At 36.1% G+C, this 70,067-nt stretch overlaps 5 protein-coding genes and 2 long non-coding RNA genes across 17 annotated transcripts; 3 read left to right on the plus strand and 4 right to left on the minus strand.

Moving 5' to 3' along the window:
- Positions 1 to 2,963: 2,963 nt before the first annotated feature.
- Positions 2,964 to 13,413, plus strand: LOC112278389 (transportin-1). 5 transcript variants are annotated; one of them, XM_024511793.3, is made up of 29 exons: positions 2,964 to 3,609; positions 4,434 to 4,721; positions 5,064 to 5,153; positions 5,318 to 5,395; positions 5,622 to 5,702; positions 5,912 to 5,962; positions 6,221 to 6,306; positions 6,466 to 6,532; positions 6,885 to 6,941; positions 7,134 to 7,163; positions 7,376 to 7,441; positions 7,759 to 7,881; positions 7,963 to 8,076; positions 8,317 to 8,415; positions 8,570 to 8,695; positions 8,886 to 8,960; positions 9,242 to 9,313; positions 9,511 to 9,621; positions 9,782 to 9,865; positions 10,166 to 10,273; positions 10,560 to 10,661; positions 10,836 to 10,898; positions 10,988 to 11,059; positions 11,368 to 11,439; positions 11,576 to 11,700; positions 11,916 to 11,967; positions 12,110 to 12,178; positions 12,413 to 12,472; positions 12,574 to 13,413. In XM_024511793.3, exons 1-29 carry the CDS (start codon positions 3,436 to 3,438, stop codon positions 12,661 to 12,663), a joined length of 2,685 nt encoding a protein of 894 aa, XP_024367561.1. In that variant the 5' UTR covers positions 2,964 to 3,435; the 3' UTR covers positions 12,664 to 13,413. The 5 variants fall into 5 exon arrangements, with proteins under 5 accessions (XP_024367561.1, XP_024367560.1, XP_024367562.1 ...); XM_024511792.3 differs by having other exon boundaries at positions 2,966 to 3,609; positions 10,985 to 11,059; XM_024511794.3 differs by having other exon boundaries at positions 2,966 to 3,609; positions 7,376 to 7,435; positions 10,985 to 11,059.
- Positions 13,414 to 13,436: 23 nt separating this feature from the next.
- On the minus strand, positions 13,437 to 16,315 carry LOC112278390 (PTI1-like tyrosine-protein kinase At3g15890). Its single transcript, XM_024511797.3, has 5 exons — positions 15,596 to 16,315; positions 15,030 to 15,189; positions 14,408 to 14,670; positions 13,901 to 14,285; positions 13,437 to 13,806 (listed from the first exon to the last, which is right to left on the minus strand). The coding sequence occupies exons 1-5, from the start codon at positions 15,778 to 15,780 to the stop codon at positions 13,663 to 13,665; spliced, it is 1,137 nt and encodes a 378-aa protein (XP_024367565.1). The 5' UTR covers positions 15,781 to 16,315; the 3' UTR covers positions 13,437 to 13,662.
- A 543-nt stretch (positions 16,316 to 16,858) lies between these two features.
- On the minus strand, positions 16,859 to 26,519 carry LOC112278388 (kinesin-like protein KIN-12D). 5 transcript variants are annotated; one of them, XM_090247727.1, is made up of 24 exons: positions 25,296 to 25,432; positions 25,063 to 25,154; positions 24,085 to 24,476; positions 23,775 to 23,930; positions 23,466 to 23,669; positions 23,228 to 23,341; positions 23,030 to 23,122; positions 22,845 to 22,934; positions 22,614 to 22,684; positions 22,415 to 22,489; positions 22,175 to 22,262; positions 21,959 to 22,017; positions 21,602 to 21,665; positions 21,448 to 21,513; positions 21,194 to 21,316; positions 20,993 to 21,097; positions 20,513 to 20,748; positions 20,297 to 20,366; positions 20,098 to 20,163; positions 19,836 to 19,915; positions 19,644 to 19,725; positions 19,429 to 19,524; positions 19,194 to 19,298; positions 16,859 to 19,079 (listed from the first exon to the last, which is right to left on the minus strand). In XM_090247727.1, exons 2-24 carry the CDS (start codon positions 25,121 to 25,123, stop codon positions 18,015 to 18,017), a joined length of 3,561 nt encoding a protein of 1,186 aa, XP_090103853.1. In that variant the 5' UTR covers positions 25,124 to 25,154; positions 25,296 to 25,432; the 3' UTR covers positions 16,859 to 18,014. The 5 variants fall into 5 exon arrangements, with proteins under 5 accessions (XP_090103853.1, XP_024367556.1, XP_024367555.1 ...); XM_024511788.3 differs by lacking the exons at positions 25,063 to 25,154; positions 25,296 to 25,432 and adding an exon at positions 25,978 to 26,519 and having other exon boundaries at positions 16,859 to 19,073; XM_024511787.3 differs by lacking the exons at positions 25,063 to 25,154; positions 25,296 to 25,432 and adding an exon at positions 25,978 to 26,519.
- A 1,859-nt stretch (positions 26,520 to 28,378) lies between these two features.
- LOC141045047 (uncharacterized) lies at positions 28,379 to 31,152 on the plus strand. Of its 2 annotated transcripts, none has more exons than XR_012216964.2 (3): positions 28,379 to 28,828; positions 29,009 to 29,085; positions 29,373 to 31,152. It is a non-coding gene; the product is annotated as an uncharacterized LOC141045047 (long non-coding RNA). The 2 variants fall into 2 exon arrangements; XR_016500897.1 differs by having other exon boundaries at positions 29,009 to 29,081.
- Positions 31,153 to 32,495: 1,343 nt separating this feature from the next.
- LOC112278225 (putative exonuclease domain-containing protein At3g15140) lies at positions 32,496 to 36,585 on the minus strand. Of its 2 annotated transcripts, XM_073532076.2 has the most exons (7): positions 35,417 to 36,585; positions 34,395 to 34,594; positions 34,161 to 34,241; positions 33,926 to 33,985; positions 33,645 to 33,770; positions 33,170 to 33,293; positions 32,496 to 32,949 (listed from the first exon to the last, which is right to left on the minus strand). In XM_073532076.2, exons 1-7 carry the CDS (start codon positions 36,014 to 36,016, stop codon positions 32,749 to 32,751), a joined length of 1,392 nt encoding a protein of 463 aa, XP_073388177.1. In that variant the 5' UTR covers positions 36,017 to 36,585; the 3' UTR covers positions 32,496 to 32,748. The 2 variants fall into 2 exon arrangements, with proteins under 2 accessions (XP_073388177.1, XP_024367178.1); XM_024511410.3 differs by lacking the exon at positions 33,926 to 33,985 and having other exon boundaries at positions 35,417 to 36,561.
- A 3,903-nt stretch (positions 36,586 to 40,488) lies between these two features.
- LOC141045021 (uncharacterized) lies at positions 40,489 to 41,101 on the minus strand. Its single transcript, XR_012216897.1, has 2 exons — positions 40,980 to 41,101; positions 40,489 to 40,631 (listed from the first exon to the last, which is right to left on the minus strand). It is a non-coding gene; the product is annotated as an uncharacterized LOC141045021 (long non-coding RNA).
- Positions 41,102 to 41,320: 219 nt separating this feature from the next.
- LOC112278523 (glycine dehydrogenase (decarboxylating) A, mitochondrial) lies at positions 41,321 to 46,557 on the plus strand. Its single transcript, XM_024512132.3, has 10 exons — positions 41,321 to 42,723; positions 42,936 to 43,184; positions 43,324 to 43,401; positions 43,545 to 43,841; positions 43,989 to 44,114; positions 44,274 to 44,459; positions 44,812 to 45,078; positions 45,244 to 45,432; positions 45,575 to 45,652; positions 45,775 to 46,557. The coding sequence occupies exons 1-10, from the start codon at positions 41,512 to 41,514 to the stop codon at positions 46,207 to 46,209; spliced, it is 3,117 nt and encodes a 1,038-aa protein (XP_024367900.1). The 5' UTR covers positions 41,321 to 41,511; the 3' UTR covers positions 46,210 to 46,557.
- Positions 46,558 to 70,067: the final 23,510 nt, after the last annotated feature.

Consider the following 70,067-nt stretch of genomic DNA (forward strand, 5'->3'; position numbering starts at 1 on the left):
CTTCTCACATTAATAACTTTGATATGAAGGTAAAATACGATGCAAATTTCTGTTCCGGTAAAGAGAATAATGAATGTGTAGTAATTTATGGCATTGTCATTATTCGATAGATATTTGTTTGTATATCGGTTTTGTGAAAATCAATTGAGATGAAAAACAATTTTGAAGTATGAATTCAAAAGTAAAAAATAATATTCTTTCTTGATTAACTAGAAGTTGGTATATGTATCAACTATGGAGATCCTAACATAGTTTGGTGGGTTTCTTATTTAAATGTCAATTAAAAGTATGACTTTTATTTATTAGATTATCAACACACAAATTATCAAATTATATAACAATAACAAGAGTCCTGTTATTTAATTTCAAATTTATTTTTGAAATGTTTTATAATTCTTAAATGTTTTTAGAATTCTTGTATAAAAAAGAACAATCATTTTTAACATAATAATAATAATAATAATAATAATAATAAACCTACAATCATGTAAATCACCATGTAAAAACTTTCAGTATTTAAAAATATATATATATATATATATATATATATATGAATAAGTGTTTTTTATACGTGTTTTTTCCCTTCATGACTTCATCTTAGTGATATTACCTCCACATAAAGTGATTTAATGTAATTTTAATACCATTTTTATTCAAATCATGTTTTTTCAAAAAAATATGTATATATATATATATATATATATATATATATATGTTTTGAAAATTATATAGTCTTGACAACATTTATTGGTGTTGTTTTTAACAAATCTACAATAATTGAATTCAAATCATTCAAAATATTTTGTGAATGAAAAATATTGCTATAAGAATTTTAAAATCATAGTTTTGCAAAAGTATTTTAATATTTTAATATTTCATATATATTAAATATTGATGCTAATATTGAGATTTGATATTCTTTGTAAGTTTTAATTAAATTTTTGTGCAAGCACATAGTAAGTGCCTAAATACCACGTCCAAAGCTATGGATTTTTATTTAATATTTCATGTATTTCTAACTATTCATAGGAATATCTTACTCTATGACCTAATTTATTTTAAAAGGTTAGAGTTCCAACATTTATCATTGATAATGATTGCATAATTTATCCCAATTACTTTTGGTGTAATTCAAACAAATTCAAGTATCCTGGTGTCAATGTATTTTACTTTTTAAAAAGATCATTACTATAACAAAAACCATTATTAATAGCACAAAATATGAACAAAAAATATTTTCATCCTAAAAGTAATACAAATTTTTCATTGTCAATGTCTAAGAAATTATGCTTTTATACAAGTCCAAAAGACAATTACATATAATCCAACTATTATACAATTATACTAAAAAATATACTACTTTATTAGGATTTTTTTTTTAAAACAAAACTCATAAATAAAAAATATTTTAAAAATATATAAAATTATCCAACAAGTAGTTTCTTAAAATTATAATGAAACCTTTTATATGTATACATATGCTGGAACATTAAGAAATTATAATGACAAGAAAACACAGCATTAACAAAATAAAATGACTAAAAAAAAAAGAGTTAATGATCATAGATTTATAATATAATTAGAATTTAATTTTCTAAATTTTGAAAGATCTTTTTTAAAAATAAAATCTATAAATTGCTCTTATCTTGATATATTTGGTAAGTTGTTTGATCAACAACTCAAAAACATCAGTTTTTAAATAAAAATGGTCATGTGAGTTTAAATAAATTATAGAATTAAGAAAAACAAATAACTTGTTTCAAAAGACAAGAGTGTTGTTGTGAAATTGTAATCAAGAGAGTTAAGGTTCTTTAAAGAAATGCAAATCATCAAAAAGATTCAAGAGAAAATTCATAAGTATCATATTTATCTTAATAAATGTTGTTACTAATGAACAGAAGGTATTCTTAGCTAATCACTTATAATCAAATCATTAAATGGATTTTGGTGATGAACCATTTCATTCCCATTATTTATGATCTGTAAAAACCCATGTACTTAATTTGAACAAAAAAAGTAAATAAACATTTTATTACCCTGTATTACATTATATTATATCGTTTACATTACCTTATTAGATGTAAATATCATAGTGGTTTTTACAACAAGTTTGTAGTTCCGTGAAGTTGGTTAGTTAATCATTGATTTGGAATTTTAAATAGAAATAGAAAAAAAATCCAAAGAAAGAAGAAAAAACTATATGTTATATGCATCTTCATTTACAATCTTAAAAAACAGTATTACATCAATATTCTTAGAAACACAATTACTTGTGATCACAATGTATCCATGATTTGAGATTGAAAGCTTGACCACTGAATCAAAAAGAATAAATGAAAAAGAGACAAATAAAAAAACGGATGTTAATCATGTTCAAAAGCACACTTCTCATTATTTGCTGAGGGTTTCACTTTATTGCCAATTATAGCCAAGTGAGCATCAAGATGGGGAACTCAGTGGGGAACGTTGAGAACTGGAAGGGTTGGGAACAAGGAGGACAAACGCAACGAACAGCATCCGTCACCAATAAGGATGAAATTCATAGACGATATATTTCATCCTTCCATTACTTCAGAGCTCTGGTGAACAGAAGTCTCCACGGACAGAACTCTTGACAAGGGAGACGTTAAGGCATTCATCCACATCCATCCGAGACACCACTTTCGCTTCAGCCCGTTGAACGCCGTCTCGTGGTCAGAGAGCTAAGGCCTACTTACCGACCAGCCCTGGTCCCGCCCACCGTGCAAGTATCCCAGTGATGGTCTCCCCGCCTTTCAGATCGATTGACTCAGAACCTCATCGGTCAGAGATATCCTCCACCAGCGACCGCACTCTAACGTTGGGGGTAATTTACCGTCTGATGGACGGAGAAAAAAAGTCATGGGCGACTGCTTTTCGCTCTCGCAACGCAGCGCGAGCGAGCGAGCAAGCGAGAGAGCGAGAGAGAGTAGGAAGGAAGTTGAAGGCGATGAAGACGATCATGGCCGTGAAGCGGTAGCCCTAGCCAACAAACAAGCTTCAGTAAACATCGATTTTATGCACCGAGAGATAGAGATTGGTGTCGCTTGTTCACTATTCGCTTGAAGATAGTTTACAGATTTTGTGGCTTAGGAGACTGGCTATTTTCTCAGAAGATTATTTGGTGCTGTCTGCGTCGATATCTCGTGGTGAGAGACAGATGATGATGATGGCTGCGAAGTCACAATGGGGATGAGTTCCGTGGAGCTAGGCTTCTTTTACGCAGACAAGGCTTTAGAGTGGAAGTGTTGTCTGGCCCGTGGAGGAGGAAGTTGAGAGGCGGATTTGACAGAGAGTGTTCAAGCGAAGTGTTGTGGAGGGGAGTGGAGCGGGGAGACGACGGGGATTTGTGGTGCACTTAGTGCTGGACAGGATTTATTTTATTTTATTTTATTTTTATTTTTAGTGACAGGGAGCATGGCGACAGCCGCATGGCAACCACAGGAGGATGGGTTGAAAGAGATTTGCGGATTGCTAGAGCAGTATCGTTTGCCTACTGTGGACCAGTCGCGCATCTGGCAACAGCACCAGGGGTGCAGCCAGCTGCCAGATTTCAACAATTATCTTGCTTTCATCTTGTGTCGCGCTGAGGTTTGTATTAATCACCGAAGCGATTAGTGCCGGGTAAATTTGATGAGGTAGCAGCTGAAATAGCGCAATTTTCAAATGATGGCAATCAAGTTTGATGATTGCAGTTCGATTTCACTTGAAATTGCGGAACCAGTTATGATTTGTTCTCTCTTTGTTCGGGTAGAGTTTAGTGCTGGAGAACTTCATGGTGTCTCCCTTTGCGGCGTACGGTTTGGTTTTTTCTCGAATTCTACCGGATTCTTATCAACCTTTTAGCTCCACACTATGATGAGTGCAGTATGCTAAATGCACGTAATTCTTTGGCCTTTTAGCCTCATTGGTGGATGTCGTTTCTGCGTTGCGAGCAACGTGTTATAGCCATTGATTGACCTAATTTTCGTGGGTGCATTCTCACAGTGGCAGTCTGATGTTGGACTATGTGGAAAGTCCTTGGTCCCTAGTCTCTGTTTTATGGATGAACTGGTTTTTCACTATGCGATTTGATTAGATCGATCTAGTTCATACCTTGGACTGATCAGAATTTATGACTTAAATCTTGCATAACTGCTTGAATTGATAGTTTAATGGTAATCTGCTATTTGTATTTTTGAAAAATAGCAGTGCTTATTGTCATCGAATGCCTTGGGCTAGTGAATTGCTAGGTCACTGGCATCATCGCTGTTCTCCTGTCGAGGGTTTAGTCATCCTCCTTAGTTGCATTATTCATGACTGCTGGTAAACTGTTTATTCTTTGCTCTTAGTATGTTCCACCTTTTTCTGGAGAGCTCATCCTGAACAAGTGGTCACCGGCCGGGTTGAAACTTTGATACCTTGTTATCTTTCAGGGAGATGCAGTCAATATTCGGCAAGCGGCAGGATTGCTGTTGAAGAATAATTTGAAAAGCAATTATCAGTCAATCCAACCATCTCACCTTCAGTATATTAAGGCGGAAGTGCTGCCCTGCCTCGGATCCTCAGATTTTGGTGTACGAACAACTGTTGGTACTATAGCTAGTGTTGTGTTGCAGCACGGAGGTTTTCAGTGCTGGCCAGAACTTTATCAGGCACTAGTTCAATGCCTGGATAGTAATGTCTACAATCACATGGAGGGTGCTCTCGGTGCTCTTTTTAAGGTTAATTCTATCCTTCAAGATCAATCTTGTTTTTAATTTCGCCATGAGAGATTAGAGCCAATTATTCCTGAAATTTATTCTTTTTTGAAAGGATGGTTTCAAGTTGCCAACGTCTCTGGCGGTCTTTCTGTAAATCCCCAAACTTACAGTTTAATATTACTGTTCAAATTTTTCGTTTCTCGGTCACCAGATTATGAACTGCATGCCATTGTTTTCACGTTTGCAAGCATGCAGTGAGCGCGTCTTGCGTTAAAGAGCAAGGTTATCTCTGCTTGGTTTGAATGATGATTAGTACTAGGGAGCGGTGGATAACTTTTGACTATCGATCTGGTGATGCTGTAGATTGCTGAAGATTTACCGGAGATGCTTGACTCCGATGTGCCAGGATTTGCCGACCGTCCTCTTGCCATCTTCATTCCCAGATTGCTTCAGGTACGAATATAAATTTTGAACTCTCTCTTGTCGAACATGTTCTTCATTTTGGGATTGAGTAGCATTAGGTGAAGCAAATATATATATATATATATATATATATATATATATATTGTCTCGATCGGTAATCTTTCAACTTCTGATCTAATGCGCATTCGATGCAGTTTTTTACTTCTGAACATGCGGCGTTGCGGAGATTGGCATTGGGCACTGTTAACCAGTTTATCGTCCTTTTTCCCGCTGTAAGTTGGCACGTTTTGTCTTCATAATGAAACACATGCGAAGAGTGAATATGGTTTTTGTTGGTCTTAGTGGATAGGGTTAGTTCTTAGTGGACTTCAACTCAACTTTCAATACTATCTTTGCTGCTTACCATGTCTATCTTGATTGTCACTATTTTCTGATTCTTGTTCTTGAAGTTGTATTATGCATTGGCATCTTTATCTTACAGTAAACTTTTAAATTTAGGCACTATTCAGCAACATGGGGCAATACTTGCAAGGCTTATTTTCGCTAGCAAATGATAGTGTCGGAGATGTCCGAAAATTGGTACGTTTCTCCCTTATTTTTTCATTTGTTTAGAATTCATAATTTAGTCACGAAGTAAATGGCCAGTGCCTGTTGTGGCTAGGTTTAAATAGGTGGAGGTTTTGTAGATGTATTCATCCATTATTAGGTATTGAAATCATTTCCAGATCATTCTCGCATCACCTGATCATGCAGGTTTTTTCATCCTTGTTCTCCTGTTATATGGACAGGTTTGTGCTGCTTTAGTGCAATTGTTGGAAGTGCAGCCTAATGCTTTACAGGTTTGTATAGAGCATTAATAAGCTACCTTTATGTCTCAATAGTAGTGTCCTTTTTTTCTTTTTTTTCGAAATAATATTAGTAGATCTGAGAAAAGTGTTAATAGACCCCTGTTGGGCAGTGCACTATTTGACTGTGTCGTCTCGCGGTTGCCGAGTCAATGATGATCATCTTTGACTTGAGTTCTTCTCTTGTAATCAAGGGCTTTGCTTTCAGTGCATTATCATGAGTGTAGGTGACGTATGTATTGGTGAGTGCAGCCTCACATGAGAAATGTTATTGAGTACATGCTTCAAGCCAATAAAGATCCTGATAGGGATGTGGCGTTGGAGGCTTGTGAGTTCTGGTACGCTGATATGCTTGCACGTAGGGCTGCACTTCAACACTACAGTTCCTAGTTTTCCTTCTTTTGTATGCACTGCTGGACCATAACACAGTGTAAAATTTGTGTCCAGTGCTTACTTGCCTGTAGCTGTATATGATTAACTTAAGGTATTGCCTGTAGGTCTGCATTTTGTGAAGCGCACCTTCCTCCTGACCTGCTGCGAGAATTTTTGCCACGTCTTATTGATGTAAGTTAGTGCACTGTCTGATTTTTCTTAAGGATTCGATTGAAGCTTTCTCTTTAGGCAGCTAACCAGAACCTAAGACCTGGTGTCGAGCTTCAACTCTGAACACTGGAGGTGCAGATTGATCATGCATGCATTTGGTTACAGAACATTGTGTTGATCAGCCCTACTATTGAAATAATCCTTATAAATCGAAGTATTTGTTCTTACTGATATATTGTTGGTGTAGAAGTTGCGCCTGAGTAGAGGGCTCTAATGGTGACGATGATGGGTTTTAGTCCACTGAAATTTCAGTTGTGACTATGGATGTGATTGTGCTGACTGCCTTTTAATGATTTTGTTGTGGGTATTGCAGATTTTATTGGACAACATGGTATATGCGGATGATGATGAAGCGTTGCAAGATGAGGATGTGAGTCGCCATATTTCATAATCTCCGCCTGTGGTGGTTCTAGGTTTTCTAAGAACAAAATATGTCTTATGATTATTTCTGATGTGGCTTTTCCTATAGAAACTTACTAATGAAAATTCTTTATTTCTAATAAACCTCTTATTTTCTGTGTCATGTCGTTGACCTAAAACGTATCTTGCGTGCAAATTGCAGGAGGATGAGAATGCACCTGACAGAGACCAGGTACTGAGTATTTTCTGGTTTTATGTGTTACGATTTTCTCTGTAATGTTTCCAGCTCTACAGTGGCTACAAGTTTCTTGTTTTGTATTGAATCCTAGCAGTATGATTTTCACTGCCTTCAATTTGCTATTTGCTGATTAATGGGTCATGGTAGAATCTCATGCCAGCATTCAGTAACTTTAATTAATAACTGCTTGGTTCCATGCTCATCAGGATATCAAGCCCAGGTTTCATCAATCGCGGATAGTTGGGAGTACCGATGGTGCTGAAGAGGTTGAGGTGCAGCATTGTAGTGCAAACTTTCTAATCTACTGGTCCTTCTTCCGGGCTAATCGTCACTTCTGGTTATTGGGATATTTGGTCAAATAGTATATCAGAAGTACATCTTGTGCATCTTAACCCTTTCTCTTAACATAATTACTGGTTATATGTATCATTATTTTGAAGAACGGAAGTAGGGTAGGGTGAACTGAAATTCTAATCTGGTGATACAGCAGTGGAGTTACCCAAAGTAAGAGTAATAGCCTTTTGGAACGATAGTAAGTTTGGGAAGTATTTTCTTCGGTATTTTCGCTTATGTTACCGTGTGATTGCAGGATGATGATGACGATGATATTATAAATTCTTGGAATTTGCGGAAATGTAGTGCTGCTGGATTAGATATATTATCAACAGTATTTGGGGACGATATTCTCCCAATTCTCATGCCTCTTGTGCAGGTACATCCTTGTCCTACTCGTAGACTTTACTGAATTTGCAATTGATATTTTCATATTGCTTACGAACACCTGTTGCTGTAGGTGAGACTTTCTACAACTGAAGATTCGGAATGGGTACAAAAGGAGGCTGCAATTTTAGCCCTTGGTGCTGTTGCCGAAGGTTGCATCTCGGGCCTGTTACCCCATCTAGCACAGGTACTGGTCTTTTTACTTGTTGACCAAATATTTGGAGTATGTGTTCTTCTTTTTTGGACATTTTATTGGTGGTCAAGCATGGCAACTGAGTTGGGACGTCTTGCAATTTAGAGGGATATTTTTGTTCATTGATGTTTAAACGCAAGTCATTTGCTTGTATGTCTGGGATAGATGCACAGTCTGCCCAGATAGTAACGAAGTACTCCTTAAATCTTTTTGGTTGCGGACTTTGGTGTTTAGATCGTAGTCTATCTTGTATCATTTATGGAGGATACGCGGCCGCTTGTGCGAAGTATATCCTGTTGGACTCTTTCACGCTACAGCAAATGGATTGTTCGGGTACATCGTTGCTACAACATTGTATATTGATATTCAGTTTTTTTTTTGTTAATCCAAAACGTCATATATCATAAGTAAGTTCAACCGAGGGCCGTCGATGTTCAGTTGTGATATGTGTGGTTTAGTGAGCTTTGTACTGCCTCCTGCAAACCAGGTCGCACAGTCTCCGGAGGGGCAGCTACAGTTTGACGGAATTCTCACAGGGTTGCTCCGCCGCATTCTGGATCCTCACAAGCGTGTTCAGGAGGCTGCATGCTCTGCATTTGCAACTCTTGAAGAGGTGTTTGCTTCATCGTGTGTTCACTGTATGACATAAATTAGTTATCATTGGTTGAGTATTGCAGACAAGTGTTTTGGAGGGTTTTTTTTGTCGTCCTGTTCTTTTCAATCTGCTTATATGTACGTAGCCGCTAGAGTAGTTCTAATATGTCTATGTTTCATAACTTCCGTCCTTGATGCGCAAATTTCAGGAGGCTGCTGAAGATTTAGCCCCTAGGCTTGAACCCATACTGCAGCACCTTATGTACGCTTTTGGAACTTATCAGGTACGGATTTTGGGGTCATTTTGATAAGGATGTTATGTTACCTGTGGACACAGTCGACCATACATGCTCTTTATCTTGTTTTCATATGCATCTTCCACTGTGTATTAACAACTGGGGATAAATAAGTAAATGGCAGTAGTAAAAATATTTGATTCAGTAGGACCACTGCTCACAAGTTTATCAAACATCTGTTACATCTCATAAAGTCTATATTCCATTGTATTTTTGAGAAATTGTGCTACATTGTTGCCAAGATTTGCCTCATGTATTTTTTGTTGCAGAGGCGAAATTTGCGGATCTTATATGATGCTATTGGCACACTAGCGGATGCGGTGGGAAGTGAACTCAATAATGTAAGCTATTTCATTTCCTTGCCTTTCAAAGTTACGACTTCTAAATACAATATCTCTTTTACGCTTATGTCAAAGCAGATTGACAAATATAACAAAGGACGTTAAAAACATTTTGTTCTTATAATAGAACAAGGCGCTTTTTCTGTTGCTATTTGTTTGTACTAACGTTTTTACCAACTGTCATATTTTGTTTGCAGCCAAAATATTTGGAAATTTTGATGCCGCCATTGATTTCTAAGTGGCAGCAGCTATCAGACAATGACAAGGATTTATTTCCTTTGCTTGAATGTTTTACTTCAATAGCTCAGGTGTGGTTTCTTTGCTCTACCAATGCTGGCTAAGCTACGATTACTGCACCTTTTATAAATTGTGGTCTGTACATGCCACAGTTGAAATTGGATATGCAACTTAAAGGTCTCTCCTGCATAGGTCTGAACTAGAACTTATATTGTTGTATGATCATACCAGGCACTTGGTCCAGGTTTCATTCAATATGCCGAACCTGTCTTTATGAGGTGTATCAATCTGATTCGTACACATCAAGTTGCTAAGGTATGAGTGGAATGTTCTCTTGCTCATTATCTTTTCCCAGCATTTCAAAACGGTCATCCTAACTTGGGTTAGTTGAGAATATGAAGGTGTGTTACAGTACTTGTGGGATTATAACATGAAAGAAATATTTGTACTGATTCTGGGAGCCTCGTCTTTAGTATTTAATGTTGCAAGTACTTCTTTTTTATCTTACGATCCTTGCTTATTACAACTTACTAGAGCTTTTTACTGGTACGTATTGTTAGCATTGTGAGATTCATAATGAACTGCGTCTAATGCATTGTCCCCATTTTGGTGTAGGCCGACCCTCAGAGCGCAGGCGTGAATTACGACAAAGAATTTATAGTTTGTTCTTTAGATTTGCTCTCGGGACTTGCTGAAGGCCTTGGGAGCAGTATTGAGAACTTGGTAGATTTTAATCCATGACTTCTTAGAAGGGATTTATTTTTCAGCTCTCAGTTCTACGTCATTTGATAATTAAAATTGTTTTCCTCGGTTTATTGCGGGAGTTTATAGTTTTAATTTTTCTTTTACTGGACAAGTTTACTCGCCACTATTTGCCGGGCAGAGTGTGTTGCAGTTATACCGAATGTAGTCCCATTGTATGACCAATTGGTATGATGCAGATACTAGTGGATGACTTATGGCGTATCTTTTGATATGGGTGTACTTTTTCTTGTTCTATGTGGTACAGGTTTCAAGAAGTGATCTTCGGGACCTCTTATTACAGTGCTGCACTGATGAAGCCCCAGACGTACGTCAGAGTGCTCTGGCCCTCTTGGGTGACCTCGTCAAGGTATGGAGCGTATCTCTCAGAATTGTTTTGGTATCTGGTAAATTCTTAAAATTATTGTCAAAGTTTTTTAGATTATATTGAACGCCAATTCACCATCTTTTCTTGTGTTACCTCCTTTTAATTGACAAATAGAGTATGTCTGCTGACGAAGGCACTTTGTTTGGATATTTACAGGCTTGCGCTGTGCATCTGCAACCCCGACTTGCAGAGTTTCTAAGTTTAGCGGCGAATCAGCTGGTAAATAGCATTCTTCTGAAACTATTACAATATTTGTTTTACACTTTTTTTCTGTTCTGAACTCATTCATTGTTGTGGTTGCATAGCAGGGACAAAACGTAAAAGAGAACGTGTCAGTAGCCAACAATGCATGCTGGGCTATTGGCGAAGTGGCCATCAAGGTTGGGCTCTGTTCATTTTATTTCCTGGTTAATCAACATTGTAGTTAATTTGTTCTTTGTTCTGAAAGATCCTTTGAGACGGACGTTAAGAACATTATTAGCTCACCTATTCAGCTTTTTGTGTGCTGGATCCTTTATAACCAACGTTAAATGTTCGAACCCTTAGAAGGTTGGTGGTAGTTTATTTGACTGTTTACCTTTAAACGTCAGTCTTTATTTGCTCGTCTTTATTTTAGTACCAAAATGATTCGTATACTTTACAATTTTGTAGTCAGTATGAGTTGCCCACAATAGTTATGACAATTCAGGTTAGGAGCGAAATTTCGCCAATTGTGTTGACAGTTATCTCTCCGCTGGTGCGCATCCTTTCCAATACCGAGGTACGTTTACCCCCGTCTTCTTTTCGCTTTAACACATGTCTTTTCGCTTTGAAGGGTAATAATAATGGTTCTGTATTATTTCCTGAGCTATTCTATATTCCTTGCTGTTGATTGATTCCACGAGCTACACGTGCAGGGTCTAAACAAGTCACTCTTGGAGAATAGTGCAATTACCTTAGGAAGACTGGGATGGGTTTGTCCAGAGATCGTTGCTCCTCATATGGAGCACTTCATGCAGACCTGGTGCCGTGCGCTTTGCACGTAAGGATTTGATTGTAACTTTGCTTCTCTTTCTGTAGTAAGAATCCTCTTAGTGTCAGAGCTACCTAGCTGGAGCAAGTTGTTCAAGATGTATTTATCTGGGAATGAACATTCTGTATCTATTTTGTTACTTGTTCAATCTCTTCAACTTGGTTTTACCGTTTGATCGTTCTTTCGTATCAGTTTTAAACTACTATTTTTTCTTTTCTTCTCAGGATACGAGATGATTTTGAGAAAGAAGATGCTTTTCGAGGCCTGTGTGCTATGGTATATTTCGCAGATCACAACCAACCAGGAACATATCCGCATTATCGAAAGCCATTTTTTAGATTGACAAGATGCTTTCATAGAATTGAAGGAAATTTATTAAAAAGTGTCGACTAATTGATCGTGTGGGGTGGTATATTAGGTGCGGTTGAACCCCGGCGGTGCTGTGAGTTCTTTGGCATTAATGTGTGAAGCTATCGGTAGCTGGCATGTAAGCACATTCGTCTTGCCCTTGAATTGACTCAAGTAGGTAATTTGGTATTTGCGAATTGCACATTGCACTTATCTTCTATGACTCTAGAATATATTAATCTCTTCCAACCTCTTATTTTAGCTGATAGTGTCTTGGTTCTGTTGCAATGACACAATTGTACGTAACGGAGATTTAACATACTAAAATAGGTGGTGTCTGTTATTTGTATCGTTGATTGCGATTGTAATATAGGAGATTCGGAGTAAAGAGCTTTCTTCGGAAATTGCCCAAGTGTTACATGGATACAAACAGGTATGATCTAAAAACGTTCTTATCAAATATTGGAATTCTTACTTGCAAAGAATTACCATGTCTTGAAGCAATCAACCTGACATCAGATCCTAATATTGCAGATGCTGTCTCAATCCAACTCTTGGGAACAGTATTTTGGAACTTTGGATGGGACACTACGTGAGAAGCTGGTAAAAACGTATGGTCTTTGAGGATAGCAACCAGCTGATCGGGTCTCTTAAATATATTGGAGGCATCTTGTGCCAATCCTGCTCGTTTGCTGCGCGCTTGGATGCACATGGCTCACTCAAGTGTGGCTGTCCCATCAAGAGATTGTCAATATTGAGGAAATATAGATCTACCCTAGTTACCAACACCAGAATCGATGTGGCTTACAATTTTAGTCAACCTGGCCCGCATATTCTAGAACTGGTTGTTTAGTGGTGGATCTTGAAGGGTCTGGTTAGCATTTGTTATCTGGTTAGCATACGAAGTAAATGTCAATAGATCCTGTTGATGCTGTCGTTGAGCTTTAGCCAGGAGCCCATCGAATTTGAGACCTTGGGCCACCTAGTCTTAACTACAAAAAGGGTGCAAGAGTTTTGTGTTACGAGGAGGTGATATGTGGCCACATCAACCAGTGTAAATGTAACTGAGGTGAGAGGATGCTTAGTTTCAATGTAGTACGTCGTACCTCGGGGTTGTTGCACCGACCCATATACGTCCATTCGAGGGTATTATTTTTGAGTTGCCTTGTGCTGGTATATCAAGTTGATGTCGCACTGATGAATCTAGTCCGACGTGCTACCAGTGTACATTCCAACATTTGGAGATGTATACTCACCACGTAGTTGTAGCAACCGAACTTGCTAAACGTTTCTATTTGTTTTTAGAAAGGAGAGGATTCTTCGCATTTGTAATGTACCACCCAAATGTCATTGCATAACCATTCTATTCTAAAAGTTGTTGTATGAGAAGAAATATATTGTGTACCGATTATTTAATCATTTACATTAAATGAATTTGATGAACACTGTTTGAAAGATAATGTGATATGTATAATGTATTGAATTACTCTCTGAACTATATTTTGATCAAAATAAAGTCAATATTTCCAAATTTTCTTGTGCCTAGGCTACTAATTTGAAGCACGAATCTACACTACAAGTGCTGACATTGAAATGTTATCAGAATTAGTGCCTTCACTACGCTTAGAAATGACAGGCATCTTCAAGATGCAGCCCATCTTTACCATGGTGAGACTTATCCAAGTCTTGTGTTCCCTGGAGCATTTCCACCACATCTTGCATGGATGGCCCCTCTTCAGCTTCGCTTTGTAAGCAAAGAGCTGCAATCTGCCCCATGAAAAATGAGTAAATAGTTAGGGCGCACAACATTGGGACCAGTATTGAATCATTGTGTTAGAACTAATTAACACCAGGGCAGTACCTGCACGAGTCTTGCAAGCTTGTCCTCTCGATAATTGCCTTGCAGTTTTGCATCCAGGAGGTTATGAAATTGTCCTTCTTGCAGTAGAGGCTCAGCCCATTCCCTTATAGCTTGCTTTTCTCCGCTAACTAATTGCCCGGCACGCTTCTTCCCACTTATGAGCTCCATCAGCAGAACACCGAAGCTGAAGACATCCCAGATTTCCGAGGCTTTTCCCGACTTGGAATCTGAGTATACCGAGATTGCTTTCGGTGCTGTAACTTCGGGGATGAGCATGGCCAAGCCAAAATCGGCTACTAGCGGATTAAGCTTGTCGTCCAAGAGAATGTTGCTAGACTTGAGGTTGCGATGAGTAATGTTGGGTGTTGCAGAATGATGCAAGTAGCTGTAAATTAGAATCCAATTTCATCAGAGTAGGAAAAGCAATCAGTATTCCTAATCACACCGTGGTTTTGAGAAAGGAATTAGGGTTAGAAAAAAAGTCTTCAATGAGTTTCATTGACTTACGCGAGAGCTTCAGCGGTACCAAGTGCAATGTTCATTCTTTGCGCCCAGTCCATGGTGGAATCAACAGCCAAGTGGCCATGTAAGTGCGAGTAGAGGCTGAAATTTGGCATGTACTCATACACGATCAATCGCTCCTGTCCCTCCGCGCAGTAACCCAGCAGACTTAACAGGTTCTTGTGTCGAACTCGGCCGAGGATCTCAATCTCCACAGCGAAGTCCCGATCTGCCTTGGCACTCCACACCTTCAACCTTTTCACTGCAATCTGCACAAAGGTTTCTACATTTGGTTGAGGCCTCAACTTTCAAAATCATTGTAAAGTCGGCACCCACATTCAGAGTGCTGACAAAAGAGATTTCTCATGCCTAGTTAATGGCTTAAGCCTGCCTCCTCCGACATACAATGAAGTTGATGCCAGAATGTTTCTTCCTCTATTCGCTTCCAGTGAGAAGTCTTACTCCAAGCTCGGGCGACTGTTCATACGCGGCGCATTTCTAGATCTGAGCATGTTGTCTAGTGTGACATGAAGTAGACAAATGTAGTCAGTAAGATCATCGGTTGGTTGGAAGGCAGTGCAAGTCGAAGAGATAGCTCTTGTAAACATGACGTAAGAAATTGATATACCTGGTCGCCACTTGCAAGCTGACCCCAGTAAACGCTACCTATTACACCTTCCCCGAGTTTATTGTCGTAGTTGAAATTATTCGTTGCCGCGCACAACTCTCCTAATGAAAATCTGCGCCATGCTCCAGGTCTCTTGACACCCCCTATGGGTCTGCACAGACTGCATTCGTTCACCTCATTCATAAGCCCTAGCACAAGGCTTTACCCTCTACTAGAGCACTCTCGTCACAAAACAAAACAAAAAAAACAGTCGCCTCCAGAGTCCAGTGTTTCGGATCTGAACAAGGAATGAGGATTAAAGAATAACCTGATGGATAGATCGCGCAGAACACTAACCACATCTCATTACAAGTCTCACTATTTCGCACACCCTCGTGAATTGGAACAGAGGAATGAACTTGCTATCTCTAGGAATTTCATTGGGTTCCACAAGCAACTCTCGTCGCAGAGTCATCTCCGAATGTGATTGAGAGGACGTACAAAGCAACATCGAAGCAAGCAGAGTAGATTCAAGCTTTACTCTCAAGAGGTTAGATTCACTAAAGCTAAGCTTCAGTTGTGCTTACCTGCTGTGATCAAAAGGCCTGTAGCACCAATATTTCGCCCAGAAGTTACTCCGCGCCATCTTCTCCCTTGCATACAATTTATCAACTGCACCACACCTTGTTCCTGACAAACTCACCGACTCGATCGCATCCCTGTCTTCCGAGCTCAGATGTGAAACTACCACCAGTACACGGACGGATTGCATTCGAAACCGTAACGCGCACACCAAATGCGGCGAATGGACATGATTGCGGAGACACTCATGGTCCTTGCGTAAGCCCGATCAACACCCAATACACTATTCAAACTCAGTTTTTCTCGCGAGCAGATCAACAAGACCGAGGCAGACTGGCTGCCAGACAATGGGGTGGTGTGTGCGCAGCTTTGGTCCTGTCACGCTTTGGCAGACTGTGGAGGTCATGTACACCCCAAGCTTCAACTGGTATCAGTCCCGTGGGGTGTGATCCTGGGCTCTGGCTCTGACTCTGGCTCCGCTGTATCCTCTGGCATCGCGGCTGTGTGTGTGTGTGTGTGTCAGAGATGTCTCGATTCGAGCACGTCACAAGATACGAAGCACGCCATTGCACGACTTCAGCTGGCGGGGAAGCCAGGGACACCAGGCACCCTATGGCTCAGCACCCATTTGCAGCTCATCGACTAATCGCAAATAACGGCAGCTAGATTCGGCGGATTTTTTGATGACGACGAGCACGGAATCAACATTGCAAGATTCCGGGACTTCCCTCGGCTCTCTGCACAAATATTGCATTTTCACGCACTTTAAAGAGTTTTCTTGACTTTGTTTCCGACATGCTGTCGAATCCTGAGCTGAATCGGACCAGTTAGGTTTTTTCAGGTATAGTATTAGACATGTTCTTTGAGCCTTGTAATCCTTCTCCTTAGTCACATGCACACAACAATAGTATGTGTTATTAAGTAGGAGGTATAGTCAATGTCCAGTTTACTAGATTTCATATTAGTGCTATATTCTTGTAGAGATGTTGGTCGGATCCAGAAGATTTGTTGTAAACATGGATCATTTGGTTAAATGTTATGATAAATGTTCATTCAGTACATTTCGCATTTTGCCCTTTAAAGCGTCGGTATGCACGTACGTAACTAAGGATTCTTGCTCTTTACATTATCTACAACCTAAAATTGAATGTTAAATAGCACTGATGTCACAAGAACGGACAACGATGAAAAGAGATTGAGGTGATCATTATTCAACAGGCATAATTCTAACCAATGTCATAAGCATGATATGAGAGGGAACATCAATAGGCAGGGTAACCTCTGGAAAAAGATCATAAATGGCATTTAATCGAAGTGGAATTACAATAGATTATGGTGAGAGAAACACAAGTTCAGCAGTCATGAAGTTGCAGGTCCATCTCCGGGTTCAATCAAACCTGAGCTAACTAATTAAAAGGGTGAGAATGGAATTCAAACCTTCCTTGAATCACATCACACCGACTTTCCCGTACAGGACTACGGGCCCAGAAAGAAAATTCCTAGGCAAGCGAATAGGAATAGAAATCTGTACAGGCTGAAAAAAAACTTGCATGGATGGGTCCGAAACAGGTGCAATGGTCACTCTAACCACCCATGACAACAGTATTCCACGAAGGCCAAGTTGACTCGAAGTAAAATCCGGCTGTGTCGAAGTTCAATGCCGCTCCCATCAACGTGATTCAACTCCTGAGTTAGCCAGCAGCCAGAAAAATCCTTGCCTAGCCCACAAAGCCTAAGGCCAACGTTGCTCCCTAGATATACAGTGCTGAGTAGGTCCCCGCCTTATACGAATATGTGTGTATATATCTCTCAATTAATGGTTAGTAGAGTCAAGCCTCTTCAGGCTTGGTCGGTCGTAGTAAGTGTTCCGTGGTAGGACGTCAAGCAAAAATGGTCCGACTTACAGCTGCTCTTCTACTTGCCAAAACAGTGCTTCAGCCGTCGGATGTACAACTCCCATTAGGTCTGCGTCACTATGTGCTGCAGTTGCGATCCGAGACCTCTGCAAACCCAAATAATATCCTGTATGTTGCAGCTTGAGCAGAGTCTTACGCTTAGCAAGCTAAAGACGCATTTCAATAGGGCAGGTATCCTCGACCCATGATTCACTAATCAGAACAAAATGATTTCGTCATCTAGAGCGTCTTTGGAGGGATGGCACGAACCTACATGATGGCCGACTTAGTGAGGGTCGTAATCTGAGTTTAATTACTCGGGGCATCTCTGTGTACCCGGACAACGGGGTTATTGTCTGAGACTTATCAACATGTTAACTCCGGCGGTTTCAGGATGTGTCGGCGCGGGAGAGAAATAAGTTTTAGTGCTCGCAAATCGTCCTGAGACGAAACTCAGGGGCGTCGTTTTCCAGCAACCGATCTTCTCGCCCGCTAACTCAGAACCTTAGGGCATGCAATTAAGTTTTGACTAATCCGACTTAAGGCTCTCTTCAGTTCTGGTCGTATCTCCATCCAAGACAGTATGCGCCTTGTCCACCATGTGCTGTTTGAGTATCTCGACGTCTGTGATCATTTCGGCGGTGTCGCTACGCACCCCGACATGGTCCTCTTCATGCGCAGCATTTATGTCAGTCAAATGTGATTGTTCACGATCAGAACCCATGGACATTGCCTCAACATCTCCGGTCGTTCTGGTGTCGAGACCAACTTGCGAAGAGTTCGGTACCGACAAATTCTGCTTGATATCTCTAGCCGATGTGGATTCCTCAGTTGTGACCAGTATGTCAACAGCTAACTGTTGAGGCGAGACATCTTCTGAAATACTAACTACCTGAGGTTCTGGAGAGAGCACCGATTCCCCGGGACTTATATCTGACATCTCCAAAAGAGCCGGACGTGCCTCAACGTCTGACTTCACCTGTGAAGTCGCCAGCAGTACCACCTCTTGCGGCTCTGAAACCATGGGAGAAGTCGCGGGAATTTCAGAATTAGTATGTGAACCTTGGAGAGGCACCGTCTCTGGCTCTGGAGTGGTCCCTAAGTCTTTGCAATGACCATTGGCTGGTGATTTCGTACTACTGGATTTGTCAAGCATCGATGAAATCCCTGCGTCTGCGTCTGGACATTTTTGCTCCAAACTTTCCCTCAAAAGGTTCTCTTCCCCTTCCATAAGCTCAGTAAAAGGTTCGAAATGAGCAGCCATTTCTAAGGTCTTCGCAGCTACTCTCTGACGCACAAACTCCTCAGAAAGGTAGGCTTTCTTTTCCTCAAGAGCCCCGGAGTATGCCTCAAACTCTGACTCCAAACTCTGACGCTTAGTACACACATCTAATTTTTCAAGATCTTCGTCTAAGAGTGACGCTTTCGCTCTCATCAGCTCAGAAAATGTCTCAAACTCGGTTTCCATTGCTGCTTGTTTCACGTTACAGACTGAAATTTGCTCAATATCTTCATCGAATAAAGAACCTTGATCAGTTGTGAAGGCTTCAGCATAAGGCTCCGGCTCTGGATTAACAGAAACCTCTCGCTGCACCTAGCAAGACGAAAAACTCGTGTCAATAATTCAGCAGCAGACAATCCCGGAAGTTCGTAAAAGATGCCGTACTCTGAGAGACGAGAGGTTCCAGCTAGATAATACATCAATCACCTGGACTTGGACCTCAGCCTGCGCCTGGTGTACAGTGTATTTGTCCTGAACTACATTTTTCACGTCCTCTTCACGGGCGATTCGTTTGAGCTCTTCGCTCTCTTTCTGCTCAATTCAAACAATGTTAGGATCGATTTCGAGATCGCAACCAAGAAAAATACCTGTACATAGCAAATCACTTCTGACAAAATACAAAAGAAAAAATCGATGATAGCTTGTGTGATTATAAAGCAACCTGCTGATGCTGAAGCTGAGCCTTCAAGTCCTCGATGATTTGCAAGTGTACAGACCTTTCCAACTCTAACTCCTCCAGGCGTCCCATTGGTTGAGCCTGTAGTGCATCACCAAGTTATTCAGGTCGGCAAGAGAGAGTCAAAACAAGTAAAAGTCTCTTCCATGCATTGCTACCGCCATTCAAAGATATTCATACAGCTTCAAGATTAAATTTACCTTGAGGAAATCCAAGTCTTGCTGCTGCTCTTGACAGCGGGCACTAAGTTGTGCGACTTGTGACTTCAGCTGCTCCACTTGTCTGCAGAGGGATTGACGAACAGTGTGAAACCAGACGCAGAGGAAATCGCATTTTAATAACCTAGATAGTCACCTAAAACTTTCTGCCTAGATCGCGGCAGTTTGCCCTACCTAGTCAATGCCGAGTTGATCTCCAAACAGGTGCTCAAGTCGTTACAGCAGATCTCAAGTTCCTTGCGGTACTTGTCTGCCTGAACAATCAAGAACGAAGGCTCCTCAGAATGCATTCTCGGGCTCTGAGGCGTAGAGAGTCTCAATGACAAGTTATCAAGTCTAGTCTACAACAAATAGAGCAGAACAGAGTCGATACAAAAAGAAACGGAGCTTTTTCTACAAGATAGAGCGAGGGATAGTGTCCAGCTCAGTAACAAACCTGTGCACTCGAAAGAGCCATAGCTCCCTGTTCAAGGGCGAGCTTTGTTTCTGTCATTTCTAGTAACTGCCAATCGGTGCCAATGTCAGAACAATGAAAACTACGTGTAAGTTAAGTAGATCAAACAGACGATTACTCAATAATACGTAGTCAGAAACCCCCCTCTCAAACCCCGACAAGAGAATATGCGAAGAATAACCTGGTCTCTAAGATTCCCAATGTCTTCCATAATAGTCGCACGCTCTCCGTGCTCATAGAATTTTTGAAATCTGTTAACAAACCGATGAGTTGAGAAGCAGGCAGGTATCCCGCACCGTTTCCATCCATTATCGCGTACAACGTCCTATGTCAATGATCAGTAAAGAGCAGATCCATAAATAGATTAGATAACGCAAGAGTAGGTCCAATTCTATACCCTCGGAGTTGTTCCAAAAGTCGAATGTTTTCCATTGCAAACCGGGTGAGTTCTGGATTCCGCTCCACTTGTAATCTTACAAGATCAAGCTCCTCAGCCAATTTCTTGTTCTCCTCAATCAGATAGTGGTCGACTGGCAGTTTTCCGCCCACCACTGCTTCTAATCTGCGTATCTTCTCGTCTCTGAACCGAAGAATCATTCTACTGCTCTGGGTGTTCTGATCACGCTGTTGGATCTGTTCCGAGACAGTCAACGTAAGCACAAGCAAAGCCAACCATGCTCATAACAATGAACTGGGGAACAGCTACAGCCACACGATCAGTTTCTCAATGGGTGATGTACATCATGCGCACAACATACTAAATGTCCATGATGTGGGATTCAACTAGCTCTATCGACATTAAACAGGTAGTCCTACAGGTATTAGAATGAGACAGCATTCTTATTTGTCGGAATACAGTGTAGAAATCACGACTTACCAGAGTTTGCAGCTGGTCAATTTCGGTGGCATATCGTTTAGCTGCCAATTGAGCCTGCTGCTCTCTTCTCAAGGCAGAAGTAAGCGTAGCCTCGATAGCCCTAATCTGCAGCACCAGAATGCGAGTAAGGTGAGAACCTAAATAGAAGTTTAACAAACAAACTCGAGATACAGTGTTTGTCCAAGAGCGATTCTTCAATACCTTTAAGAGTAGGTTGTTTGAGCTGATTGTAGGGGCAGGATTCGCAGCAACCACATTAGGGTGATCGCCTTCTAATGGAAGGATTGCCGAGACGTTCTGACACTTCAGGTGGTTGATCTCTTCCTGTTAAACACCAGATCAAGAGAAATCGAAAAAAGGATTGTTAGGTAGATGACGGCGAGTTTCATATAAAATGTGCAAGCCTTACGCTTCATTTCTATACGAAGAGATAAAGATATCGTACTAGTGCCAACCTTCAGTTGCTGGATTTCACGACGTAAAGCGCTAACATCCCCTGAAGAATCCTCATTGATATGAGCCTGGACAGAACAGATAGACCATCAATACCACGCCAGAGCCTCCGTCAAAGACTGTTCGAGATTCTGTAGTGCTGGTGAGATTACTTACACTGTTTTTTATTAACTTTGCACGCTGGGCAAACTTCAGAGTACTCATGGTCTCCAGAGCATTCCTGCGTGTAACACCAGAGTCATCTTGAGTGAAAGAATTGATTGACAATTATTGACAAGGACTATCCCTCGACTATACGAGGACACACTTCACCTCAGGGCTAGATACTTAAGTGGGAAAGGTCTTTCAGCTATTCCCAATCCTAGAGTGCTTCTGAATAATAGCTGAATTCTCCATCTCAGGTAATCCTCGACTTGATCTACTCTATGTTAGATGCAAATACGATATGCGACAGTTCAAAACATCTGACTTCTCAACCCTAAATGTGGAAAATCGATTGAGAAGGATAAGTACCCATTGGAAGGGCTGATTGTGGCGATAACTGTTGTCTTCGAATTCCCACCAAGTGAATCCTACAGCGTGTGCATTGAGCCACCCGGTAAATATCGACGGCATCATTCAAGAGTACACATGCTACACTGGGAGTAACCAAAAGCAAAATTCTCCATTACATGTGCACTACGTTCAGATGGCAAGTAAATGAGGTTTCTGAATTCAGTAGTGAAAGACCTGCAGTAGGAAGGTCAGTTTTGAATCACGATACGGGACATGGCGCTGCTTCCCATTTGCGATATCTACAAGTGTCATGATGACCAACCTGACCACAGTTCCACCATCAGAGAGTTAAGACACAGACAGCAACTATTGATAACTTTGTTGTTGGAAGGTAAACCGTCGGTCGCTATGTTCGAAGCAGACAAATAACTAATCCGAGTTTGAAGAGTCAGTTGAAATTGATGAATTTCATACCCGAGTGTTGATAGAGATTTATTGATGTTAGCGGCTTCTTTTAGACGATCACCTTCAGCCCCTGAAGACTTCTGTCTGTAGTGGAATAAACAACCCACAGCAGGGTAGCTTTAGACATTGGAGGTGATTCCGTCTTTACGTTGAGGGCACCAAATCAATTGATTTCTGAATAATTGATTTAGGGACTGAAGATTCGAACCTCTCCGATCCGGCAAGATCTACTAAATTCAGACGTCCAAATCTGATGTTGGTCAATGAGTTGGCCTGCCACTGCATGAAGACATTGTCGCGAACCTCAATAATGCTTCTGTGTTACACGATGTAAACGTGCCAAAGGGTAACAAGTGCTAATCACGTGGAAAGAACTGTTCACTATATAAGGTAGTGAAGCACGTCCACCTACAAAAATCTTATATTCAATTATCCATACCTTGCTTTCGACAGTGCAAGCGAAAACGCTGTGCGACCTACTACTCTCTCTATTCATGTTTGTCGCCGCAACTTTCCTGTTGGAAGCACCCTGAGATTGTGACAGAACATGAAGCATGAGAAGTGATGTTCACAATCTGCGTTACCACATGCGGATGATATTCGAACCAAGACAGAGAAACTCACTTGAGTTAGTAACTGCACAACGTCGTGGACAGATTTGACCTCGACCTCTTTCAAATTCTCCACATATACTCCAGTCTTCACATCTTCTCGAATCTGTACGCAGATCGAAAACGTAGGATACTGATGAATTTAGCTGCGAAAGAGGAAAACACTTAGAGTACGACTGAAGCCGAGTTAACTCAGAGACAAAAAAATTACCTGTAGGTTGATGGACGTGGGGTCTAACAAATCAGTGATGTGCTCGTTGTATATCTCGAGAAACGAGCATTTGCACACAAACCTTAACTGCTCTTGCTCCCTAAGATTCTCTTCCTGCACAATTCCCCCAGGATGAATCCTTCAAAATTCCAGGAAGCAAAGAAGGGCACGGTATCGGGAGCATATTCGAAGAACGATAAAATCTGCTTGAGGTAGTACTATCACGTTAAACACTTACTTGTTGGATCCTAGCAAACAAGTATTCAAAAACGCGAGGAGTCATCCCACGTTGGAGGCTTGGTCGAATTGCCAGGTCGTCAATGTCACCGAGCATTGTGTGCGTCTTTCCACTCCCTGTTTGGCCATAAGCAAACATACAGCTGTTGTATCCTCGCATGCAATTTTCCACCATTGGTGTACCAGCAACTCTAAAGAGGTCTTCCTGCAAGTCAAGTAAGCCCGAGCCAATGAGCTCACTTACTAAACTGATACTGGAGTGATAATTCGAACATCAGATCGCAATTCAAGTATGAAGCTTGCTACATACCTGCGTGATAGACTCGCCAGCAACATGATCAAAAGAGAAACGAGTCTGGGGTTGACCGAGCCAGGTTATGGTGTGGGGACCATCTTGTCGAACACATCTGGAGAAGCCCTGCCCTGATACCTCTGAGGCGCTAACTGGACGGACCCTAACCAGAACCTGCACTCCGTCATATCACGAGCTCAGCATAAAATCCAACAGAAGACGACCCGGAACGTTGGAACAGAAATTCCAGATGCACAAAATAAAACAAACTAGTGCTGTTGGCAACGAGATTACTGTACATTCTACAGTCCGATGATCGTATGTGCACCTGCACGTTATGATCATTCCAGAATTCGGGGTCTTCTTGTAATTCGAAGGCCGGAGCACTCTGCTGAAGACTAACAACTGAATTTGAGATTGACAAGACTTTGGAGGTACAATTCCCTTGTGCATGCTTTCCTGGACGAGGGATATTCTTGCTAGGAGTAGTTCTTGGAGTGCTTGAAGCGGATTCGGTATCGGATCCCATCTTGCTGGACGTGGTAAATCCCGAGTACAGGCTGCTACTAGCACATGATGGAATGCTGAGGTCTGAGCAGGTGGAGGACGCTGAAGATGCTGTATCTGAAAAGTGATTGATCAACTCCAGCCCTGACTCTCTAGGATTATGCTTCGGAGAGCCACAACCCATAGTTGAAGGTGCCCTCAGCCCTAAAGGACCTGCTCAAATTGAAGACTACAAGAAGTTATTAAGAGTGCGATATGATATCACCACTTCTATACGAAATTGTGGTGTACAATTTCACCAACCCTAATTACATGTGTCACTAACAGTCGATTCCGTTAGCATCGGAGTACGAATTCAGTCGTGAAGTCCTCGGATTAACAACATCCTCGGCAAGGAGACTTACACGGCTGTCCCAAGCTCCGCACTGTGAGTACCCTGATCTACAACCCACCAACGGTTGTCCTAATTGAAAACAATTCACAATTGAACCATCGAAACTTCAGAACGACAGACAGAACGTTGAGGTATCATAACCGGCAGTTTGAAGAGGTCATGCAGTACATCTTGTGGCGAGCATTGGCTTGGACGGCCATTCAGGACAGAACTCACCCAGGGTCAAGTAAAAAACTCAAGCTGCTCCTATTTGGGAATTGACTCACGTCTATTGTACTACTACAAGCAAGACTCGCAGGTTTGAAATCATAGAAAGAAGCAAATCGCGACATCAGAACATTGGTCAATGCGGTTTGGGCAAAAGAATCTAGTTCGTCTGGTGGACAGCTCACCACAGTAGATTACCTGAAGAGGAAGCTCCAATGGCATACTTGAAAGTTCTGGTTGTCTTAGCTACCATTGTCATACTAACTTAGACCCTTCTCAGCTTCGACGATCTGGTAGAACAATGGTTGCCCTAAGTCATTGACGAAGCGAACTCGTGGACATGTGTCTAAAACTGAAACCTTGACAAGCTAATCACCTAATACGATAGTTGCATAGAGCAAGTGTGAGAAGAGGAGCTGGACACTCGTTACCATCAACGAGGTGCGAAAATTCAAATTCCTCGCCGCATCAAGACGTGCGCGGATTGAAACTTTGAATCTCTGTGGCTCTAATCACGATTGCGAGCTTCGAACACAGACGCATTCACCAGTCGAAATTCCATAGACACGTGTAGGGTTGATCCACATAACTCGAAAGAGTAGTCTCCGGAGAGTTGTTACGAAACACAAGTCTCACACTCTCCTTGGATTCTGGGAAACGTACACGAAGTATCCGGGGGTTCATACTCCGTCACAAACGCACGAAGAAAGTCATAGCTCTTATTGAATAGTTCCTCAAACCCGAACAATCAACGATGAAGATCTGCAAGAACGGTTATCGAAGCTAAGACTCCAGAATCCAATCCAAGTCCTTCCTCTCAACATCGACACGCTAATGAAGCAGGAGCTCTTAAAGAATGCTCATCTACGTGCATATTGAATCCGAAGCCTCAGTGATGAGACCGCGGCAACAGACACGAGGAGGATGCAAGAGGATTGGCTGTACCGAACACAGGTCCTTTGACTGGAAAACTGCCCTTAGGATTTGTGGTCAGAATCTACTACCGAGAGAACCAAATAACCAGGGCCCAGCCGAGGCGCATGGCTTGTGACAGACCGAAGACGCAGAAGACAACCTACGCTAGGAGAGAAAATAGAGGAAATAAATGGCTACCAGAGGCTGGCTCCTCCTGTTGCTGAGCTTGCTGCCGGGTGTTGATCCACCCAAATCTTTTCTTGCTTGAACTCTTCGGAGTGGACGGGGCAGCAAACTTATGGTCCGGAGTACCCGGCGGTAAGATCGCAATATTTTCCACGTACTCCGTGCTATTGCTTTTTTGAGAAAAAGACGATGGCGGCATCTGGCTCTTCTTCAACCCTTGCAATGTGGGTGCTGAGGTCGGATGAACGTGGTTGCCGAGACCTTGTTGCTGATGAGCGACTGCAGCGACTTTGTTTCGAGGCCTCACAAAAATTGGAGACAGTGGAGCCCTGTTGTCCATGTCTGCACCTGCTTCACCGGATGGAGAGGCCGCTTCTTTCACAGAGAACAGCTTCATGACTGGAGACTTCTTGCCCATTCTCACAAGCTCGGCACAGGAGCTCTTCAGCCTACAGATGGAACTACTAGATGAACTGAACGATTACTGTATACGGAAGAACCATTCACAAAAAATATTTTCCGCACACTCCAATTGCTCCTGTCTGTGAACCCACTCACTAATCGAATTCATCAAGCAACTCTTTCGACGTCACACCCTACTCATAATGTGCAATTCAAACCGATCCTCACAACTTCAAGTCAATGAAACTAGGAGGAAATTAGAACGATGGGAATATGGATCAGAAAACTCTGACCGAAATCACCGATGCGAGGAAAGTAAACCAAACCAATAATGCGATCACCGCTCGCTCGACTCCACTATCAAAGGTCCTTCAACTCTCGGTCTTTCGTAAAGCAACTATCGCTACCAACACAGTCCAAAGAATGAAAAATGTATATGTATATATATATATAGTCGCGATTAAACGCGCAAGAATATGTTTCAGTTCCACGGCAACCTAGATCCCCATATCACCCCCGGCACAGAGTCGAAACAGCTCTGTAATCACAATTCGAGCTCGCCCCCGCGGTCGTAATCAGAGTCGACTTCCGGGGGCGACGAAATGCACACATCCACTATACCAACAACACAGTCCTCGTTCACCCTCAAACAGTTCGCTTCCGACACCGGCGCGCGCCAAATTTAACACGTCAAACCGCAACAACGATCACGAGCACATCACAACCAACCTCTCCCAGGTGTGTACGGCGCAACGACTGAAAGACCCAACAACGCAACTCCGCCCCGATTACGCCAAATTTGCATCCTCAAAAGACCGTTTTCGTTACGTGCATTCATGGCAGTCATGACCGTTGCTATCATTACACCGATGACAGTAATAGGCTCTTTACTATTTCATTGATCGATGAAAGAACCAGGGCAGAGTACTACTCTTGGGGGATTCGCGCCCACCCTTCGTTGTCCAACAGCTCTCTGACACCCTGCCCCCCCCCCCCACCCTTCCATCGCCAACGGTCACTAGATACGAGCACCACCCTGCGATTGCTCGAAGGCCCACCTCACCGCCGCCTTCGTCAGCGGCCCCGTTGGTGCCGTTGCGGGCTGCTTAGTGACGCCGAATGCCGCAACGGCGATTGTCTTACGTGGCATGAACCGCGTTTGATCGGATTCGTTAGATCACCAGCAAAGAGTGGACAGCCCCAATGGCGAAGTCCATGGCCCCAGACGCCGGGAAAATCTAAACAGCATCCGATGCGGTGGCCCACTCACGAGGCTTTGTTCGATCGCCTTTGTTGAATTTTCCTCGCCGGTGTTGTACGGATTGTGGTTTATAATGGCATGCTCCCGCTTGAACTAATCCCCGCTTTTCGACGGAGCTAGGGCCGCACCGAAACGGCTCTATTCTACCGAGACAAATCCCCCCTTCCAGAACTCCGCTCCCGCCATCGCAGTACTCTGCTTTATCGACCAAACCGCGGCGAAAGGTTGTGATTACCCGCCATCATCGTGGTACTGTAGCGGTGGATTTCATGCTTGTGCTCGCTCTCGCATCGTCACAACAACGACACTCCACACAAATTCGATCGATGTGGATAACCTTTGTGGGTTTTGTTCAGGATGGAGTTTCAGAGTCTAGTGGAGAAATGTCGTGGGGATGGACTTGATTGTTAGGGTTTGAGTCGGCACTTTGATTAAAAATGGTTACATTTTGACGTGTGCTTATTGGTGTTGGTGTAAATTTCTGCATCATTGCATGGGAAGGCATAAAATGTTTATTGTGTGCTTGAAATGAATACATACACAACCCCCCCCCCCTCCAAGTCCATGTTATTTGTGTACAACTTCAGAAAAAGTCAGTGAATATTTGCCGTAAAACTATATTATTGTTTCTTTTCTAGATGTGTGGAACAGTACAATGGTGAGACAGATCTATTTAAACAGATTATGGAATTGTGGCATGAATGTATGGTCTTTGTTTAACTAGTTGGTTTAAATCAAGTCCCCAAAAAAACACAAAACTAGCCAATGTTGCTGAATGCGTCAAGCTGGGACAGCATAATTAGGGTTGCTGCTGCTGGTTGTTGCCAAATCTACAACAAGCATATTCCCTCTTTTGATTCCCAATTGTTTTGATTCCCCTTGATGACGATGTGGCACATGGATGCCTTACCTCGAGTCTCCACCTGTTCATACGTTGAAATGGCCATTGAGAACCCTTGCAAAATAAATAACTAAACAAATAAATGAGAACAAGGAAGAACTAGGGGATGTATGTAATGTGACAACTCTCCAACACACCCAAGCAAAAGAGAATTTTTGACCTTATATACTGAAATAATTCATGGCCCATTTCAAGCGTATGCTCTTTTACAAAATGGTTTCAATGATTTGTGTTGCCATCATATCATACAGAGAGCATTTAAGAACCATTTGAAGAATTCTGTTGAAACAACATTCCAGGTTTGTCTCTCCCTGCCACCATCAACTGCCACCCACTCAACATGTTTCTTTGATTTGTTTTTTTGTTTGTTTTATCTTTAAAAAATGTTAATGTTCCCAATATGTATATTCCTCCATGATAAGATGGTTGTAGTGGAAGTAGCAAAAAGAAAAATTTGAATCAATTTTGATGTGATTCAGGTGGCAGTGGCAAAAATTGTGGTAGTGTTAGCAGGACTATATATATATATATTAATTTCATTAAAAGACTCTTGTAGGTCCATCTCTTACACGCCACATTCTATTTATTTCCACAAGATAAAACTTAATACAAGGCAAAAAAATGTTTTACAAATGAATTTTTTAATTTGTAGCAAATGCTAACCCAAATTTTGAATGTGTGTCAATAATAAAATAATCAAACTGTCACTTCTAAAAATTTAGATGATTCTGACTTTGTTTTTTGAGCTTTGAGAGATTATTCTCTGTTCAATGATTTCCTCAATATCATAATTTTGATACTCGGATTTCAATTGGTGTTTTGTATTCAATGGATCTCATCCAGATGCTACATGGAATTATCACAATTACAAAATTGGAGAGCTAGTATAAGGTGAACATTAGTAGTTATTATTACTATTATTATCTTAAACACAAATATAAAAAATTTGTATTTGAAATTGTGATAGAGAGAATTAAAATAAATAAATAAATAAATAAATAAATAACAACAACAACAACAAAAAAAAATAATGTGTAGTTTTATGTATTTGTTTAATTCTATCTATTTCTATATATGCATATATACACACACTATTATATTATGTTGAAGATTTGAATCTCTCATAGTATTGATAAAAATAGAACAATGACAATAATGTCTACAAACTTTGTAAAAGTTGAAGCTGAATGGGCACTGTTTCACTATAGTATTGACTTTTGAGGCATCCTAAGTCCAAATTGTAAATTTTCTTTTTGGATATGAAAGAGTGTGTATGGATATATACATAACAAGGTGTGTTATGATTTAGAATTGGCAAATGCACAAGATTTGAATTCAAATCAGTTTTCATTCTTGGACACAGACTGTGGTCAAATTGACTACAACTAAACCACAAATGTGTATCAAACTTACCATGAATATATAAATTACCAAGCCTTTGAAATCAGGAATCATTTTTTTTATTTTACCACGTGTCAAAATTAAATAATGCAAATAGCATTGAAAAAATAAAATACCAAACCCATGACTTCATTTCTTTAAATCAAAACAGATACAAGACTTCTGGGGACCAAGACTATTTTTTTTATCTCCCATTCCCATTCAAACCAGGGGATCATTTGGAACCCAATTAAGCAAACAAGAGCCACAAACCAATGCAGTGGTGAATGATAAACGAGGATAATTATATATTAAAAAATGAAATGAACACGATAATTGCCAGGTGGATAATCGTAAAACAAAATACTTTGGATGGTTCAAAGAAAATGGGGCTTTTTCTATAGTAATCAGATTCCCATGCAAAGAACAGTTTCTTCACAATTTAGTAAGAATGGGACGGTGGGAGGGGAAGTGTGTGTAAGTCTGACCTGGCACGGGCAGCACGGGCAGCACGGGCAGAGGATAGTAAAAAGAGGAATACATACCCACTTTAATTTTTAATTTTTAATTTTTTGTAATTCCCCCTTTTCTTCCCAAAGAGAATTGTTTTTGTTAATTATTAATTTTAAGCGTGTGAATCACATGAATAACTTTGGAGGGTTTGGCATTGAATCCAAATGCAAACAAAAAGGAGCCATTATTTAGTGATTTTTATTGATATAAGAGCTTTAAAAGAGATTAAACAAAAGGCTTTGTCATAAACTAGATATGGCACCTAACTTCCCACATTTTTTCCAATTCATTCGTTGAGGACAAGGAGTAGGCTTGGATCCGAAGCTGTGCCCTGGTCCCAAACCTAGCCCCTCCCCGCCTTACCTTCCCCACTATAAGACGCTTGTGTTGGATCCATTGGCCACCGAGCCTCATTAAACGATAATAATACATTTGTAAAGTAGTCTAAATTTGGGGTGAAAAATACACACGAGCAAATCATGGACAACAAAGATTTTAATGAAGAAATCAATCTTTATATTAATTAACATTCGTTAGCTTTCGAATAATTTCAATGTAGTTGCGTTTCATTGTTAGCTTTTGCAATTGTCCGTTTGTCATGAGAAATAGTTTATTTAGTTGCTTTATACATTTTTGTAAACGTTTTTGTTTGTTTACATGACTCTTGTAAGTTTACACCATTAGTGTTTGTGTTTTTTGAATTGGAAAAATATGGGAAGATTTATCGACACATATGCTCGCAATTTTTCATTTTCTGTTTGATTGTTTCTATTTTTTATAGCATATTATGATTTACTGCTCGACTCACAGTATTTGACAACCACATTTAAGATTTTTAAAATTCAATTTGTTTTCGAATTAGATGGGAATGCTTGCAATGTTGAAAGGGGTGACAATTTTGTAGTAATATTTCTACAGGAAAACATAACCAATGTGTTAAAGTGGATACAATTAATAATTTTTATTGGGTTTTTTCATAATTTAATATTCTTAACAATAAAATCACAAAAATTATGTATAATTTACAGCATGAGTTTTTCATATACCAGGTTTTTAATTTCTAATTTCTAAAATATATATTCACTTAATAATTTTTACTTGCATTACTATGCTTATTTTATGTGAGATGGAAAGTTTTCAAAAAACAATTCAATTTGATAATCAGTTTCTACAAATGAATGCAGAATTTATGTCTGAATATAAACAAAACATTTTTGTGAATATATATTTGTGTGTGTATATATGTACATATTTTTTGGTATTGTGAAAAGTAGCAGTTTTCCCACACTAAACTATGCAGTCGTCTTGGGATAGTGGGTGGCAATGGTAGCCGATGCATCATTTTCAAAGTTTTCCAAAAGTCGAAGTTTTGGATGTGTTTTTTTGGGGGGGAATACGCTAGACCATGCACGAATTTCATGTGGGTTTGTAATCCGTCATTCAAAGTCGGTGCCTTGGAAGCCAAATGGTGGTGGCTTGGGCACTCACAATTTTAGGGTTTCCCCTCCAGTCATGCCAGGTTATCAGAGAAATGAGGTTGCGAGGGCGGCACCACGCAAATTCCGGTGCATGAAGCAGCACGATCGATCGACGCGGCAGATCCACCATGGCCACAATCTCAGTGGAACCAGGAATTTGTCTCATTCAAAGCATTCCACTTCTCGGCCACAAAATTACCAATGCATAACTCATGCTTCTCCAGAGTCGACTGCTGCAAGGACCCGGAGTAAATGACGAGCTCTTGCCACTGGAACACTGCCAACAGGTCCGCAGAAAAGCTCTTGGGAAGCTTTGTCATGGTCGGCGGAGGAAGATGACGAGCTCAAAAAATACTTGGCTTGGAAGCATCCACAACCAGATGTGTTGCTTTAATCTAATTTTCTTGCTCACATGTAAAGTGTAATGGGGTTTGTTGATCGGCGTGGCCTTTGACATTTGCAGTATGTTGTAGATTCCCGTCCGTAAGAATATCAGAATTATCCGTAATGCTAAAGACATGCATGATTTCTTTGGTGAAGTTATTTGTCTATACCCAAGGAGAATAGTATCATACGTCGCACAAACAGAACACCGTCGGAAACAAAGCTTTACCGAAAAAAAAAACCACTTTTACCATACAACGGTGGACCCTCTTTCACATGATTTGGGTTTTCTAGGTGTACTACTGTACAAGCTGTAAACAAAAGTAGCAGCAGCAAGACAAACTGCTTTGATGTTTATTGTGATCTGATTCTTCAGCTGGCTCCCATAGTGAGACTTCATTTTCTGAAAAATTACGACAGCGCACAAGGACGATGACAGTGGAAGGGACGAACTGCCGAATTCATTATTTCACACGGTTTGAAAATGTCCATCTCACTGCTTTTGGATCACTAACTTTCCTTTTCGCAGAGATTCTCACAATGGCACCGTGAGCGAGCATCCGCTGCAGGATTTGGGCAATGTTGTGGGCATCGTCCAGCCCAACATGATGTGTACCAGTTAGTGGTATATTAAGGCCTTTCAACATTGCAAGCATTCCCCCAGCCTGCGAGAATCCACATTCATTGCCTTAGCAGATAAATAGAAATCCACACTCGTCCCACCCAAATGAGCCTCTAAGCATATCAAGGCCAAAAGTGCTTGAAACTGAAGATGCAATCAGTTGATGATTTTGGAGTACGTAGAAAGAAACAAACTGGTACAAAATACCTATCACCTCAATGTAAGCTAATTCATAAAGCTTTCATGAAAGTAAGAGGTTATACCCGCCGTCTGTAAAAGTTGTAGTAGATGTCCTTCAAGTTTATCCACTCATTGAAATATGGTTTCAATTCGATACCTGAATCACGACATTGCTCTGGAATCTTTGTCTTCACATCCCAGTTGCCACTGCAATCCCAATCCTGACCATTAAGTCCTGAATGAAACAAGTTTCTCTCCGAAGTCCTCACTTGTGTTAAGATTTGACTCCTAGAACCATTTCAGATGAACCATCATGTAGATGAATGAACAAAATATTGTTCAATTTCATTTAACTTGACTAATCTATCCCTCACATCTCAACACTAAGCATGAAAGACGGACTTATAGCGGCAAGAAGCGTACTAACTTGTACGCAAGATGTACTTGATCTAAATACGATTGTGGAATACACGCTTACGTATTTATTTTTAGCTTAAATATGCAATTCTATTTTAACGTAATTTGTGTGCCAAGAGTCCTGCATTAACCAGTGCTCACCATGTAACAAAAGCAGCTCGTGTCAACTTGGACGGGTCCTCAGGATTATAAAGCGAGTGGCTCTCCATCCAGCTTTCAAATGCGTTCAAAACCTCTGTAAACGGGATAGCTGTATCATGCCAAACCCTGTCAAAATCAATCGTCCAATCGGTCAGCAAGATCGAAGGTCCGAGCTAACTATTGCCCATCGACGAATAATTTATTTAAAAACTTTCAGAAAAGAAGAACAATCCAGCAATTTAAGACACGGCGTCTATATATCCTGCATTAACCTTGTTGACCTGGATTTTGGTGCCCACAACTTGATTGCATACATCATTCTCATTGAAGTATGGTATGATCTGCATGGAATTGAACCAGACTTTATGTTTGGTCGGCATCCAAAATCTTAGGACTTCACTGAGAAACACGCCAGAAACGTTTATCTAGTAATTCCTCTAATACTGTTCATATTTGTAGACTAAACTCACAGCGTGTTTACATTTGCACACTAGAAACAAGAATAATACACCACACCTGTCCAACCCCCATCTTCCATACTTTCCCTTGATATATTCAGCCTGCCTTTCTTCCGTCATAATGACTGGCCTTACGAAGCTGCAAAAAGTCAAGCACCGTTCAAATAAAAAAATTTTAAATTTCAGTATCGCAATTTCGGGACTCAAAGGCTTTGGTCTCCAAGGTTTTGAATTCAATACAGCCCATCGCATCACAAATTGAAAAGAAGGAATAAATCAAGAAGGAATATACCGGTGAAAACGATCAACCACTTCAAGTGTCTGAGCGTTGATCAAAAGTACAGGAAACTCCAATATTTCGACCCTGCCTTCCAGATCCAGTACTAAGTAGAACTCAAATGGCTGTTCCTTAACCCTTTTCAGATCAGCTGACCTCACTTTGAGCTCAGGATAAACATGGCTAAACTTGTCTGTGTGATTTTCGTCCTCCATCTACGTACCACATCACCTTAAAACGTTTGAGTTTCTGTTAGACTTGGGCAGAGAATGTTGTGCAAGGACGCAATTTGACAAAACTTCCAGGAACAAAGTGCAAATTGTTAACCAAGTTCGATAACAGCCATTAAACTGTAAAAAGGATAGGGAAGGCTGAATCAGAGCGTCCCTGGGATGATCCTGAATTACAAGTACACCAGCTCCCAATGAATGTTCAATCAACCTCTACAGAAAATGATGTACGCAGAGTCAGGTCGCAAAACTCATGACATGCCTCTTAGCCTGCAGGACTACTCTAAATTTCATTCTACAATCTGTATCAATATGCATCCCTCGCTGCACTGAGAATTGTACAGATAGTATGCTATTGAGAATGTACTGGCCACTATCACACATCAAACCCTTCACAAATTCACTTTTAAAGCATTCGCTCATGCTCACACACCTAAAATCTCCGATCGTACACAAATGAATTCGTCCTAGAATGGTGCATTTGTCACCGGCTCCAAGAAACTCATGATTTAAAAGATCCAAAAACGAGAATGATGTTCACAAAGTTCACCACTGAGCAAGTTCAGCTAAACCCTTCGCTAAAACTATATGTCCTCTAAACCCTTAAACCCTAAACCTGAACCCTTGATGGGCGACCTGCTGAGACTGATGCACAAAGCCTTCAATATACCAAACCCAAACCCTACCAAGTAGTTTATGAGAATACTGTAATGACTTCAGGATCCATGTGTAACAGGACAAACCCATCGAAGCGCCAAAACAATTTTCAGCACAAATGACTCCTGCGGCAAAGTGTATGAAACTTACCAGAGTACACAATCCTTGCGTGAAATAGTAGCACATCTTTTTCGAACGCCTCCCGGTTCTCGCTACATCAGCAATGCGTTGATTTTCACCCTCTAAATCTTCGTTTACCATGTCAAATTCTCGTAAAGCATGAAGGGCATCTTCAGAAATCTCCTCGTCGAACTCTGCCATACTCTCGTTCGACTGCAAAACAGAGGCTGCATCAGCCTGCGTTGTCGACTGCGAGTCATCAGAAGTGGCAGAAGCAGACATCAAGGATTGCCTTGGATTATGCACATTAGCTGCAAAACTCTGGAGTTTCGGAGCTAAGTGGTGCTTTACAGGGACGCCATAAGAGCGATTCCACGAGCTCAGAGATCTCGAGCAACAAGAAAGGTCAGCCAGGTTCAGTGAGACCCCTCTGTGGGTCGCCACATTAGCCCACTTCCAATCTAATGTAGCATGAATTGGAAAACTATCTACAAAAGACATGCCTACACAGCAGCCCGGGCGTTTCAAAATAAAGCTGACTAAGGAGAAATTTCGCTGATAATAAAACGGATTGCACACAACTCGCGTGTTTGGAACGCCTGAAATTAATTTACCCAACGTGAGAGCCATCTTCACCAGAAGCAACAACACTAGCCAACCGAATTGCAAAACTACTTCGACACAGGGAGCTGATACTACATTTGGGTACTGTCACCACCACACCGACTGCAGCAGTAGGTGCACTGTCATGCCCACCTTGCCAAATCTAACCTATACTTCTCTCAAAACCTTTCTACGTTTCACTTAAACCTCAAGAACTGCACAACCACACCGAGAACAGTATCGTGAGATATCAAAGGTTAGGGTTGAGGTTTAATATCAGAAGATATCCTGATTTAGGAGTAATCTATGCACAATGTTGTATTGGATAACATAGCGCACAATAACTTAACATGAGCATATCGGAGAGAAGCTTCAAACGAGAACTGTTTCCCCTAAAGCTGGCAGATCACATTGTGTGCTGCACTTCGTGTTAGGTATTTAATGTCCCTACTCAACCAGTGCTGCAAAAATGGAGTGCTATATTAATGGCATCGGAATCGACGACCGTGATTACTCTTTGCAAATTCCATCACAAATGTCCTCTTTGGAATGCTGCAATGAAATAGTTGCAGCTTACAAAAGATGATTTAGTAGGGTAGGCCGAACCTGCAGAAATAATATTTTTTAATCATGCAGGAGATTTGAAGTAAAGAATGGATATTAACCTCTAAGTTGCGACCCAGTTTTTGCTCAGAATTTGATTCAAAGTTATGTTGTGAAGGCGGAAAATCTAAATTTAGGAATTACGGAGAAAGTCAGACGAGTAGGACTTCTTTCAGGTCGGTAATAGCAATCGCTGGTAGAAGTGTGGCATTGCAGAAGGCAAGATACATCAGATGACTTCGGGTATAGGAGAGATGTTATTAGTGATCACTACAAGGTACTGGTTTTACGACAAGTGTAAAACATCAACCCGGTTCCTTGAAGAGTAAAGACATGGAAATTGTGACAGGCGCAGAATTACAACGCTTTCCTACGTACAAGCTTGGCCTTCTCAGATTTAAAGCAAGCACCTGTTGTTTAGGATTGTGAAAGGACTCCGGTTCCCACAACATGTTGGACATTCTCAACTCTTCATTCAACAATTTCAATTAGGACCTAGGACACCTGCCGTAATGCTTGTCATACATCTGATCTTCTATGTGTCTGTTTTGAAGCTGGCGGCGAGCATTGTGGATCCTAACAACAGAAAACCAGTCGTGGGCTTGGAAACTCATTGTTGGCTAAAAATCCGTCTCGAATTCTCTCAAAATTTATTTTGCTTATTACACACTTGAGGTAAAGCCTTGTGAAACGTGGTAATCGAAATTACACTTCTTTAAAGGCGATTGTTCACCGCTTCAGCACATTAAAAAGGGTGGACGTGCTGCATGGAAAAATTATTTTTGTCTTCTCGATTCCCGCTCACCATCGAGACTTGGAAACTTGTTCCTCTTGATTGTGATCACTACAGACCTGGCATCATTCGAGTCAAAGTTGCACCGAGTCTCGCGAAGAATAAGCATGTTCCTCTGGGTATGACTTGTTCACAGATGGCGATGACTTGGTGCTGGGTAGAGGAAAACAGTAGGAAGCGAATGAGATATTAAACTACTTGCGCATTGTGCACTCGTCCATGAAGCTCGTTGGCAGCTTCGGTGCCTCGAACCAAGCAACCCCAGACGATGGCCCTGTAGAATTTATATTTTTATGCACACGAGTTCACGACAAGAGTTCTCTTTATCTTGTCCTAAATATTACAGTCGCACAGAATTCAGAGGTGAACACATTGGAGTGTGCACAGGAGATTATTAGGTCACCTTATCAACCATATCGACATCACCGCAAAAACGTTAACACATGACTGGCTGTGGCTTTTCCTCAGCCATGATTCACGGGGAGCATCGTTAACTGATACCGACCGGCAATTGCACCAGAACGATTCCCGTTCATCCAGCTATGATAAACCTGAAAGCGAATGTGGAGATAGTGGAGTCTATGACAGCTGGCCAGCATCAAACCACCACACATCTGTGTAATCCACTTCCTACAAGAACCTGCAAATTGATCAACTTTTAAAGCTCCATCAATGTCAGTTAGTGTAGGGATTTCAGCATCGATCATGCTTCACAGCATTGAGATATGAGCACCCGACGGACGGAAACCACTTTCCGTGCATGCTTGTGGTCTACACACAAGCGCTAATATCAACTCGAAATATCTGCAAATCTCTTCAAACCAGAGTGAGGAATAAGAACTCTATTGCTGGTAAAGCGGACAAAAGACGAGGAAAGCTTGGAATCAGATTGGTCGTGCAACATTGCAACACTTTCCAGACGCAAACAGAGTCATTCTATCTGAAACGACAACCCCACAATCTAAGGTGGGCTTCTAGGACCATCCAAACTCGAGGTCGACAATTGGGTTCTTCGCAGACCACTCGAAATCGCTCACAAGTGGACCGATTAAACACGCTCGCTGCGGATCTCGTCGCTGTTGAGCAACGCGTCCCCATTACCATTCAGAAATCCTAACCCTCATTCGGATTGTTGCTGCGATCGGGCCTTCCATCTTCCTAGGTTTTGTCTCAAGTATAACCAGCTTTGTGACCCATTAGAAATTGTTGAAATTTTTTTGTTCTCATGCTATCAAAAATTTCAAGTTGAGCAAAGTCGACAATATTTTCTTTCATTTTTCGGATTTTCTGAGTGCCATTGAGCATGTCGGGAAGACAAGGGGCACAAGATGTGAAAGAGTGATAGATTTAATTGTATTGTAGACCACATTATATATATATATATATATATATATATATATAATATTATATAAATTTGGAGGTCATTGATTCTGCAAAAATATTATATGAAAATTAAATAATCAAAAATTATATATACAAAACACGTAATTTTTATATATATATATATATATATATGGATCTAAATGAGGTTGAACTGACTATAAAACATTGGATTAATTAAAAAGACATTAGATTGATTATGTTATAATGCATAATTCTAAAAAAATAAAAAATAAAAAGATTGTAGAATAAAAAATATACAATATTTATAAATGCAATAAGCAATTTGCACACTTGTCTTTAATTGTATAGTATCTTAAAAGTTTTTAGTATAGTATAAATAAGAAGTTTATGATGTGTTTGCAAGGGTGTACTGCACAAGAGGCATGCTCACAATGAAAGAGAGTGTCCACCTAGTGGTTCCATTTATCCATTATATATTTACAATATGATTTTTGACAAGTTAAATCAATAAGATGTTTTTGATAAGATTTGTATTTTCTTTTATCAATATTAATTAAAATAAATTTCACTTAAAGTAGGACAAAATAATCCAACTAGAGCTAATCTCATTATAATGGTTTGTTTAAACATTTAAAACATTTATTTTTTTATTTTTTTTTCAAACATATGTACATGTTATTGTTGTTATCTTTACTATTATTATTATTGCTATTATTTTTCTATTCTAAATACCTTTGAGAACTACAAATTAGGCTATAATAGCTCACAAATTAGGCTACAATTAGGCTACAAATTAGGCTATATGTAATTGATGAATAGTACTAGATCAAAAGATTTAGAAATAAATAAAATTGATTACATTTTGTGCATTAATCAAACAAAAAAAAACACCTTCTCCTCAACTTCATATTATGCCACACTTTCATACTTTGTGTTTGTAAACACTATTCATAATTTTACAAAAAATGTAAGTAATTATAAATATTTTCTGTTATCTTTATTGTGTGTGTGTTTATGTCTTCTATATTTGCTGTGCAAATGTGTTCCTTTTTTTAAATGAACCTTTTTTCTTTCTCAAAAGAGTATCTCTCACGTTGCTAAAAACAGAGATTTTTTAAAATATATATATATATATATATATATATATATATATATTTGTCTTAAGATGTATTAAAATTCAATTAAAATCCAGTGTGTGCATGTGTATTTCTAAAAATTGATTTAGAATGTACAAGATTATCACATTGCATTGCTTATTAATGAAACAATTGAAGAAAAATTAAAATAATGCCTCTGCAGATAGACCTCTGCAGAGTGTATAAAATTAAATCAGACAGTACAAAAATTAAACATATTGCGTAAATTGTAACACTTTGAGAAGATAATTAATACAGATTAGACTTGGTAGTAAAATGTATGTATGTATACATATACACATACATATAAATATATTCATGCTCTTTGCTGTATGATAAATCATACAAACTTTTATATATAATGTACATAATCAACAAACTTCAATATGACGATGTTCCTAACAGACGAAACTTTGTTTTAGCACAAGCCTGTTAACTTGACTTAAATTTAAATGAACAAACATTTACTGAACATGATTAAGAAAATTTAAAAGTTTTAATTATATTGCAATTGCATATACTACAGGTACAGTGGATCTAGCTTGACATGATGTAATAGCATGAAATAGAATTTCAAAATTGCATCAAGTCGAAAAGTTATGCTCCAACAAACACACACACACTGAAAAAATCAAAAAATTAAAAAATATTATTAATGTAAATGAATGACATGATCAACATATTCATCACCTTTCGTCATCGGATGGAGGGCACAAGAAAGTGTTGTTTAGAACTGATGAGCGAAATGGATGAAAAAGCACGTGACCTGCTGCAGAGACAAATATTATTAGGAAGAAATAGAATAATAATAATAATAATAATGGGTCTATGGCACCTCATTCATTTGAGATCCTACTGTGAGTACTTAATTAAGCAAACCACTTCCTGCTTCAACTTTTTCTTTTTTCTTTTTCGCAAACTTTATTACGTTTTCGTAACCCGTTGGGAGTCTATATGCGAATTACTTGTGAGGCTGAGGGTGAGTTGCAGAATGCGGATATCGGACCCACGGCGGTGGAGCCCACCACAGCGTTCGTGGATAATGTACGGGTGAAAGGAGGACCTGTGACTGCGGTACCGAACGAGTGAATGAGATTTCGGGGGAAGGATGTACCGGGGACGGTATTGGGAGCACCCCCATTAGGACTCCGCATATTGGACGGTATAACTGAAACGAGGCTGACACGAGGCCTGGGCCGGCGAAGAGTGTCGTTGCGCACCTTCACCCTCCAAACGTGTTGCCAACGAATGCCGGAGTCGCAGAGTCACATACCGCACTGGATCAGTGTTGCGGCAGGAACCTCACGCCTCCACCGCAGCCTGAGAATCACAAGACAGGAAAGATACGAATTAAACAAATGTTAAAATTCGAAGAGTTTCCCAAAAAGGTAGCGAACGTAGGACCGGATTGAAAAGCCCGATCGCCGAAACTCCTACTTGATAACCTGCTCATTCCTTCGGCCCCGTGAGTGCTTGAGCGGTGCTCAGCCGTCGCTGGTCCACCTCCCCGTCTATCCTCGCCACTTACGGCCCAATTTCTTACACGGCGGGTTTTTCTGGGTTGTGAGTCTTGGTTCGTGACTGTGATTTCTCTTGCCGTTTTGTGGTGTGTATGGTTGGGGGGAGGTGGAGGAGGAGGAGTAGTGATGGAGCGGGCGAAGCATCAGGTTGCGAAACGCTTGGTGCAGCAGGTGGTGCGTCGAACATCCGCGCCTCCGTCGACTCTCCGGTCCCGGTCTGTATCACGAGCTACCGCTTGCAATGAGACGCGTCGAGGATTTGGCGCTTCGTTGCTGCGTGGAAGCGGGAATGGAATCGTCCAGCTTCCGTTTGGAGCCAGGACCATTTCCATTGAGGCATTGAAGCCCAGCGACACGTTTCAGAGGCGTCACAATAGTCCTACCCTCGAGGAACAGAAGATGATGGCGCAGGCGTGTGGATTCGACAGCATGGACGCCATGATCGATGCAACCGTGCCTAAATCCATCCGCAGGCCCGACCTCAATCTCAGCAAGTACGGGGAGGGATTGACAGAGAGTCAGCTGTTGGCACACTTTAAGGCCATGGCATCCAAGAATAAGGTGATGAAGTCTTACATTGGAATGGGTTACTACGACACCCACGTCCCGACTGTGATTCTCCGCAACATTCTGGAGAATCCCGGATGGTACACGCAGTACACCCCCTACCAGGCCGAAATTGCGCAGGGAAGGCTCGAGTCCCTTCTGAACTTCCAAACCATGATCACGGATCTCACAGGAATGCCGATGTCCAATGCATCGTTGTTGGACGAAGGTACTGCTGCGGCGGAAGCCATGACAATGTGTAGTAACATCGCTCGTGGCAGGAAGAAAACCTTCCTGGTGGCTGACAACTGCCACCCCCAGACAATTGAGGTGTGCAAGACCAGAGCGGACGGTCTAGGTTTAAACGTTGTGGTGGCTGATTACAAGAAATTTGATTACAGCAGTAAGGATGTGAGCGGAGTTTTGGTGCAGTACCCTGCTACTGACGGATCGGTGAACGATTACTCGGATTTTGTCAAGAATGCCCACGCACACGGAGTGAAGGTGGTGATGGCAACCGACCTGTTGTCTCTCACCATGTTGACACCTCCTGGTGAGCTGGGAGCGGACATGGTTGTTGGATCTGCTCAAAGGTTTGGAGTTCCCATGGGCTATGGAGGGCCGCATGCTGCCTTTTTGGCAACATCTCAAGAGTACAAGCGTCTTATGCCCGGGCGTATCATCGGCATAAGTATTGATGCCACTGGAAAACCATGCCTTCGGATGGCCATGCAGACTCGTGAGCAACACATCCGTCGTGACAAAGCGACGAGCAACATCTGTACCGCTCAGGTAGGTCTTCTGAACTGTGTGAAAATCTGTTTTAATCAGTTGAATGCGTAAAAAATAATCTTCTCATATCAATTTTCTGAGAGAATTACGCATTTGTCTACTGCATGTTGTATACCCTTGTCCTGGCATCTCGTTAATGCTCTTCATTGTTGCTTGTTGCATTGAGGGGTTTGATTTGAAGTTTTTGATTGACGTAGTTGGGTCTGTGACAGGCTTTATTGGCAAACATGGCAGCCATGTACGCCGTATACCACGGCCCCGAGGGTTTGAAAACAATTGCGAACAGGGTTCATGGATTGGCCGCGGTATTCAGTTCTGGTGTGAAAAGATTGGGATTCCAAGTTGGATCTGCATCGTTCTTTGACACAGTGAAGGTTACAGTTGGTGAAGGACAGGCTGAGAAAATTAAAAATGACGCAGCTGCACACGGTGTGAATTTGAGAGTGTTCGATTCCAACTCGGTGAGCCTGACAACTATCTCGTAATATTCGGTCCGAATTCTCGTGTATTGTTTTTCTCTTCTTTTTTGGAGCACAATTGCACCGAGGCAATATTACCGTAGTTGGTTCTTATCTCATGTTCTTGGTTATGGATGGCCAGGTTACCTTGTCTTTCGACGAAACTACGACGATCGGAGATGTGAACACCTTGTTCAAATGTTTTGCTGGAGGCAAGAATGTGAGAAACTTCTTATCCTTTTTAAACATGCTTCTTGAATGACCGGTTCACATGATGATGTGTTCCTGCTGTCTTTCCTTCTGATCTCACTCGGACTTTGGTTGCATCGTCGATGTCTAAATTAATGTATATGTTTGTAACAGGTTGATTTTTCTGCGGAGCAACTTGCCGCTGGGGTGGAGAGTCACCTTCCGTCTAACCTGAAGAGGGAAACTCCATTCCTTACCCACCCGGTGTTCAACCAGTATCACTCAGAGCATGAGTTGCTCCGATATCTTCACAGGTTGCAGGCGAAGGATCTATCTTTGGTGCACAGCATGATTCCGTTGGGATCGTGCACGATGAAGTTGAACGCCACTACTGAGATGATCCCAATTACGTGGCCTGAAATGGCCAATCTGCATCCTTTCGCTCCCGAGGACCAGGCTCAAGGGTACCAGGTACCTTTTTGTGCGGCTTGATATGGTGTGTGTTGCTGTCTTTGTTGTGGGGTTCTGTGGTTAACCAGGTCATTTCCCACTGCTGGTGGATTCAGTATCGTTTTAGGTATTTCCTGAATTCGAAGTACGACTTGCTCTGATGTGCAGGAAATGTTCAAAGAACTGGGTGACCTGTTGTGTGAAATCACCGGGTTCGATTCCATGTCCCTGCAGCCCAATGCCGGTGCTGCTGGCGAGTATACAGGATTGATGGTTATCCGTGCTTATCACCTGGTAAGACTTTTGGGACATTCTTCTCATAAGTGCTGGAAGTGTCGCTGTTGGGTTTGAATCTAGTTCTCTCTTTGCCCAGCGCACTTTAATGGTGTTGGATGAGGCGGCGATCGCGTTTTTGATGGTTTGATTGACACGTGGAATTTCGATTGTACTCAGGCTCGAGGAGACGCGCATCGCGATGTGTGCATTATTCCTGTCTCAGCTCATGGAACAAACCCTGCAAGCGCAGCAATGTGTGGAATGAAGATTGTGACTGTTGGAACTGACGCACACGGAAATGTGGATATCGCAGAACTGAGGAAGGCAGCTGAGAAGCACAAGGACAATTTGTCCGCTCTCATGGTAAGTTATTCACAGATGTACATTCGATTTGGATCTCAGTCACTCAGTTAATGTATTGAGCATCACGAAGTAATCCTGAAGGAGGACGTTGGGTTACCGTCTCTTTAGTGGGCTTCAGGCCAATTTCGTCCACAGTGAATGGCCTGGATTATTTAAATTGTTATATTTGGTCTGTAAGCAACAACGCGGGTACTCGGCCGCGATTGTCTTGTGGAACGATGAATTGGCTGTTGGTGACGACAGCTGTATCTAGCTCAGTTATGTAACTGAAGAGTCGTAATATTCTTCCGACTAATCGTTCTTGTCAATTCTGCATATGAGTGATGTGGCTGGTTTTTTTGACCTTGTGCAGGTGACTTACCCATCCACGCACGGTGTCTACGAAGAAGGCATTGATGAAATCTGCAATATCATCCATCAATATGGTGGACAAGTGTACATGGATGGTGCCAACATGAACGCTCAGGTTGGGTTGACCAGTCCTGGTCACATTGGAGCCGATGTGTGCCATCTCAATTTGCACAAGACGTTCTGTATCCCCCACGGAGGAGGTGGTCCTGGAATGGGACCTATCGGAGTGAAGAAGCATTTGGCTCCATTCTTGCCATCACACCCTGTGGTATGTGATTTACGCTTTTTACAGGAGCTCGAGGCCATTGGCTTTAATATTTGCTTACTGTTCGTTGTGCTGTCTAGTGTTCGTTGCGGTGAGTAATTGTTGACGATGTTGACAGTGAGTAAATAGTTTCGAGCCGGCTTCTGATATTGAGTACTCGAACTGCAGGTTGGCACCGGAGGATTCCCAAGACCGGCTAACACTCAACCTCTTGGCCCCATTTCTGCTGCTCCTTACGGCTCAGCATTGATTCTGCCAATCTCATATATCTACATTGCAATGATGGGCAACAAGGGTTTGACAGACGCGTCTAAGCTTGCAATCTTGAACGCTAATTACATGGCGAAGCGACTGGAGGTTGGTTTAGATTACTTCTCAGCACTCAGTACTACAGACGTGACACAAAATAGATCTAATATATCCCCCAATATATCCCCTAATTTATTTATGTATCTATGAATTAAAAAAAGCTGACTCCTGCGGTGTGGGTTGTGTGCAGAATCACTACCCAATTCTGTTCAGGGGTGTGAACGGAACATGCGCACATGAGTTCATCATTGACTTGCGGAAATTCAAGGTAACGTACCTCGAAATGCCCTAGCTAATCGCGTTGGAACCTTTTCTCGATACAGAAAATGTGAAGGAATATAGTGATTGTTGAGAGAGTGTTTACTGAATTGCTGTTTCGATTCATGACAGGACACGGCAGGAATTGAGGCTGAGGATGTGGCTAAGCGTTTGATGGACTACGGTTATCATGCTCCAACCATGTCATGGCCTGTGTCTGGAACGCTTATGATTGAGCCAACCGAAAGTGAAAGCAAGGCCGAGTTGGATCGGTTCTGTGATGCCCTGATTTCCATCAGAGGGGAAATTGCCGCAATTGAGAACGGAGAGGCTAGCCGTGAGGACAATGTCCTGAAGGGCTCCCCTCATCCAGCATCAGTTGTGATGGCCGACAATTGGACTAAGTCCTACTCAAGGGAGGTTGCAGCTTTCCCTGCCTCTTGGGTCCGTGCATCCAAGTTCTGGCCCACCACATCCCGTGTTGACAATGTATATGGAGACCGCAACCTCGTGTGTACAAACCCCCCTGCAGAACTTGTCGAAGAAAAGATTGCCGCTGCCGCTTGATCCTTTGACCTCAGGATTAGCCCACCTTCGTTGTCCGAAGCTTGGAAGTATTGGACTAAACCGACAGAACTATCCATCACACTTTCTATTCAAGCCAAGTAGTTTCTGGGTCCTCGTTTCCTTGTCATCATTAGAACTCTCTTTTCCATGTTGATACAGCGCAAGGATTGTATTGCCGCTAAAGCTTCAAATCAGTCAATGCTGCATATCTTGCATATCTAGGGTGGCCTAGTCTATGTCTCAAGTACGAGAAGCCCTTCTACCTGATTGTTCTGTGAAGTGAAGCTGTGAACTTTTCTTCAATTGTACAGTAATTCCTTGCTTATAATGATGCGTGCCGTTCTGTGATTTGCTATGCCATCATTGGTTTACACAAGTGCTGTTAATTTGGAGTTCACTCCTACTCAAGCAGCTTATAATCAGATAATTGTACATCGAATTAATTGAACTGGAAATTGTATTAACCTACACTACTCCGAAGGCCATCACAATGGGACATTTATTATATTGAGAGACGATATTAAGAATATTTGGTTGTAAAAAGATTGAGTTGTGTATAAGTATGTTATATAATATGTATTGAAATACATGGAAGGCTTAACTGAAAAGATGATAATTTCTTCTACTCTTATACAAGATCTTTTTATTACTATCATATTCATTAATATTTTTTATTCAAAGAATACAAATCTTTCTAGTCTTCCTACAATTGCTACAAATACTTTCACAAATATCGTGATGCAGGATCTTTAAACTACTACATTCTTGTACAAATCTATAAAACATCACAATAATATTTATGCATTACTTAAAAAAAAACTCTTTTCAGGAAACCAAATATAATACATTTATAATTTTTTCAAATCATTATATACAATATTACAGAATTTACACATCTTTCTACTAATATAAAATTTGGGTTTTTTCAAAATTGCTTAGATAGACAAATTAGAGTAATATAACAAAGAAAAAATATCTTAAGTTCTAAATCCAACTTTCACAACAAATCCTATTTTGCATTGTTCATGTATCTTCAATAAATTTTTTTCAACAAAAAAAGACACCTTAGACTTTGAATTAAGTATATACTCTAAAAAAATGAACGAAAATAATATACTTTATTCTATTATTTTTTATTTAAAATGTTTAGCAACCAAAATCACTTATGAGATCCATAACAAAAAAAACTTTTAGTTTTTGTGGATTCATTTTAAGAATAACTTCATTATTTGGATGGTATTCTTGATTTAATTATAAGTTATATTAATTATAAGAATCTCAAGTATATCACATTAATATGTTTATTTATCTATCTATTTATTTATTTTTGATACAAGTGTGGTGTACTTGATGCATTGATTAAAAAAGTAAGTACTTGGTATTTACAAACCTTAGATTCAAAAATTGGACAATAAAAAAAATACTATTACCATTACTAGCTTATGTGTTACAATACATTACTTGCTAAACTAATGTGAATAATTATGCAATCCTAAGTAAGGATTGAATTCTACCTATAGTTTTATTATATCTAATATCTAATATGTTCTTAGCCATCCATGTTTTATTTTAGTTGTAGAACATAGCTTTGCCATTGTTTATTTGTTTGTTTAATTCATCCAAAGAGATTTTTCAAAACATTCTACTAAAGTCTTGTAGTTGAGACCAAATTTCTAATCTAATATTTTAGTCATCTAGAGTTTCTCCATTAAAAAACAATCATTGCATTGCTTCTATATTGTCTATACATAGAATCCTCATAATAGAGACTACATTATTTTAAATCTATTGAATTTTGGTTGAATGTCTTCTATAAAGATAAATTGCTTCTATGAGAATATTAGCCATAGGCCAACTCTTCTTAGATTAGTGGCTAGTTTGAGTATTAGAAAGTGATGTAATTCTATACTCTTTTGGCTTAGAAGTAATCTTAAAATTAGTATAATATTGATTCAAGGAGTCTTGAATCACAAAGTTGTTTATAGAGGATGTGTCTTTTTATATTTTAATTTTTTATGATAAATAAGCCAAAATAGTATTTCCTCTTTGTAAGCTCTTGATTTAGAGCAAACATTCTTCTATTTGAATTTATAGGTTTTATCAAAGATATATTTTTATTTAAAAGTAGTTAGATTTTAAGATTCTTATTATTTTTAAATAATTTTTTTTATAAAACTTTAAAGTATAAGCCATGATATCGATGCCTAATTGCCAATAATAAATTTAAAGGTCAAATTTTCTTCATTCAAATGTGCCATAGAATAGTCTAATGTCTTCATCATTTTCATCTATTGATTTTGTTTTTGTCACTAATTTTGCATAGTATTAAGTGCCTTCTAGATAAGATGCATTTATTTTTAGTGGTTTAATATTTTACAACTTAAAGAAATTATAGTAAAAATATAAGCATCTTTATTGCTTTCCAACAAAAAATATATTATTTTTTGTTAAACTTGGCATAATAAACTAGCTATTAGAAAAACAACTCAAATTATGATGCTTTAATTAAAAGATATAATTAGACAAAAGAATTTTATTTGAATTTTTGAAACTAATCCAATCAATAGAATGAGAAGAAAAAATCAATATAAATTTAAAGATAGATAATTTGTAATCCTTAAAAAACAAAAAATATTGAAGATAAACAAGATCTTATATAGTTGCCACTACATAGAATTAAACTATTGTTAGTTGTGTTGAAAATTAGTAAGATCTTGCATAGTTGCTACCACATAGAATTAAACCATAGTAAGTTGTATTGAAGATCATCAAGATCTTGCATAGTTACTATGATATAGAGTTAAACCATAGTAAATTACTAATAGTCAAAAGATAGCAAAGAATTAAAATAAGTTACTGTGGTAGTAGCTAGGATTTAGGGTGGGAGCTAGATTAAGAAGAATTTAGGATTTAGTTGGATATAGCAAAAAATAATGAAAGTAATTGTAGAAAACATTCATCTATATTACATGTAAACTTCAGCTATAAATAAAGAATATTGGAAGTGAGAGTCATCTTATTCTACACTTCTTTTTGTGTGCAATCTTATTGATGCTAAGTATTGTGGCTTCTAACTTCTCTTTCTTCAACATGATATGGACCTAGTGACATTTGCTTATGAGTTTTGAAATTATATAAAGTCTTTGATATTGTTTTTGCCCATGTTAGGATTTAGAATCTCCTAACTTTCAAATTTAGATTTTAATCTAGATCTTAGTTTGTTCTTACTTGTTGTTAACTACATTTTGGATTTGATATATATTTTACACCTTGAGGTGATGTTATAGAATACTTGTATTATGTTTCTTTGCTGAGTTAGATCTTTGGAGGTCTAACTTTGTAGTTTCATGTATTGAAGAAGCTTAAGATACTTGAAGGACCTCTTATGATACTTGGTAGTGATTTATTCACATAAAAGTGATATAGGAGTGATAAGTATATTTTTAGACATTTATATAATTCATTGGACTTATGAAAAGTTCTAAAACTTAAATTGAAAGTATTTTGAGAATAAAAACACTAGTTTATTCACAAAGAAGGCATTTTAAGATTATAAGGTAGCAAGACCTTCTTGCTGATTTTGAAAGCTTTAGAACTATTTCTTTTGATCTCTTTTGATACATCTCTTCCTTAGATATGGCTTTAAGTAAAGATGAAGACTTGGGAGCAATTGAAAAATTAGAGATGAGAACATTTACCATTAAAAGATAAAAATAGAGTTTCTATTGGTTTCTTTGGATCTTTAGAATATTGTAGATGAAAGTGAAGAAACTCCAAGCATGCATGCTGACATAAAGGAGAAGAAGGACTCCAAACGTTGTGAACAGAAGACTTTTGGATTGATTGTATGTAATGTAATGAAGCCAACTTCTCCCATATTAACTATTGCAAAGATTCAATAGAAGCATGGAAGATTCTTTGAAATATCTATGAGAGCAACAAGTTATCCAACATCATCTACACAAGTTCTTTACTTACAAGATGGAAGAAGGTGAAGACTTCATGGCATACATAAACAAGGTGGAGGCATTTGCAAACCAACTTGCAATTATAGATAAGCCATTAGAAGATGCAGATGTTATTATGATTCTACTCATGAGCTTGCCAAAATCCTACAACTACCTCATTATGGCTTTGGAATCCATTAAGATGAAAGAACTCACAATGGACTATGTGACAACAAGACTTAGCTATGAAGTGAAAAAAAAGAAAAAAAAAAAGAGCCTCAAAGTGAAGATTCAGCACTCTACTTATGTCATAGAAAGGACAATTATCCAAACCAAGGATGTAATGTCAAAACTTGCTTCATTTGTAGCAAAATAAGACATTTTGCTCAAAATTACTATTAAGGCAAAAAGATAGAAAGGAAGAATATAAATAGTAAGCAAGATAAGTTTTGAAGATAAGATTATGCATTTATAGTAGCAAATTACACCTCTATGGCTGCCATATTAAGATGGATTATAGACTTAGGTTGTTCCAAGCATATGACATCTTATAAGTATTCATTTGATACTTATGAGGCTATTCTAGCATCAAATATGATTTTTGTAGATAGTAGCATATGTGAAGCCATTGAAATTGGTTTTATCATAATAGAGGTGGTTGTGAATGGACAAACCAATAGAATCAAATTCAAAATTTTCCTCTATATGTTTAAGATGAAGCAAAAGCTATTTTTGATAAATGAACTTATAACAGATAGTTTTATGGTTTAATTCAATATGAATGGATATTTTGCAAGAATATTGTGTAGAAACATGGTTGCCAAAGGCTTTAAAGAGGGGAATTTGTACTACCTCAAGTGTAAAAAGGGCAACAAAGTGGAGATAGTTGCATTTGCTGAGTTTACATCAAATAAAGATAAGTTGAATATATGGCATTGTTGCCTTAGTTATTTGAATACAAAAAACATGAAAAAGCTTAAGTTTATAGTAAGTGACTTAGATCTTGGAAAAACAAGCCAAAATGAAATATAATTTATATATAAAAGATGCATACAAGGCAAATAACAAAGAGCCTCTTTTCCAAGTGGTATAGGAATATGTGCTACAAAGTTATTGGAAATTGTTTATTTTGATGTACGTGGATCTATAAAAATCATAAGTATTTAGAGTAGCAAGGTATTTTTTCACTTTCACTGATGATTTTTAAAATAAAAATTTGGATCTATATTTTTAAAGCTAAGAGTGAATTTTTTTGGAAGTTTAAAGAGTTTAAAGCACTTGCTGAAAAACAAAGTGAGTGCAAGCTCAATGTATTACTTACAAACAATAAAAGTGAGTATTTGTTTAAGCAATTTGATGTTTATTTGAAGAATGAAGAAATTGCTAGATAAAAGATAATTCCTTACATTCTACAACAAAATGATATTGCTGAAAGGGCAAATCAAACCATTGTGGAGATGGCAAGGAACATGCTTCATGCTCAAAATCTTAATTATAAATTTTAGGTAGAAGCTGTGGTAAATATAATATATATAAGGAATAAGTATCTAAAAAGTGTTCTTGAATCAATGACACCACAAAAAACTTGGAGTAATAGACAACCTTGAATTTTACATACAAGGACCTTTGAATGTATTCCATATGAAAAAACACCAGATTATATGATGTCTAAATTTGATGCAAAAGATATAAAGAGTGTTTTCTTGGGATATTAAGAAGGTACCAAGACATGTAAGCTAATATATTTGGACATCAAAAAGATCATCAAAAGTTGTAATGTTGAATTTTTGGAGCATAAGAGTACTTGTAAATACTTTGAGATGTATCCAAGTGAGAGTAATGGTGTATTTGGGGATACATCTTTAATTCCAATAAATAAAAAAGAAGATGAAAAAATAAAGATGGTGAAGGTGTGAATGAAGATGAAGAAGCAAAGAAGATGAAGAAGAAGGCCTTACAAATTCCTAAAACGCAATGAAGATGTTGAAGATTATGATGATGATGATCATGAGGAATACCAACCTTTGAGTAAAAAAAGACAAGCTTTAAGGAAGAAAAAGCTTAAAAGAAAGCATGAAGTATAATAAGATGATTTTTTTTTAAATAAAAGGAGATATCTTTTGAGAGAAAAAAGACCATGTAACAAATGGTAGATGAATCACATCTTTTCTTAAATAAGTGAAGAACATGCAAACATTGCTCTTTTAATTGATCCATTGTCTTATGTTATGCTACAAAGTCCTAAAATGAAATCAAGTGAGAGAAGGCTATAAAAGAAGAGTACTAACTTCTTATGGACAATGGTATATAGGAATTAATACTCTTCTAGTAAAACGATTTAGTATTGGTTGTAAGTAGGTGTTTAGGACTAAAAAAGATGCAATGAATGTAGTTGTGAGGCATAAGGCAAGATTAATTACCAAAAGATATTTTTAAGTTGCTGATATTGACTTTAATGAGACTTATGTACATGTTGTCAAGAAGGCAAGCTTCTTAGGGAGAACACAAGATCCTTGATTGTAAGTATGTTATAAGAAGGATAATGTCAGTCAAATAAAGTCAAATATAAAAGAATAATCAAAGGCTAAGTACAAAATTTAGACTAATTTCTTTCTTGTGCCAAGATGTACCCAACCTCTAACTCAAATCTTAAATCCAAACCTCATCTTATTAAAATACCTATAATTCATTCATTACTAATCTAATCTAGATTAGAGTTTACTAATCTAATCTAAGTTAAAGTTTAGCTTGTTGAACTTAATTCAAGTTACCAAATTCAAATTATTAAAGTCCATAAATAAAATCTTGAGAAAATGAGAGCTAAACCAAGAAGAGAAAAAAATTGACTACTTATTATAGTTGCTACCTTCAAAACCTCTATCTATAAATTAGTTTGGATATCTTTTATTAGAACTCATCTTCTTATATCCTAAGGCTTATTAAAAAACTAAAAATAAACTTTAATATCTTCCAAGTTCTCAAAATAAAAAAAATCCAATAAATGGCATAGAAAGTACCAAATCAATCTTGAATTCCATCATCCAAAAACTTCAGCATCTCTACTCCCACAAATTTATATGAATATCTCTTACTATAGCTCTTCTTTTTGTATAAAATAGCTTGTTGGAAAGCTAACAATAAGATACAGATTCCTTCAAAATTTTAGAACAAAAAGATGAAAATTCAAGAAGTTCAATAGAAAATCTCGAATCAAACTTGAATCTTGCCACCTAAAAATTCCATTGACCTCCTTCTTATAAATTTTCTTGGATCTCTATTATCATAGCTCCTCCTCTTGTATGAAATAACTTTTTGAAAATTTAACAACAAGATCAAGCTTTCTACAAAATCTTATAATAAAAAAAATAAAAATTCAAGAAATGCAATAGAAAACCTTGAACCAGTCTTGAATCTTGCCACTTGAAAACTCCAGCAACTTCCTTCTCACAAATTTGCTTGGATTTCCTTCTTCATAGCTCTTCTTTTTGTATTATTGTATTACGTGAAGTCTTACTCGAGAATACTTTAGGCACTTGGTTGTGGAAGGTAGAATAGAAATTGCAACAATAAAATCTTAATTCTAATAGAATACTAAATAAATTCTAGCTAAACCTTAATAATATTGAGCAAGCTTTAATTAAATTCAAAAGAAAACTTAAAGAAATTATAAAAGAAATAATAAGAAATCTTAAAGAAGTTCAATATAAATCCACAATAAACCTTAAAAGAATTCCTAAAAAAGCTTAAAGAAATTATAGAGAAAATAATAAGAAATCTTACAGAAGTTCAATATAAATCCACAATAAATCTTAAAAGAATTCTTAAAAAACATTAAAATAATCAAAAATATATATTAAATAAATTTGAACCAGGTCTTAATTTAATCTTAGTTGAAACCTTAATGGACTTTAATCAAATCCTATGCCAAATCTCAAATCCTAAACAAATTTTAAATCGAATTTTAAATCCTAGTTTAATCCTAAATCCTAATCAAATCTTAATAAAATCTTAAATCCTAATCAAATCTTAATAAAATCTTAAATCCTAATCGTAAACCAAATCCTAATCAAAACCTAACCAACTCAACTTAATCCTAATACAATTTAGAATTTCAGTACCTATCAAATAAATTATTAATATTACTTAAAATTTTAAAAAATTTTAAAAAATTAAGTTAGCAACAAGCATATAAAATTTGAAGAGAATCAAACTTATCAAATAGAAGAAAAATATTAAAATCCACTTGGATATTGGTTGGCCTCCTTCTTCAACCTTAATGCTAGTCTTTTAGTACCAATATTTCTTTTTTCCACTATTTGATTGTTTTCAAAATTTATATATATATATAAAATCAAGTCTATTACCTTTATATATAAAATTCACTCTAATCCAACTTGTAGATTGCTAAAGATCTTAGAAATCCTAATTTCTTCTCAAAGTCCAATTTTTGAGATCTCAACCTACTTAAAATTCAATAACCTTCAATTCAATTGTTTGATCAAGCTTAAATTTATAGCATACACTTTAAAAAACTATTCACATAAGCAATCAAAATTTGAACTTTAGATCTACTACCAAACTCACAAAATTCTCCAAAATATAAAATCTTTTATATTTCACAAATTTGAGAATCATCCAAAATGACTATGACTTTGCAAAGCTCTTACAATATCACCACATACTCAAATGACTCAAAATTAATGTCTAAAGAAACTTTATCAAGTCTGCTTTCAAATTCTACTCTCTAATCTCCAAAAAATCTTAGAATTGTTATCAATACTTGGCTTTGTTCCTTGGGATCTGATTTTGACCTAGATTGATGATTGGTCTTCTTTGAATATCAAATTTTGCCTTTTTGAATTAATTTTTACTAAAATGAACTTCTAACTTTCTTCTATATATACTCATATTCTTTATTTTTCTAATCTACCTTATTTTGTCTTATTTATGGCCTAACAAAATAAGTAGAAGTCTACTTTGTAAAAAGATAGCATTTACATCTTTAGTTTTGTTTTTTTTTGGATTATTGTCTATTTTCTAAGATAATTTGTTATAGTATTTGAAGTAAGATCTTATATAATATAACGATTTTTCATCCTTTTTACCTATTAGTTGTATTATATCACAACAACATGCTATAGCATGTTGAAAAGTTAACATTACAATCTAACTTCTTTTAAAATTTTAGAACAAAAATATAAAAATTTAAGAAATGCAGTAAAAAATCTCAAATTAGTTTTGAATCTTAAGAGTCATCAAATTGACTCACTTATTGTTTTAAGATAAAAACATGTATTTAGAATGCTTTAAAGAAAAATATATAGTGATTAGTGTAGAAATCCTTGGAGAAATAAAAAATGAGAATGTTAGTGGTAGAAATAGAATCTTAATAAGTCTTGGAGGCAATTATCTTCATTGATTTAGTATTTTTATTTATTATTGAATATTAAGGATTATTTATTAAGACCAATATTTATATTGATCTTCTATCTATATGTACTACTTATAAAAACTATAAATGTTAGTAGTTAGAAGAAGCATGAAAAAGAACCTCATGTCATTTTAATTATTGATATAAAAAATAAGATTTATAGTGGATTTAAATTGATTTTTATTATTATAAAAAATTATCAAGATAAGAAAATATAGTCTTAAATAGTATTATAAAATATTATAAAATTTATATAACATATTTAATATTTTATATAACATAAAATATTATAGCAATTTTTAAGATCTTAGTAAAAATGAGTTTTACGACTTTGGGAGCCTTTGTAAAGAAATAGAACAAGATTTGAAGGCCACTCTAAGTTCCAAGGCTATTTAGATATTTTTGAAGACCATGGTAGGATCAAAAATGCAAAAATATTAGTCCTTCTAGTAGAAAATAGGAGGACTAGCAGCTAATGTAGTCCTTACAAGAAGAGAGGTGCAGAAGTCCCATATGGATTGTAGCACCTTGAAGGTAGTTAGGAGGATAAGACTAAGACCTCGTGGTCTTTCTTAAAGAGCCTTGGTGAGGCTCAAACTCTTGATGTATATGCAAATTATCCTTGAGGTAAAATATTTTTACTTCACTTTTTAATTATTTACTTCATATCTTTAAAACTTCATAACTTGTTTATAATAATTTGGATTTACGTATTTCTTACGTCATTGAAAATATAATAAAATTACCTATCTAAAAATATATTTTTATTATTTATTTTTACTTTTTATTAGATAAAAATATAATAAACAAATAATAATTTAGTTTTTAATGTTGTAATTACTTGATTTCATTTCTTTTACTTGTATTGTAATTTTTCTTCTTTTGTTTTTTACCAATTGTATACTTCATTTCACACCACCAATTACAAGAAACTCTTAATTGAGGCCATCTTATAATTGGAGTTAAGAAGTAAAATTTACACTCGTAAATCTCGCCACTCAAAAATTCTAGCAACCTCTTTCTTACAAATTTTCTTGAAACTTCTTCTTTATAGCTCTATTTCTTACCTGCTATAGATTTTTGAAAAGCTAAAAATGTAATATAATTTCTATAATTTTTTTTAAAAAAAAGATCAAAATTTACAAGTAACCTTCAAAATCTCGAACCAAGATTTAATCTCTCTCTATCTACCAAAAAATTAAAAAATCTTGATGCCCAAAAATCCCTATTGCTAATCTTCTTTCAATATCTATCTTCAACTACTATAGAATTAGGTTTCTATCCTAAAAGAAAATACCCTCAAATTCAAATAATCCATTCAAGATGAAAATTTCATATTCTAAATCTATTCAAATTTGTAAATATATTAGCATTATATTCTTCCTTCCCTACAAGTAAAATTAATTATCTTCTAAATATCTCACCTACTCTAAACATACATATACTCTTGTATATACCAAAGAATTAGATAATAATATCTTTGTTATCAGAATCAAAGTCATTAGAAGCCATATTACTTTTCAATTATTGATTAAAATATTGAGGATCAAAAATCTCTAATTCTTCCACATATTTCATCTGATTTTATTTTTTGAAGACTTTAATTTGCTTTTTTATAATTCTTGTCTTTAATGGTGTGTTATCTAACTTTCAAAGTGATTAAGTTTCATTTTTATGCACTTCAACCACTATATAGGATTTATACTAATGATGTCCTAATTTGCAAAGAATAGAATGTTGGTTCATCAAACTACTATCATAAACCAAAATCCAATCACCATTTTTAATTGGCTTAGGCTTCAATTGATGAGTTTTACTAAACCTCTCTTTATTGTTCAACCTTGATGCCTTAAACCTCTCTATAGCAACTTGATGATCTTCATGCAATCTCTTTAATTGCCAAATTTGAAGCTCTAGTAATCTTTTCCTATCAATGCTATCTTACCAAGACAAAAAAAACCAAGAAAGAATAGATTCTTCTATAAGCATTAACGACTTTTGTGCCAAGTTCAACTTCATTAGCATATAACCAATAATTGTTCTATGAATAGTCCTATCTGTCCATAAAGCAAATAACAAAAGCTTAGGCCACAACCTCAATTGACTCCTATATGCCTTAATCTTTACTATTGTATCTACCTTCTTGAGATTTGATTTTCTTCCATAGCTTCTACATAAATATCCAACAACCATAATTTCTTTAAATCCAAATGTAGATTTTTCAAGGAATAAATTGAGATTTATCCCCTCAAGTTTCTTTAAAATGTAATCCATATCTTTGATATGTTCTATTACAAATGTACAACATCCATCTTCTTTCAAAGTCAAATCTTTAATCTCTTCCCTATAATCCTTGATTAGAACATCATCCAAAAAAAGTATGGTCTTTTTTGGCATAAATTCCCTTAAAATTTGGTTCATATATTTAGAGAGCATCTCTAAAAACTTTTTTTTCTCCACCTTGGTAAAAAAATCACCTTTTCTAATCTTCAACTTATTCAAAAATTCTTTGATAAATTTATGATCAATCTTTCTTTATTCCTTGAATTTCGGCTCTATAGTAGCTTGTTTGATATACTCTTTGGTATCTTGAGGTAATTGAGTTGTCACATGCTTCACCTTCTTGGCCATAGTCTTATACTCAGTGTGCACCATAGCTTCTTGTAATATCACATGACTATCAAATATTCCAAGCCTCTTAGAAAACTTAAAAACTTTTTCATACATTTGTCTTGAATAAAGCTCTACATTAATATTAGCTCCATCTCCATCCATATCTAAAGCTAATTCCTCTAAAACTTTCACATAATCATCCTTCTTCTTCAATAACATCTAAAATACACTCACCACTTAAAATCACATCTAATTTTAATTTTTTTTTCATATTTCTTTATCCAATTCATTTCTTTACTTCAAAAGAGCTTCTCTTAATTGGTTCCTATTTTGTTTGTGATCTGGTCTTATGGTAAGAAATTGTACTTACTTTTTTCTATCATAGTTTTTAATCCTTGCATAATGAGAGCCATCATCTAAAACTTTGGTTACCATCTTTGTAGCTAAGATATAAGGTTGCTTTAAAATCACTAGATAAATAGGAGAATTTTGCATAAATATTTTTTTCTCTATCTCCACAACTCCAATCCTTGTCTTAATTCTTGGACATTCTCCATATAAATTATCTTGCTCATTATTGGTGACTCTCAATACCTATCTATAGTTAAAATCAATGGGCCACTTTTCTATTTCATAAATCTTCCTTAATATGATGTTGATTTCTAATCTATGATCAATAAGTGCCAAGGTATGCTCTTTGAAGTCTTTCAATCTCACTTAGGCTTAACTCAAAAAAATGTGAAAATTGAGCACTCATTCTCTCACCTTCAAACCTCCAATAAAAAATAAAATTAGATACATTTACTTCATTTAGATCTACTCTATGCTCTACTTTTTTGTTGCTTCTTCCTCTTCCTTGATCTTTACCTCTACTATAGCTTTAAGTAGTCATTTTTTTTTTTTTTTTTTCAAATAGAATTTCTTCAAACCTAGATGCACAAAGTCAGGAGAAGACCTATCTTATATCTTAGTTCTCTTCCTTGGTCAAATGAGAATCTAAAGCCTTCACCCTAATTGCTTCAACCATCATTTAAGTTTTTTTCTTAATAACATCAATGATAAACTAACGAAAGTTGTTCTTTTCAATGCTAAGTGCCTCCATCAAGGTGAACTCAATTTTGCATCAAAAATCTTCTCTTCTAAAATTCTCTTTATATTAATAAAGCTTTCAATATCCAATTGAAGCTTATAGGAAGGGCCCTTACTTTTAGGCTTATTTGAGCCTTCATTTTTTTTGTCTTTTGCTCCACTTTCTTGAGTTTGAAGTCTATTTCTTGGTTGAAATGAAGGTATTTTTTTTACTTATAGATAGAAAGATTCTTTTCTTCCTTAAATAGATTCTCTAATCTTTAGTGGTCTCTTCTTATTGGAGAGTTCTATCACATCTTAAGAGGACCTACTTCTCTTTTCTTCTACAATAGCAACTTGGTATTCTAAATCCTTATTGCTATTTAAGAAGGCTTTGATGCTAATAGCATCAATTAAATCATCTTAACTTGTTGTTCTCTTAATAGCTTCTACTCTTCTAACCATAGCCTCTTTCAGTGGCTTCAAGGTAGCTGTTGTGCTCTCAGTCTCTACCTCAATGAGATAAGACTCAACTTCTTTTACATACAATCTACTTGTTCTTTCTATATAGTCTTCTACAAGCTTCTTCATATTTCTTCTTCCAAATTTGAGTTCCAAAGGTACTCTATAGTGGTGAATCTTACTCTACCTTCTTTATAGAAGATAACTCCACTTTTCAACTCTTCATCATAATAAGAACAATCTTTCTTATCATGCTTAAGTCTATCACAATACATGTACTTCTTGACAAATTCCTTTGATTTTCTGAATGTAAGCAAAGATATAGCTCTTTTATTCTTCTTCAACTCATTCATGTCTATTCTCCATTCTCTCATGCCTTTAACCAATTCCTTAAAAGTATCTTTGGAAAAAATCTTATATGTTTTTTGAATTGGAATAAATATCACCAGACTTGATAGAGTAATTGGCATCATATATAGTAGAGCTTCATGCTTCAAAGCTCTTTTTTCTTGCCTTTACTTGTTATTACTTAGTCATTAATAGTATCACATTCTTTTTTCTCTCCCAATCATTAGTTATACCTTCTTTAATAGATTTGTCAGCTAAAAGTACAAAGATTATATCCTCTAGTATTTTATCTGTTGCTTGCAAGAAGAGCTCAATCTTCTTTATATCCAATATAAGTCTCTCTGAAGATGAGAGTTGAAAACAAATTCTTTCAAACTTCCTAAGCAATTCATTGAGGGCTATAAACCTCCCTAGTTTTTGCTTAAACCACTCAAAAAATAATCTCTTAGTGATCCTATCAAAAAATTCATTATAAAATTCATCTCTCAACCTCCCTTGAAAGTCATTCAAAGCCTCTAAATTGCTTTCATGTAAATTTTTTATTCTCTTCTTAATTTCAGAAATGCATGCCAATTCAAAACTAAGAATATAACAATTCTCAAGGACTTAATATACCTTCATATCTCCTACATATGCTTAGAGAAACTTAATGATGTTTCTCCCATCAAACCTCTTATGGTTATTAATCATGTTTTGCAATGCCTTGGTCACCCTCTTCTTACTTGCTTGTATTTTTTGTTGTCTCTTCATGAACATACTCAAAGCTAAGAGCAAATCATTGGTACTTGCTCTTGCATTGCCACTTATACCAGCCTCTCTAAAATTGCCCATCATCTTTTAATGTCAAAAACCTCTTACTTCTCCTTTTTTACTCTTTAAATCTTTCTTATATTTTAAGCTTGCATCCTAGCTCCGTAACTCTATTATGCTCCACTTATACTCCCAATTGCCTCGAGGATGCTTTCAATAGAAGCATGAGATTTATATCAAGAGGACAAACTTACTTGAGAGAACACAAGACCTTTAATTGTAAGTGGATTGTAAGAAGCAAAATATGGATCAAATAAAGTCAAATATAAAAGAATAGCCAAAGACTAAGTATAAAATTTAGATTAATTTCTTTTTTGTACCAAGATGCATCCAACCTCTAATTCAAATCTTAAATCCAAACCTCATCTTATTAAAATATCTATAATTTACTTATTATTAATCCAATTTAGGCAAAATTTAGCTTATTTATCTTAATTGAAGTTACGAACTTTAAATTATTAAATTCCATACAAAAAATCTTGAAAAAATAAGAGTCAAATCAAGGAAAAAAAAAATTAGCCGCTTACTATAGACATTGGCCTTAAAACCTCTATCTAAAAATTAGCTTGGATCTTCATTATCATAGCTCTTCTTCTTGTATGTTAAGGCTTGTTGAAAAGCTAACATTGAACTCTAGCTTCTTCTATATTTTCAAAATAAAAAAATCCAATAAATGGCATAGAAAGTACCAAACCAGTCTTGAATTTGGCCGCCTAAAAATTCCAGCAACCTCCTTCCCACAAATTTATGTGAATCTCCCTCATTATAGCTCTTCTTCTTGTATGAAATAGCTTGTTGGAAATTTAATAATAAGATACAAATTTCTTCAAAATTTCAAAAGAAAAAGATGAAAATTCCAAAAGTGGCCTTCAAAATTCCAAACTAGGCTTGAATCTTATCCCCCCTCTGCCCTCTCTTCCAAAAAAAAAAAAAATCCTTTATGCCGAAAAATCCCTATCCCTAATCCTCTCTTAGTATCTATCTTGAAGTACTATAAAGCTGAATATCTATCCTAAAAGACAATACCCTCAATCTTGAATAATCTATTGAAGATAATAATTTTATATTCTAAACTCTATTCAAATTTATAAATATATTAGTATTATATTCTTCCTCCCTTATGAGTAAAATTAATTACCTTCTAAATATCTTTGATGTACTTAAATTAAGTACATCATGACATTTTTGCCAAATTCACCATTGTTAGGATTATTGTAGCAGTTGAGGCACCAATAGACTTTAAAATGCACCAAATGAATGTAAAGATGGCCTTTTTAAATGGAGAATTACAAGAAGACATCTACATGGACCAACTTCAAGGATTTGTACAATGAGGTAAAGAACACCTTGTGTGCAAGTTGAAAAAATCCTTGTATGGATTGAAACAATGACCAAAAATATGGTACCAATATATTAATACTTTTTTTGTTAATAAGAGGTTTGCAAAAAATAAGGCTGATCATTTACTATATGTGATAGTTTAATTTTTTTTTGTTAATAAGATTATTATTTGTAATCTTTTATATTGATGATTTGATGATCTTAGCTAATAATATAGAAAAGATGGATTGGATGAAGGCTATATTAGAAAAAAAATATGAAATAAGTAATTTGGAAGAGCTCTACTATTGCTTAGGAGTGGAATTTGTAAGAAATCATGCTAACAAGGCCATTATAATGAGCCAAAATAAGTACATTCAAGAAGTATTGAAACAATTCAATATAGATAAGTTTAAGTTCATTGGAATACCTTTAGAGGCCACTTTGAAGTTGATGAAGTTCATAGATAAAAAATATTTACAAATTGAAGGTGAGATGCAAAGTATTCTATACCAAACAATAGTAGGCTTATTTATGTATGCAAGAGTAGCCACAAGAGTGGATCTTACATTTAGTATGGATGTTGTGAGCCAACACATATCTAAGATAGGACCTTTGCATTGCAAAATGGTAAAGAGGATTTTGAGGTACTTAAAAGGTAAAAAAGACTTTAAATTATGCGTTAGTGATAAGAATATTGATTTCTAAGGTTATTTTAATGCAAATTGGACTGAAGATGCAAATAATAGAAGATCTACAATCTAATATGTGTTCTTTATTAGAGTAGGAGGTATTTCATAGAATTGCAAGATCAACCATGGAGGCTGATTAATTATGTAATAGAGTATGGATAAGATATTCATATTGTTGATGCATAGAAATAAGTAGTTCGAGTCGTATTTGAAAAAAATTTAGAAGTTTTTAGAAGTTTCTAAAATTGAAGCTAAATTAGTGGTTTATATAGGATTTTCCATAAAACATTCTAAAAAATTCTAAGATGATTGGACAATGTATGAATAGGATTGATTAGGATCATTTGGATATTTATTCAAATATGGCTTTGATCCCTTTTTTTGAATAAAGTTTGATTTTGTACTTTTTTTGTTCAAATCTATTCTATTATCTTTTGCTCTATTTTGTCTTTTATATTCTATTTTGTTCACTTCTATTCAATTTTGTTCTAGTCTATGTTATCCTATATTGTGACGAGATTTATATTACTTTAGATTAAAAGAGTCATAGATCTTAGAGATAATCTAGTCCCATTTCAACATAGTAGTAAATCATTGTGTAATGGAAGCATGTTAAATAAGACAACTCTTTAAAGACATTGGACTAGTATAATTGGAAGCAACTCCAATAATGTGTGATAATCAAGGATATCTTAGATTTGCCAAGAATCCAAAGCACCATTTAAGAATCAAGCACATTGATGTTCAATATTATGAGAAAAAATTGAAGATGTTATAAAAGATATGACATATTGTGCTACAAAAGACATGCTTGCTGATATGCTTACAAAAGCATTAGTATAAGATACACACCATGAGTTGATAAAGGCATTAGGTTTGAAAGCCTTTTGACAAATAGTAAAGTATGAGTATTGAAGATTAGCAAGATCTTGCATAGTTTCCACTACATAGAGTTAACTTATAATAAGTTGTGTTGAAGATTAGCAAAATCTTACATAGTTACCATGACATAGAATTAAATCGTAGTAAGTTGCTAATAGTCAAAAGATATTAAAGAATTAAAATAAATTACTATGCTAATGGCTAAGGTTTTAGATAGCGGCTAAGTTAAAAAGAATCTAGGATTTAGTTGGATGTAGCAAAGAAAGATGAAAGTAATTATAGACAAAGTTTATCTATAATAGATGTAAATTTCAGCTATAAGTAAAGAATGTTAGAAGTGAGAGTCATCTTATTCCACACTTCTTTTTGTATGCAACCTTATTGATGCTAAATATTGTAGCTTCTAACTTCTCTTTTTTCAACAAAAAATCTTCTTAAGCAATAAAATAATCTATTTAATTTTTAAACAAAATTACTATAATAATTTAATATTCTTGTTAAATTATTAATATTATAAATTAAAATAAAATCCAAAAAAATTAATACAATCTTATATCATCAAAAGGAAAAAATAAACAAATAAGAAATAGACATAAGATAGATAGTAATGAGAATGGCTATTTTCAATTTCAAAAAAAAAGAAAGCAAAAAAAAACTATATTAGTTAATCTTTAGATTTTATATCTTTAAAGTTGATTCAATCTAAAAGTCATTAGATATAACATATATGCTCTAAATTAAGTTATATCTTTTATTTTATTTTCATTTGATAACTAGCCATTAAAAATCATTTAATATTATACAACCATCAAAGATCATCCATCCATTTATCTATTAATATATGTCAAGTATTCAATTTTACACCTATACAAGTTTATTGTTCTTAATCATAATTGCAATGATCTTATCTTATCAATGTAGCTCTTCAATTTCAAGGTCAATGATTAGCCAAGTATGGCTATACCAAAATAATTGCATTAATTTGTTTTATGATGCAAAGAGTTTGTATTGATAGAAGTGAGTCATCTTGAGTGAATGTGCATACAACAAATAAGAAAATCAAATGTTGCATCATCCAATTATTAGATTGAATTATACATTTAAATTTTATATTATTATTTGCTAATAAATTTTATTTCACCTATTGATACAATAAGTCAATTATACTATTATAATTAATACATAATAATTTTTAATATATAATTATTAATTTTTTGTTAATATGAATATTTTTATAAATAATTTATATTATGAAAAAAAATTATATTACTTATGGATTAAATTTTTTATGAATCATATTTGATAGATATTGAATCTAATATGTTTTCTTAATTTATACATTTATATAAATATTTTTTATTATCAAAAAAATTAATATTTAATATTTAATATTTATATATTATTTTTTAAAAAATATAAACAAAAAAATAAAAAAAGAAATACAAGATATATTTGGAATACAGAAACAAATTTAAATTGTGCTTGTATATATATTTCCATTATATTTTCAAGTTTCTTGTATTTTATTTATTATGTTTGTAGCTTTAAGATTTTCATTGATTTGATTTTGTTGAGATTTTTTTAATGTCTTTGTTGTTTTTTTTTTCTCCTATATATATAATATAGATATATAATATAGGTATATATTTTTAAATTTAAAAATTATCTATTACCAAATTAATGATATATAAGAATTTTTGATTTGTTAGGCTTCTTTAATTATGATTTTGAACCATCTTACACTTTAAATATAAGCTTCTTTAAAACCTAATTCTTTAAATACTTTGTAATTTAATCTTTAAATATTTGATTTAATTTATTTTGTAATTTTTGCAAGATTTAATTCTTCCAATAAAGAATAAAAATTATTTTACATATTCTTAAGGCTTAATGGTTGGATATTGTACTTTTTAAAAAACAAATGTTAACTTTGTTTTGCAATCTTTTAATAGGAATGTCAATGATGAACTTTGGATCAAAAATATTATATTATAGAATTATGTTTAAATTATTATAGATAAAAGATATTACAAGTTTTGAATTTATTTTAAAATTTTAGTAAACAAATGTATCATCAAAAGCTGGAACATAGCTTATTTTATTTAATTTAGCTTTTTTATGTTTTGCATATACATGTAAGTTGGATTGTGCATTGAAAGTGCATAAGAGTGCATCCTTATAATTAAAAGTTGTTTGCATCAGGCCAATGCATATTTCATAAAGATATAATAATAAGAAGTAGAAAAATTGTAAGACAACTCATACACAATAAAAAAATTATAATAAACAATCTTTATATTACATAAAGGAGTATAGAACCAAAATCTTTATTCCAATAATTTCTATTATTATACTTAAATCTTAAAATTCTTAGCAAACCCTTTATACTTGATCATCTTATATTTTCAAAGTTCTATGTACTTTTGAATTTTAATTTAAATGAATGACTATTTTTCAAGTATTTTGTTGGTATTTTCTTATGTCTTTACTTGATTGCTAATAGATACAACAAAGTCTTTCCTCTTTACACATTTCAAAAAAACAAGATTACAATCATATATCAAAATTAGTAGGCAACCATTTGTATCTTTTTTTCTAGAGACATAGTAGTGGTTTATTCTAAAGAAGCCAAATATCATCAATGGCTGATTTTTTGTATTACATAATCAGCCATCTATCCAAATCTACATAGAACCTAAAAATGTTCATCTCTCATGGTCCAATCAGTTGTGCTACATTGTAACATTAGTATCTATCAATATAAGATTTGAAGTCTGTTACTTCTTGTACATACTTACGCATGAAGCTCAATTCTTGAGATTACACAAAGAATTTCATAAAATTTACAAAAATAAACATATTTCTATTTTTCAAAGTCTTTGAAAGATGAACGAAGGAGACATCAATATCTTTATACATATATACAACAAAAAAAAGCCAACTTAAATTTCTTTAAATATTCCATAATATATAAGAAAGAAAATAAAAATGTCACTAACTATTGGTTTTTTTAATCTTTGGCATAATTTTTAAGTTGAAAGAACAAATTTGTAGATAATGGAACTATTGCAATGAAAAGATTGCTTAATAGAGATAGCATAATATCAAGGCATTTGGATTTTTTTTACAATATTGCTTCAAAAAGACAATTGATTAAAAGATAGAAAAAAATGTCCTTATTTTTAATTGATAATCTTTCAAGTTACAGTAATAATCTTGTAATAGATGATGTTTTATAATTGATATCTTCTGGCCAATAGTTTGTGGAATGATATGCATATGCTCTATGTAAAGATAAATTATTTTCCTTAATCCAAATTATAAGATAGTCTCAATTATAAATTACTTGTAATTGGTGGTGTAAAGAGAAAAATACAATTAATAAAAAATGAAGAAGAAAAAAATAGAATAAGTAAAAGAAATGTAATAATATAATTACACATTCCAAAATCTAGTCAAAATTTTTATAATAGATTTTTTCTTATAAAAAAATAAAAATAAGAATAAAAATAAATTTTTATTTTTATATAGATAATTTTTTTAATATTTATAAAAAATAAAAAATATGTGAGTTTAAGTTTTTATGAATAATTATAATATTATGATAGGAAGTAAAATAAAATAAAATAAAATAAATAAATTTATCTCAAAAATAAGATACTTAAAAGATCAAGGATTTGAACTTATCAAAGATTTATAAGTAGTGTATATGTAAGCTCTAAAGAAGCTACAATGCCTTAGTTGTATCTTTTTATTTACATCTAAGGTGCTACAATCCATGTGAGACATGTTCAACCTTTCTTTGTACAACTAATATAGTAATTGTTGGTCCTCCTATTTTTTACTAATAAATATATTTTTTTAATTTTTTAATTTTAATAATAATTAAAAATAATAAATTATTCTAAAAACCTTTTAGGATCTTCAAATCTTGATCAAATTTTACATAATAGCCTCCCAAAGAAGCAAAATCATATTTGACAAGATCTTAAAAATATGCACTAAAAATTCTTAAATTAAAACTATATATAAATCCGAAATAATATTTTAAAAATTCTATAATATATTTCAATTTTATCATCAAGAAAATACTATTTAATCCTATTTTTTAATTTCTTATAGTAATAAATTCAATTTAAATCAATTAAAAATCTTACTTTCTATATAAATAAAAAAATAACATAATATTATTGAACTAGCTTTTTCTACCTATTAAATAATATTTATAGCTTTTGAATGAATAAAAAAATAAATTAAAGGCTAATATAGATATTATACTTAATAACTAAATATTGATCTTTAAAATTAAAAAAATATTAAATTAATCAAGATAATTAGCTCAAAGACTTAAAAAGTCCTCAATTTAATGAATTTTTATTTAATTAAATTTTTTAAAGTAATTGTTTTTTAGATTCTAATAAATATTTAAATAATCATTTAAATTATTCAATTTTTATGTTTTTATATCAAAATAATTCAAAACTTTTTTTTGATAATTCTACCAATCAAGATCCATTGTTGGTACTTACAATCTATTATCATGCCTATATATTATCATACTTGTAACATTGATTAAAAAATGATCAAGTCCTATAATGTATTTGGTAGTAATATATATATGTAGAATAATAGTTTTAGCAGTGTCCATCTTGTAATCAATGGTGCAAATAAATTTCCTATTTTTTCTTTTTGATTCTTCATTCAACTATGATAGATTTGAAAATGCAAGCTTTAGTAGCTCAAGTAGACAATCTTCTATTATAAGAATAAAATTTATCCAATTATATAATTGGTGATTTTTACAATACGTTACCAAAATGAATTACATATTATATACCATGCAAAATAATTCTCAATTAACTTGATAACCACATTATTAAATAAAACCATCATAATCTGACTAATATTAATTTTATTAATTGGAAATAAAGTACATGTTAAAATTATTTTCTTTTAATATATATATATAATATTTAATTAAATAAATCTATAAATAATATATTATGCAAAAAAATCAATTACAATATTTTATTGAAAATATTAATATAAAAAATATATAATTTAATATATATAACTTAAATATTAAATATTTTTTGAATAATTTGTATTTTTTAATATATTTATATATTTATTAACATATAAATTTAAAAAATTATATTGATATTTGAAACAATGTTTTCTAATAAAGAATTATATTTAAATATTTAAATTCAAAAAATTAAAGAAATTAAAATAGTACTTCTAGAACCTTAATTTATATTTGTTTCTATTTGTAGCTTGCATAAAGATATTTTTGGATATCTATTCTTTCTAGGACTGTACTTTGTATTCAATAAGGTATAAATTTCTTATATGTTTAATAATAATACCTATTACTTAAATTATATTAAGTCAAGGTTGTTTGATTCTTTTATTTCTATAGATTGATGATTGAATTCTTTGTTAGTACATACTCAAGTATGTAAAGAATATAGATAATATTATACCATAAATTTGCCTTTAGGTAGTAGCTCTTATTTTTTTCTCAAATAGAATTATAAATTTTAGCTTATAATTGATATATTGAGAATTAAATTTACTACCAGCACTTATTCTTTATTCTTGTTGCTTATCAAAAGATTTGATGTAGAATTTGTTAAGAAGCACTTGATTGAGAAAATCTTGCTGCAATTCTTGGTTATTAAATAAGTCCTTCTGCAAAGAACCATCAGATTTCTTTGAAGGAATGCATCTAATAGATCCATCAAGTGTATGATTTCTATATGAAAATTGTGTGAATGACATGGTGTTGATTAATATACATAGAAGAGATCAATTGCAAGAATACTTCAATGGATTGTAAAAATTACGCGAGAAGAATAACCAAGGTTTATTGTAGTGCTAGACCTTCTTCCAAATCTATATTCATCAATACAAGTAGTAGCATTCAAGTGTCATTATAAGAGTGGCATAGATTTTGAATACTAGAGATTTAAGATATGAGCGGTCTATAGTTGAACAACATGCAGATTAGATCAAATTTTTTAAAATCAATTGTAAAAAAATAAAAATAAAAACTTGTAAGTAGGGAGAACCTTGGATTATAATTAGATTAGTGTAAGTTGGTCCTAGAGTTTGATTTCATTGCTTGGATTATTTAAGAGGAATAAAAAAAATGATTAAAATTTAATTAATAATTTATAACCTATAAAATTTACATAATTAATTTACATGTTGTGAATTAGAATAAACTTCCAACTAGTAGAGGTTTATTTTAGCTCACAATTGAATTGTGTATATGAAAAA

Source organism: Physcomitrium patens, chromosome 25 (assembly GCF_059467195.1).
Source record: "Physcomitrium patens ecotype Gransden chromosome 25, ASM5946719v1, whole genome shotgun sequence".
Classification (NCBI taxonomy): Eukaryota; Viridiplantae; Streptophyta; class Bryopsida; order Funariales; family Funariaceae; genus Physcomitrium; species Physcomitrium patens.

What these genes read in the sequence shown, in the direction of transcription:
- LOC112278388 (XM_024511787.3), bottom strand. Translation starts at nt 26,383, where the DNA reads ATGGGCAAGAAGTCTCCAGTCATGAAGCTGTTCTCTGTGAAAGAAGCG. An exon ending in GATCTTGCCGGATCGGAGAG is followed by an intron (nt 22,490 to 22,613) that starts GTTCGAATCTTC and finishes ATTCCACTACAG; the next exon opens with ACAGAAGTCTTCAGGGGCTG. An exon ending in GTGAAATCCAGCAACTGAAG is followed by an intron (nt 21,317 to 21,447) that starts GTTGGCACTAGT and finishes GGTGTTTAACAG; the next exon opens with GAAGAGATCAACCACCTGAA.
- LOC112278390 (XM_024511797.3), bottom strand. Translation starts at nt 15,780, where the DNA reads ATGCAATCCGTCCGTGTACTGGTGGTAGTTTCACATCTGAGCTCGGAA. An exon ending in AGGCCTTTTGATCACAGCAG is followed by an intron (nt 15,190 to 15,595) that starts GTAAGCACAACT and finishes GAACGAATGCAG; the next exon opens with TCTGTGCAGACCCATAGGGG. An exon ending in AGCTTGCAAGTGGCGACCAG is followed by an intron (nt 14,671 to 15,029) that starts GTATATCAATTT and finishes ACCTTTGTGCAG; the next exon opens with ATTGCAGTGAAAAGGTTGAA.
- LOC112278225 (XM_073532076.2), bottom strand. Translation starts at nt 36,016, where the DNA reads ATGGCTCTCACGTTGGGTAAATTAATTTCAGGCGTTCCAAACACGCGA. An exon ending in CGAGCTGCTTTTGTTACATG is followed by an intron (nt 33,294 to 33,644) that starts GTGAGCACTGGT and finishes TTGGGATTGCAG; the next exon opens with TGGCAACTGGGATGTGAAGA. An exon ending in ACAACTTTTACAGACGGCGG is followed by an intron (nt 32,950 to 33,169) that starts GTATAACCTCTT and finishes GGATTCTCGCAG; the next exon opens with GCTGGGGGAATGCTTGCAAT.
- LOC112278523 (XM_024512132.3), top strand. Translation starts at nt 41,512, where the DNA reads ATGGAGCGGGCGAAGCATCAGGTTGCGAAACGCTTGGTGCAGCAGGTG. An exon ending in GCAACATCTGTACCGCTCAG is followed by an intron (nt 42,724 to 42,935) that starts GTAGGTCTTCTG and finishes GGTCTGTGACAG; the next exon opens with GCTTTATTGGCAAACATGGC. An exon ending in ACATGGCGAAGCGACTGGAG is followed by an intron (nt 45,433 to 45,574) that starts GTTGGTTTAGAT and finishes GGTTGTGTGCAG; the next exon opens with AATCACTACCCAATTCTGTT.
- LOC112278389 (XM_024511792.3), top strand. Translation starts at nt 3,436, where the DNA reads ATGGCGACAGCCGCATGGCAACCACAGGAGGATGGGTTGAAAGAGATT. An exon ending in TCATCTTGTGTCGCGCTGAG is followed by an intron (nt 3,610 to 4,433) that starts GTTTGTATTAAT and finishes GTTATCTTTCAG; the next exon opens with GGAGATGCAGTCAATATTCG. An exon ending in TTCGAGGCCTGTGTGCTATG is followed by an intron (nt 11,968 to 12,109) that starts GTATATTTCGCA and finishes GTGGTATATTAG; the next exon opens with GTGCGGTTGAACCCCGGCGG.